At 50.4% G+C, this 72,089-nt stretch overlaps 1 protein-coding gene across 2 annotated transcripts; it reads left to right on the top strand.

Annotated features, from left to right (window-relative positions):
- The first annotated feature begins 27,584 nt into the window (after positions 1-27,584).
- On the top strand, positions 27,585-66,634 carry LOC141235449 (uncharacterized). 2 transcript variants are annotated; one of them, XM_073668128.1, is made up of 7 exons: positions 27,585-27,636; positions 60,220-60,359; positions 60,489-60,668; positions 60,752-60,875; positions 60,959-61,047; positions 61,244-61,334; positions 63,596-66,634. In XM_073668128.1, the coding sequence occupies exons 2-7, from the start codon at positions 60,291-60,293 to the stop codon at positions 65,515-65,517; spliced, it is 2,475 nt and encodes an 824-aa protein (XP_073524229.1). In that variant the 5' UTR covers positions 27,585-27,636; positions 60,220-60,290; the 3' UTR covers positions 65,518-66,634. The 2 variants fall into 2 exon arrangements, with proteins under 2 accessions (XP_073524229.1, XP_073524230.1); XM_073668129.1 differs by lacking the exon at positions 27,585-27,636 and adding an exon at positions 27,795-27,870.
- The last annotated feature ends 5,455 nt before the right edge of the window (positions 66,635-72,089 follow it).

Below are 72,089 nucleotides of genomic sequence, written 5' to 3'. Positions count from 1 at the left end.
TATTTTTCCTACACTAATTTCACTTATCCAAACAATAAGTATAATAATATTCTTCTCCCATGGGCTCTTTTTGTTGTACAGTTTTCCTAGTGATAGGTATAGGCTATAACAACGTATAAAATTTATAGTAATCTGAGCACATATATAGTATTCAAAAAATACTAAATAGTCTGGATTATTTTGATAATTCAAACATTTTCCTACTTATAATTATTTTATTTCCCCCTCCTACTCCCTTCAATATCCCAACATATATAAAAACAGCGCAGAGAACCATCTAAGTCATAATGGGCGGTAGTGCGCATGCGTCTCCTGTGGACCTCATAGACCAAACTCAGTGCTTATCATAGTAACCACTAGCATATCCTGCTTGTGGTTCACATCGCACATGAAGGAGATCACTTCCTTATAGGGCGGCACAGGAGTGTTATGCACCAACGACACCACCCACTTCATGACGTCAGATGCCATTTTCTATTGGCTGATTGAGTAAAAACATATCTGTAGCTGATTGGTCCTGTGACATATTTAACCAGGCCATGCCCCCCACTTAAGACACGCCCGCAAGGAAGAAGCCAGAGCGCTGAAACGCGCGTCAGGGGGAAAAGGGGACTGACTTGTATACAAATTTACTATTCCCTATGTTCATTCAAGTGAAATAAGTTTACCTGATAAGGATCCTATGCGGTGCTTAACTGTGATGAAATAGGAATAGTGGTTCAATAATGATATATAAACTGCGGGTAATTATTAAGATATAGGGATAATATATTGCACTAGCATTTAAGAATTTATTAATTCTTTCTTATTTTACATATACTTCTGTATATTACTAATCTGATAAAGTCACAATCTAATGGTCTGCACTTTTATAATTTTTATTATGTAATTTAATAAAATTAAAATTGTATTATAATCATATAGCTTTTCTTTGTCTTTGACATTTTATGTCACAGACTGATGAACTTTCAAGTGTTATTGAAGTGCTATGTATCATTTTATAACATACAGTGATAATACAATTAAATGGTGCCTTGCTCCCCTACTGCTATGGCAGCCACAGCATAGGAGATGAGATCGGACGCCTTCCGCAATCTCCTGTGGCCTGAGGCTGCCATATATGTGGTAAGCGTCGTTCTCAGACAAACACTAGCAAATAAAAAGATACTGATGAATAAGGGGCTGTGTCGTCGAAACGCGTCCAGTTGTTCCCCTCCTAGTGACATGTTGTGATTTTTAATTTTGGAATAAAAGGATTTATCGCATGTGGCACCGGATTTTACCTTCCTTATATATCCTTGCAAGTGTATGCTGGACACTAATCCGTGAGCCTGGGATTCCTGTGAGTATCAGGTGATATGAGCTAATTATCTTTTTTCAGTCTATGTAACAACATGAACAGTTTAATGGAAGCTCTGAAGATAAGTCATAATTCAGAGGAGTGGAGGCTCTTCATCGAACGTCCAAAACATCCGCTACCTTCAATTCCATTAGGTTATGCAGTCCACATGAAAGAAACCTATAACAACATGAAACAGCTGTTGAGGTGCCTGAACTATGACCAACATTTGCAGCCCCTCTGTGGTGACTTAAAGGTGGTTGCCCTCTAACTTGGTCTCCAGGTTGGATACACAAAGTACTGCTTCTTTCTGAGTGAAATAGTCGTGCAAGAGAATATCACTACAATAAAAGACTTGCCTTTCCAACAGTCACTTCAGCCAGGGAGTAAAAATGTCCTGCATCCAGCACTTCTTGACCTAGATAAGATTTTGTTGCCACCATTGCATATTACGTTGGGCCTAATGAAGAACTTTGTAAAGGCAATAGATAAAAATGCAAAAGCATAAAAGTATCTCATTGATACATTTCTAAGGTTGAGAGAAGCAAAGATAAAGGAAGGACTCTTTATTGGACCTCAGATTCGTAAGCTTCAAGATGAGCAGTTTGTCCATTGCAGGACAATGAAAAGACTGCATGGGTAGCATTCACATTAGTGGTAACTAATTTTTTGGGAAACTCCAGAGTAGATAACTATGAAAAATTGGGAGAAATTCTCCTCAAAACATATAATGATCTTGGCTATAACATGCCCTTAAAGATTAATTTCTTACATTCGCATCTAGATTTTTTTCCACCAAACTGTGGAGAGTGACTGAAGAGCACGGTGAGAGATTTCACCAAGATATTACGGCTATGGAGAAAAGCTATCAAGAAAAATGGAAGCCATCAATGCTTGAACATTACTGTAATACAATTGTAAAAGATGATCCAGTGTAGGAGTACAAGAGACAAGCAAGAAAAAGTGGTCACTGAATGAGGAGCAAATGTTGTAGTGCAATTCCTGTATCTGTCAATAATTCGCAATAGTGTTAAGACAGGTTTTAGTTATTTGAATTGTTACTAAGTTTCCTCTACATAAATATCAGAAGATTGGCATAGCGAAATATTCTGCATTTTTATATTTGCAAAAATAATAATGTTTCAAAGTACTGAAACTTTTATGCTTTCATTATATGTAGCCATAAAAGGAAAACTCTTTGATTTCAGAGAAACAAGAGACAACTAAAAATTCTCATTGTGAGAATTGAATTCAGGAGGTCAAAATCATTAACAAATGGGCCATTTCATAAATGAACCTGACAACTTTTGAAAATATGTAGAACAATGTATTCTGTTGTAATTCCCATTAGGATGAAGTAATCTGAATCAAAAAAAATATGCTACATGCCATGACGTATGTATAATTGATTGCGTCAGTTGCCATGCTGGAAGTGATACTCGTTTTTCGCCAGACACATTTCAAAGATGTGTTTCATGTTCCTGAAGGCATCGGCAAGAATATCGGGGGTATAGCAGTAAGTTATCGTTGGATATTTTCCTCCAAATCTTCCGAAGTGCAAGGCTTGTTCTGATAAACTTCCTTTGAGTATACCCCAAAAGGAAGAAGTCTGGTGGTGTTAGATCCAGAAACCGTGATTGCCAATTACACTGTTGCCGAAAAAGGACTCAATTTCTGCCGTGTCCCTTACCAATGGATGGAAGTCGCAAACGGAGGGTAAACGCTACAACAGCTTCTACCTCAATGCATCCTGGCTTGTTCGAAGCTCCATATACTGAGGTGCATATTGCATCTGTTTAGATCAGATTGCTTTGTCATAGTAAGAGTTGTTACAGAATATTCAGGGCCTCACTCGAGTGAATTTTACTTGTATTACACACTTTCCATGAAGCTGCTGATGCCAATAGCTTACCAAGCTCATTGCATGAAGCCATTATTGTAGCATTACTGAAGCAGAAAAAGGATCCACTTGTACCTGATTCTTATAGGCCAATATTTTTACTACCCACAGACATCAAAATATTGACCGAGGTGTTGGCTCTGAGGCTGAGTAAATTTACTCCGTACTGTATACAGGGCCCCACATAGTGCTCTGTATTGTATATATGGCTCTACATGGTGCTCTGTACTGTATATATGGCCCTGTTTAGTGCTCTGTATTGTATATATGGCCCTGCATAGTGCTTCATACTGTATATATGGCCCTGCATAGTGCTCCGTACTGTATATATGGCCCTGCATAGTGCTCCTTACTGTATACATGGCCCTCATAGTGCTTCATACTGTATATATGGCCCTGCATTGTGCGGCATATTTTATATATGCCCCTGCATAGTGCTCTGTACTGTATATATGGCTCTACATGGTGCTCTGTACTGTATATATGACCCTGTTTAGTGCTCCGTATTGTACATATGGCCCTGCATAGTGCTTCATACTGTATATAGGGCCCCGCATAGTGCTCCGTACTGTATATATGGCCCTGCATAGTGCTCCTTACTGTATACATGGCCCCGCATAGTGCTTCATACTGTATATATGGCCCTGCATTGTGCGGCATATTTTATATATGCCCCTGCATAGTGCTCCGTACTGTATATATGGCCCTGCATAGTGCTTCATACTGTATATATGGCTCTACATGGTGCTCTGTACTGTATATATGGCCCTGTTTAGTGCTCCGTATTGTATATATGGCCCTGCATAGTGCTTCATACTGTATACAGGGCCCCGCATAGTGCTCTGTACTGTATATATGGCCCTGCATAGTGCTCCGTATTGTATATATGGCCCTGCATAGTGCTCCATACTGTATATATGGCCCTGCATAGTGCTTCATACTGTATATATGGCCCTGCATAGTGCTCTGTACTGTATATATGGCTCTACATGGTGCTCTGTACTGTATATATGGCCCTGTTTAGTGCTCTGTATTGTATATATGGCCCTGCATAGTGCTTCATACTGTATATATGGCCCTGCATAGTGCTCCGTACTGTATATATGGCCCTGCATAGTGCTCCTTACTGTATACATGGCCCCGCATAGTGCTTCATACTGTATATATGGCCCTGCATTGTGCGGCATATTTTATATATGCCCCTGCATAGTGCTCTGTACTGTATATATGGCTCTACATGGTGCTCTGTACTGTATATATGGCCCTGTTTAGTGCTCCGTATTGTACATATGGCCCTGCATAGTGCTTCATACTGTATATAGGGCCCCGCATAGTGCTCCGTACTGTATATATGGCCCTGCATAGTGCTCCTTACTGTATACATGGCCCCGCATAGTGCTTCATACTGTATATATGGCCCTGCATTGTGCGGCATATTTTATATATGCCCCTGCATAGTGCTCCGTACTGTATATATGGCCCTGCATAGTGCTTCATACTGTATATATGGCCCTGCATAGTGCTCTGTACTGTATATATGGCCCTACATAGTGCTCTGTATTGTATATATGGCCCCGCATAGTGCTCTGTACTGTATATATGGCCCTGCATAGTGCTCCGTACTATATATATGGCCCTGCATAGTGCTCCGTATTGTATATATGGCCCTGCATAGTGCTTCATACTGTATACAGGGCCCCGCATAGTGCTCTGTACTGTATATATGGCCCGGCATAGTGCTCCGTATTGTATATATGGTCCTGCATAGTGCTCCGTACTGTATATATGGCCTGGCATAGTGCTCCATACTGTATATATGCCGCTGCAGAGTGCTCGGTATTGTATATATGGCCCTGCATAGTGCTCCGTATTGTATATATGGCCCTGCATAGTGCTTCATACTGTATACAGGGCCCCGCATAGTGCTCTGTACTGTATATATGGCCCGGCATAGTGCTCCGTATTGTATATATGGTCCTGCATAGTGCTCCATACTGTACATATGCCGCTGCAAAGTGCTCGGTATTGTATATATGGCCCTGCATAGTGCTCTGTACTGTATATATGGCCCGGCATAGTGCTCCATACTGTATATATGCCGCTGCAGAGTGCTCGGTATTGTATATATGGCCCTGCATAGTGTATTTTTATATTGGCCCCAGATTAAAAAAAATAAATAAATACTCACCTCTGCCATTCCAGCGCTGATCTCTACTTACCTGTGGGCCGACGAGCCATCCCCCTTTCACTAGCGCCGCGGCTCCTGTCAGGCCATGCGGGAGGGTGCGTGCAGAGGAGAGTTGCCGCAGCAGTATTGCAGTCAGGTGGCACAGGTTGGGTCGCCTGGCTGAGGTGATGGCTGACGGCCGGGCGGCCCAAAACCGCTGCTGGAGGACCGGTCACGGGGGCAATTGCCCCTCTGCCACCTGGCCCAGCCTGCCCCTGGGGATTCTAGTGAATTAAAGTGATGGTGAGATGGAAAAAAAAATTGGAACCATGTTGAATTTTCCTTGGAGGATCCAACCTACCAAAATTTCACAGAGAACTTATCCAGAATGTCACAAAACAACCAAGATGAGCATCTGAAGAACTAAAGGCCTCGTTTCTCTCCTCAGTTAATGTAAAATGTCCTTAATTTCACAATAAGAAAGATGATGGGCAGAAATTGCATGGGTGAGTTTCAAACCGTGGCTGACCAAAAAGAACATAAAGGTTTTGTGACGCTAGTCACTACTTACGGACAGACCGTGAGGTAGAGAAGTCAGACGTCGCGGTGTCAGTACCAAGAGAGCTCATAGAAAACCATAGGGAGTAGACAAAGACATAAGTCAGGTCATGGTCCGGGGTCAAAATACCAGGAGAGAGCGGATCAAGGCAAATGGACAAAACGAAGGGATAGTCATAACAAAGGGTCAGGCAGCGGAAGATCAGAACTCAGCACAACAGAACCAAGCAAACACTCACCAGGAAGCACAAACTACATCTGGCAGGGATCAATGGCAGACAGCTCAGTTAAGTAGCTGGGCAATCTCCAGAACAGAGAACACCTGGAGAAAATGAGACAAATGAGGTACTGTGATGGTGTGCAGCTGCTTCTACAAGAAGTTGCCGAGTTACCAGAATTGACGGAAATATGTATTCTGAACCCTATCACAAATTCACAGAAATTGGTCTCTCTCTGAATGACTAAAAAGAAACAAAACTAAGGTGTTGGAGTGGCTTAGTCAAAGTCCTAACTTGAACTTCATTGAGATGCTGTGGTAAGACTTTCAACGGGCAGTTTATGCTTGAGAACCTTCCAATGTATCCGAATAAAAACAATTCTGCAAAGACATGTGGCCGAAATTCCTCCACATTGATGTAAAAAAATTCATCACAGGTTATCGCAAGTTAATGGTTTGCATCTGTTACTGTAATGGATAGCACGATCAATTATTTGTTTAGAAAAGCAATTATTCTTTTTTTACAAGGTGGATTTTTAGGGTTTGTATAAATCTTTGAACTTCAGTAAATGGAATGATCTATTAGAAGCTGCATTTTGTAGTTACTTGTTTAAACTTTATTTTATGGTAAAAATAGTTGGATGATCACAAACATTTACATGCGACAAAAAAAGTAAAACTGAAAGAAACTACAAAAAGGCAAATACTTTTTTATATACATTTTTTTCAAATTCAAGTTTTTTTTATTTTTTGTGTTGAAAAAGTACAAGAAAATACAATATACATAGTAAAAGGGGTAACGTAACTATAAATCTATGCATAACTACAGTACATTGGGGGGGTACAGGGAGGGTTTTCCATCAATAACCAGATCAAGCATGTATTTTTCCATATGAAAGATAGAGAGAGAGGGAGCGGACCAGGGCAGACCACCAATCAATAGAGTGTGATTATGATCATTGTTGTGACGACATCCCGGATAACTTTAGTTGGGGGCTAGATGGTAGGCGTCAGAGTTTTGGAAATCCATCCAATCCCAGTCACACAGTGTCTATCAACATCAGCCGGTGAGATGGCAATCAGATGCTCCATCCTATTAAGGAGGGAGATCTCCGCAAACCATTCCTCCACAGTGGGTGGGTCTCTGCTTTTACAGTGTCGTGAAATGACATTCTTAGCCGCCTGTATTAGGTAGCCTATTGATGACCTTTTATAACTACGTTTACTTATTGGTAACATTGATAAAAGGAGGGCTTCTGGCGTATTAGGGATAGTCAAACCAGTTATTTTCTCAATCATGGGAACCACCTTTGCCCAAAATGCATTTATTATAGGGCATCCCCACCATATGTGTGACATTGTCCCTTCCCCCTCCCCACATCTCCAACATCTGTCTGAGACCACTGGGTACCATCTATGAAGGACTGCTGGTACCCGGTACCATCTAGAGATAATTTTGAAGGAGGTTTCCTGAGCTTTGGACCCTATTGAGGTTTTATGTGTTAGGAAGAAACATTTATCCCATTGTGAGTCAGAGAAGGACTTCCCCAGTTCCCTTTCCCATGCACCGCAGAATCCTGGCCTATTGTCAGCTACCTGGGCAATGAGGAGATTATACAGTAGGGAGATGGAGTGTGTAGGGGGTGACAATGATAGGCACAATTTTTCAAAGTTTGTGAGATCTCTATGAAGATGTGTGCGCTTCTTCACAGTTGAATAGAAGTGTTGCAATTGACTATATTCAAAATTAGCCTTCGGGGAAGTGGCTCTTCCCTGTAACAAGTCATTGAGGGGGAGCAGCGAAGTGTTGGAGATGACATGAGAAAAGAATATCGGATGGGATTTGTTTGAACCGAGAAATCTATTTGCAGATAGTCCTGGTGGGAAATCCGGATTATCTGAAATCGGGAGCAAGGGGCCCTGGGGGTCGATTAAGGATAAGCTTTTTTTATGGGATCTCAAAGCCAGAGCAGTGGCATAAGTACTATATGACATAAGGCCAAGAGAGGGGACAGTTAAATGGGCGCACCATGGGAGAGTGGTAAGAGCTTTAGGACAAATGGATTGAGCTATTTTGACCCATAACTTCCCCTCCGAATGATGGAAGAAGTCCTGGATTCTAGCGTGTACTGCTGCCATGTAATACCTTCTACAATCCGGAAGGCTAAGGCCCCCCTTTTGTTTGTGTCTGATCAGAACATCTCCCCGAATGCGTGGACGCCCACTTGCCCAGATAAATCTTCAAAAGCTACTGCGCAGTCTTTTCCAAAAATTTGAGGGAATTACCACGGGAATGGTTTGGAAGAGGTATAAGAGTTTAGGTAGGACGTTCATTTTTAGTATATTTATTCTGCCGAACCAGGAAAAATCCTTCACCGTCCAAGAAGTAAGATCTCTACGGAGTTGTTCAATAAAGGGCCCAAAATTAAGATAAAATAGACGGGAGAGGTCTCTATGAATACGAATTCCTAAGTATTTGATACCCTGTGAGGGCCAGGCAAAGGGAAAGTTGGACTGGATGGAATCCTATATGGATTTGGGGAGGGAGACATCGAGGGCCTCAGACTTCGCTGCATTGATTTTAAAATTTGACCATGTACCAAAGTGATCTATTTCAGCCATAACAGCAGGGATGGATATATGTGGTTGAGTGATATATAGCAGGACATCATCAGCAAATGCAGAGCACTTGTATTCGGTGCCTCCCACCCCAATCCCCCTAATATTGGGATTATCGCGGATTGATGAGAGCAGGTGCTCCATCACTAGGATGTATAACAGAGGGGACAGAGGACATCCCTGTCTTGTCCCATTGGTTATTATGAAAGGTGATGATAATGTTCCATTTATCTTCAGCCTAGCTGACGGATTGCGATACAGGGCCATGATTTTGGCTATAAAATGGTCCCCTACCCCAAGCTTTTTAAGAGAGTAATATATGGCGTGCCAGGAGACTCTATCGAATGCTTTCTCAGCATCCAAAGAGAGTATCAGTAGAGGGATACCTCTTGATTGGGCATGATGAATAATGTCAATTGTCTTTAAAGTGTTGTCCCGAGCTTCCCGCCCAGGGAGGAATCCCACCTGATCCAAGTGTATGTGTGCGGTTAAGAAAGGTTGCAGCCTATTCGCCAATATTTTCGCATAGATCTTCAGATCCACGTTCAGCAGAGAGATTGGTCTATAGCTAGAACATAAGTGTGGGTCCCCACCCTTTTTTGGGAGAACAGTGATATGTGCCTCTGTAGTTTGGGGAGGGAAGGGGTTTGTGCAGGATGCGTGATTAAATCCTCCCAGCAGGAGAGGTGAAAGGAGCGGAAGGAATGTTTTATAGAATTTGACTGTATATCCATCTGGGCCTGGACTTTTTCCACTGCTAACGACTGGGTAGCTAACTGCAATTCGGACTCTGTTAAGGGTTCATCTAGAGATGTGGCGGGAGACATTTTTAAAGGGTTCTGTGCTTGTGTTTCAGGCGTGTCGGTCCCAATCAAGGAAGTATTAACAGGGGATGTGTTGTTTGGTATACCATCGAGATTGTATAGTTGAGTATAATATTTATGGAATTCAGTTGTAATATCTTCCGTTTTGTTTAGCATTTGACCCGCGTTGTCTTTTATTTTTGGGATGTGATTTTGGGCTTGTTGGGATTTTAGAGCTCTCGCTAGCATGCGTCCACATTTATTACTATATTCATAGAACTTACTGCTACAGACCTGGAGATAGCGTCTATATCCCAAGTCTAATAGTTTTTTGGCTTCCTGTCTGGCTGCTAATAGGTCTCGGAGTGTTGCTGTGGAGAGGGCATGTTTGTGGGCTACCTCAAGGGTTTCTACTTTACGCAGAGCAAGATTGAGGTTATGTGCCTTCTCTCGCTTCAATCGGGAGCCATGTTTAATAAATAGACCCCTAAGAACGCATTTCAGTGCCTCCCATTTGATTGTGGGGGGAGATACGTCAAATTTGTGGTCTTCCTCAAAGTTTGATATTGTGTTGGTTACATCCTGGGTGCACACCGGGTCCAGTAACAAGGATTCGTTTAGTTTCCACGACCCTGAAAGCTTGGGTAGACTGGGAATAACGAGAGAACAAAATATGGGAGCATGGTCAGACCAAAGCATAGTCCCTATCTCCGTCTCCAGCTGCCAAGATAGGGCTCGGTGTTGCACCAGGATAAAGTCAATTCTGCTGTAAGAATCATGAGGGGAGGAATAAAAGGTATAATCTTTGACAGTCGGGTGTGTGAGGCGTCAAACGTCACAGAGCTGTAGTTGGAGAAATGCCCTCTTTACTTTTTTGATAGCTTTTTCCTGTTGAATTATATAATGTAGGATCTAGTGTTAAATTGAGGTCTCCACACAGAATGACGGTACCCTGGACAATGGGAATGGCTTTGTCTATTAGGTCGAGAATGAACTGAGTTTGACCCTGGTTAGGGGTATAAGCATTGATGATTGTGAAAAGTCTGCCTTCAATTTTTAAAATTAGGAGCATATACCTGCATTTGGATCTTTAATGCATTCGACAAACTCGTGTGTCAGGCTTTTGTGAATGAGAATAGCAATTCCCTTACTCTTAGATTGGGTGTTATTACACAGGTGCCAGTGGGTATAATATTTGTTTTTAGGGGTAGGGGTATGATGTTCTTTAAAGTGTGTTTCCTGTAAGCACGCAATCTGTACCTTTTTTTTGTGAAGTAGTCTAAGAATTTGGGCCCTTTTTTCCGGGATGTTAAACCCCTTCACATTGAAGGAGGCATACTTAAGTGTCGCCATTGGGTTGAATCTCTTGGCGGTCCGCTCCCCTCAGAGTGAAATGATTGCAAGCATCGATGGACATTTGAAGCAACTGTGGGAAAAAGACAACAGGGTGAAACAAACATAACAAAAGAAACAGTAAGTAAAGAACTACTGTTCGGGGTATAAGTAACCATTTTAAGTAGAACCAAGCGTATGGGGGTACCCGATCGTATGGCGGTGTCCCTTCAGGGGGAAAGTGACAGCTAAGCATCGTGAACACTAACACTCCTTTTGAGAATTGCGTTGCAGGAAAAAAGACTAACCAACCGACTATGAAAAACATTACTGAAACTTACTGAAAGGCAAAACCATTAAACTCCCACGGGGTTACAGTGGGGTCAACAAATCTAGGTGAATATTCTGTTGATAGGTGCTAGCAAAGTTAAGGCATTAAGACCTATACATTTAATCAGATATTTGTATGTGCTCCCCAGTGGAGCTACCCGTTTTTCCCTCCTGACTCCTTTCAGGAGAAGACGTTAGGCTATCTTAACACTAACAAGCAGTTCAAATGAAGTACACCACTAAACACGGGCCTCCAGGTTCAGGGTCCTTTTCTGGGCATCTGCGTCGGTCGCTGGGAGCGCTTGGTGACTCTCTGGGGGAGATTAATAGAAGATGAAGCCTCTCTGTCCCGCCCACGGCGAGTTCTGCCGTCCTCTAAAGCCGAAGACAGTGTGAAAAACTGGAACCATTGTGGGATCGATATTTGTGGGAGATTGAGTTGTTTTAAAAACTCCGGCAGGTCTCCCGGGGTGAGTAGTCTCTCCGAGCGTCCATTGTGTCTAACTTGAAGGGAGAACGGGAAACCCCAACGGTAGGGGATATCCCGTTCCCTGAGTGCGTCTGTGAGTGGTTTCAAAGCTGCTCTCATTGATAATGTCCGCCTAGACAAGTCAGGGAGGATCATCAACTGCTTGCCTTTGTACATTGTTGCAGAACTGTCCCTGGATTTGAGCAGGATCTCCTCCTTAGCTTTGTAGTAGTGGACTTGACAGATGACATCTCTTGGTTTACTGGGGTCTAAGTCCATAGGGCGTAATGCCCTGTGAGCTATGTCTAGCTCTATCACGGAGGAAGGAGGGGCCCCTAGTATTTTATTGAATATGTGATTAAGAGTGGAGGGTAAGTCCGCAGTAACCACCGATTCCGGCAAGCCCCTGATGTGTAGATTGTTTCGTCTTCCGCGGTTCTCCAAGTCGTCCAGGTGAGATTGGAGGTTGATGATATGGGCAGATTGGACGTGTATTGTATCTTGGAGCGCTGTGATAGTGGCAGAGGTAATAGTCATGTTCTGTTCTATGGTGTCCACTCTCGTTGTCAGGGTAACCACATCAGATTGCAGTTTTGCAAATTCCTGTTTGCACTCCTCAACAATGTATTTAGCAAATGAGGTCATATCCTCTTTAGTTGGGAAAGATTGCAAAAGTGTTTGAATGTCAGCCAAAGTCACTGGTCGTGAGCTCGCGGCCCACGATGGTGCTGGTTGTGGTGCAATTGAGGGTTCTATGGAAGTAGGATATTTAGTGGCATCAACCATGGATTGTTCGGTTTGTGTTCTTAGAAGTTGTGGAACCCCTGTTAGAGGCTCTGAAGAGAGATCCATGAGATTCTGAGCAGGCTCCAAAGGGGTTAATATATGATCCTGAGCACACACTGAGCTGTGATTAAATGCTTTTTCTAAGCCAGCTGTATTTCCCTGTGTGGATAGTTGACTCAAAAAGGCCCTCTGTGGAGGTATGTTATCAGGAGGGATAGGGTTAATTATTCTTCTATGAGGAGCTGCCAGATCCTGTTCTGTTTCAGATGCACAGACTCCACTTTCACTTTCCACTGTATCGCTGTGTAGGGGCTGGTCTGCATTCAGTCCCTCCTGTGCCCTGCCCCCTCTGTGCCTGTCTGTCTCAGACTCCACACAGGAGGCCAGCGCCATCTTGGACATAACGTGTACTTGTAGGAGATGTAACTGCAGTAGTGATTACCCTGCAGAAGCCACGATCTTCAGCAGAGTTCATACTGTGGCTGGAGTGAGTCTCCAAAGCAAGCATTTGGGAGGGTGAGGCAGGAACTGATTGCATATTACCTCCGTGTGTCCAGGTCTCTGTTGTTGTGGTAGCTGTTACAGGTGCTGATAAGCTGCTGCGCAGGAGATAAGCTTGGATATTTCCCTGCACAATGGCTGTTGGTGATGCAGAGACAGTACTCCTGCCTTTTTTGGCTTTTCCCATGCCTTGTAGAGCCGGTTAATCAGATCTTTTCACAACTGATGTGGAGGAGCTCTGATGTGTGTGTCCTCACAGATCCATAGCTGGCCACGCCCCCTTTATATACATTTTTATAGGGGTTATCCCCTTTTAGAAAATCTTCATCTACAAGTGGGGTTTGTTAGAAAATAACCAACCACTCGTTACTCACCATCCCAGGATCCAGCGCTAAATCTTTACCCCTGCTCCTGGTGTCTGGTATTGGCTGTGGCACTGACTCAACGTCGACAGCGCGGCGGCCAATCAGAGAACTCAGCAACTCTGAATGGGACGGTTCAGTTTCCACAGGCAGAGTCGCTGAGCTCACTGATTGGGTGCCACACTTTTGCCATGAAGTCAACACAGCATCCAATACCGGTCACCGGGAGCAGAGCCAGAAACTCAGTGTTGGACCCAGAGAAGGTGAGTGAAGAGTGGATGGTTATTTTATAACAAACGGCAGCATAGGACGAGGATTTTCTGAAAGGAGACAATTCTTTACGTTCTTGACCAATGTTATATCTTTTCCTTTCTCATCAATGATTTATTATGACTATAAATTGAATGTCTATTATCATTTTAATACATAAAACAGCTTGAAAAAATGCTGTCACTGAGTGAATCCATTTATTTTTAATGGAGATTTGATTTGTGAGTAAAACATTCAGGATTTGGAAATGTTTTCCGGTAAAAGATTTCTGATGCAGAATTAGCGCTGGCTTTGATTAAAACACTCTCCGAATAGGGTAGATGAAAGTTTTCTCTGATATATTTGAGTTTTTTAATAGTTATTAAGGCTATGTGCCCACGATGCAGAAATGCTGCATATTTTTTACGCTTCTCCCTGTCAGGAAAAATGCATGCGGATTTTACATGTGTTTTTCCCACCAGGTAGAAGCGTTTATGAGGCGTCTTTGCAGCGTCTTTGCATGCATTTCTGCATGCGGGTTATCAAGCGCTTTTCCAAGCATTTTAGCATCACTTGGAAAGTACTTGACAACTAGGTCACACTATATAAATCCATGCAAACGATTTATCACTATAGCATTTATCACATTCTGAACATGAATACGGCTTCTCCCCTGTGTGACTTCTCTTATGTTTTACAAGGCCTCATTTCTATTTAAAGCATTTTCCACATTGTGAGAATGAAAACGTTTTTGCTCCTGTGTTGCTTCTCTAAAAAGAAAAGATCTTTCGCTAAAGCATTTCCCACAATCTTCACAACAAATTGTCTTCTCCCCTGTGTGACTTCTCTTATGTTGAATAAATTTTGATTTCCAGTCAAAACATTTTCCCCATTCCAAACATGTATATGGCTCCCTCTCGCGATGCTCCCTCTCTCATCAGTCCCTTCTGCGTCTGACATCAGTGACTTCATCACTTGGCGTCCGGCCGCTGTTCTGAAGATGTGCGTGCCAGGAGCGGCACTCGGAGCAGTGAAGGAACGAGGAGGAGAGGTGAGTATTTGCTTAGTCATTTTTTGCCGGGGGGTGAGAGGGGGGCAACATTATTCTACAGACTCTGCCTATGGGGTGGGGGGAGAAACATTATACCACAGACTCTGCCTATGGGGGGGGGGACATTATACTACAGACTCTGCCTATGAGGGGGAACATTATACTACAGACTCTGCCTATGGGGGGGGGGACATTATACTACAGACTCTGCCTATGAGGGGGAACATTATACTACAGACTCTGCCTATGGGGTGGGGGGAGAAACATTATACCACAGACTCTGCCTATGGGGGGGAACATTATACTACAGACTCTGCCTATGAGGGGGAACATTATACTACAGACTCTGCCTATGGGGTGGGGGGAGAAACATTATTCCACAGACTCAGCTTATGAGGGGGGGGAAATTATACTACAGACTCTGCCTATGGGGGTGGGACATTATACTACAGACTCTGCCTATGGGGGGGAAACATTATACTACAGACTCTGCCTATGGGGGGGAAATTATACTACAGACTCTGCCTATGGGGGTGGGACATTATACTACAGACTCTGCCTATGGGGGTGGGACATTATACTACAGACTCTGCCTATGGGGGGGAAACATTATACTATAGACTCTGCCTATGGGGGGGAAACATTATACTACAGACTCTGCCTATGGGGGGGGGACATTATACTACAGACTCTGCCTTTGGGGGGGAAACACTATACTACAGACTCTGCCTATGAGGGGGAACATTATACTACAGACTCTGCCTATGAGGGGGAACATTATACTACAGACTCTGCCTATGGGGTGGGGGGAGAAACATTATTCCACAGACTCAGCTTATGAGGGGGGGGAAATTATACTACAGACTCTGCCTATGGGGGTGGGACATTATACTACAGACTCTGCCTATGGGGGGGGAAACATTATACTACAGACTCTGCCTATGGGGGGGAAACATTATACTACAGACTCTGCCTATGGGGGGGGACATTATACTACAGACTCTGCCTATGGGGGGGAAACACTATACTACAGACTCTGCCTATGAGGGGGAACATTATACTACAGACTCTGCCTATGAGGGGGAACATTATACTACAGACTCTGCCTATGAGGGGGAACATTATACTACAGACTCTGCCTATGGGGTGGGGGGAGAAACATTATTCCACAGACTCAGCTTATGAGGGGGGGGAAATTATACCACAGACTCTGCCTATGGGGGTGGGACATTATACTACAGACTCTGCCTATGGGGGGGGAAACATTATACTACAGACTCTGCCTATGGGGGGGAAACATTATACTACAGACTCTGCCTATGGGGGGGGGGCATTATACTACAGACTCTGCCTATGGGGGGGAAACACTATACTACGGACTCTGCCTATGAGGGGGAACATTATACTACAGACTCTGCCTATGAGGGGGAACATTATACTACAGACTCTGCCTATGAGGGGGAACATTATACTACAGACTCTGCCTATGGGAGGGGCATTATACTATGTGAGGGCTATTTATACAGTGTGGGGATTACATTTGGGTCGTACATGTAGGGTATTTGCACAGTGTGGGGGCCATCATACAGTGTGGGAGATAATGTTGGGTCTTTGCACAGTGTGGGGGCCATCATACAGTGTTGGAGACATCAGTTTGGAGGCTACTAAGATGTCAGTATACTGTGGGGGGTACTATACAGTAAGGGGGAATTATACTGTGTATAAGAGAGCATCATACTGTGTAGAGGGGGCTGTATATGGGGGGAGACTCAGGACATTATTAAATCTTAAGTGGGCACTTATCGTTATAGGGGAACTCAGGTTATTATAACAGTGAGAGGGGCACACAGAGGGCACTATAACATTCTAGGGGCAAAATGTTGGCAATGTTTTCTAGGGCACTTGCATACGGCATTACTATATTTTAGAGGTTTGTTTTACCATCTAGAGAGCACACAGCAGGTGCAGTTATAGGGACACATACAGCAGCAGCGGTTCAGTATTGGGGTATCAGCAGGAAGAGGTGTTTGTGCAGGTTCGGAATAGATGGGGGACGGTGCCTGAAATGTAAGGAGTCAAATGTATCTTTGTTGTGATCTCTGCAGACCTGAGACTCTGAGTCCTGGATGAAGAAGTCGTCGTGTCAGTCTGGACCAGATGGAAAAGACGAGAAAAGTGAACAGTTTAATCAGAAAGAACGTCAGCTGTAAGTCACCATATATAACTGTACTGTGATCTCTTATATGTTCTGCAGGACTGGCATCTATCAATATATGTCACCATATGGTGGTAATATCAGTGCAGAGATTATTTTTAGTAACAGCGCTGTCATCTGCTGAGGTTCTCCTACATCCACTATTAGGGTGCGCCACCATAGTTATAATCAGGATTACCTGGTTAGGGGCCTACTCAGAAGTTTCACCCCCCTGAACCAAAACCCCTAGCTACGCCTCTGCTACTGATATTTTAGAACCTTAATATGTAAAAGTTTTCATCCAAACTACAAAGCATACAGAAAAATTAGCTTTTTAACAAAAACAGTGATGCAACGCTGACCACAATCTAACAGTAGGCTTTAAAACAAAAACAGAAGATGACACTAGGCCCCATGCTACTTTCCTGCAGTTTATTTTTCATGAATCAAAACTATTTTCGTAGGTTCATATATCAGTGCTGGCCGTCGTCAGTCTTTTCTAGTTAAATCCTCAGTGGAAAATTGTAAAAGGGAATGTAGAAAAAGTTAGGAGTGGATAAAAAGGGGACTTTTCATATGTTTCCTTCCCTTATAATCGACTCCTGGCTTTTAACTAAAAAAATAATGGATAATTTGCAACATTCGGTGAGAGCTGAAGATTTTCTTTCCTAATGGAACTATTGAATAAACTGAACTGCCGCTCCTGTGTGCAGAGAGGTCACAATTGTCCTGCATTTGTTTGCTGGATAACACAAAGAGAGGAGACAAACTAATTATATTCAGTCTAAATGATGGAACTCATTCTGAAAGTAGTGGTCTATACTCGGAGGTTTCCAGTAATTTCTCCTCATACAGCAAAAGGGATAAGGGTTATGAAGGCCCTGCCCCAAGGCTCTTGTCATATGGCTTAAATATTATAATGTACACAACATGAAAAGAGAGAATTATAAGAATTGGTCAGCGGTAATCGGTGCAAAACTGAGAGTATGGACTTACAACCTTACTACACAAGGCCTCCTTGTATTTCCCAGGTACACTTCACCTGTGAGAGACAGAATATAAAAAAAAATCCAGAAAATCACATTGTATGATTTTTACATAATTAATTAGCATTTTATTACATGAAATAAGTATTTGATACAATAGAAAAACAGAACTTAATATTTGGTACAGAAACCTTTGTTTGCAATTACAGAGGTCAGACGTTTCCTGTAATTCTTGGCCAGGTTTGCACACACTGCAGCGGGGATTGTGGCCCCCTCCTCCATTCAGATTTTCTCCAGATCTTTCTGGTTTCGGGGCTGTCGCTGGGCAACATGAGTTTCAGCTCCCTCCAAAGATTTTATATTGAGTTCAGGTCTGGAGACTGGCTAGGACACTCCAGGACATTGAAATGTTTCTTACGGAGCCACTCCATAGTTGCCCTGGCTGTGTGTTTCAGATCAAGTCATGCTGGCAGACCCAACCACGTCCCATCTTCAATGCTTTTACTGAGGAAAGGAGGTTGTCGGCTAAAATCTCACGATACATAACCCCATCCATCCTCCCTTCAATACGGTGCAGTCCTGTCCCCTCTGCAGAAAAGCAACCCCAAAGAATGATGTTTCCCAGACATGTGCTGGCATGTGCAGGGGGATCTTGCGTGGCCTGCAGGATTTTAATCCATGATGGCGTAGTGTGTTATTAACGGTAATGTTTCAGACTGTGGTCCCAGCTCTCTTCAGGTCATTGATCACGTCCTCCTTTGTAGTTCTGAGCTGATTCCTGACTTTTCTAAAAATCATTCTTACCCCATGAGGCGAGATCTTGTATGGAGGCCCAGATCAAGGAATATTGAAAGGCATCTTGTGTTTCTTCCATTTTCTAATAATTGTACCCACAGTTGTTGCCTTCTCACCAAGCTGCTTGCCTATTGTCCTGTAGCCCATCCCAGCCTTGTGCAGATCTAAAATTTTGTCCCTGGTGTCCTTAGACTGCTCTTTATTCTTGGCCATGATGGTGAGGTTGGAGTGTGATTGGTTGAGTGTGTGGATAGGTGTCTTTTATACAGGTAACGAGTTCAAACAGCTGCAGTTAATACAGGTAATGAGCGCAGTTTCATAAAGAAAAACTAACAGGTCTGTGAGAGCCAGAATTCTAGCTTATTGGTAGGTGATCAAATACTTGTTTTATGCAACAAAATGCAATTTAATTGTTTAAAAATCATACAATGTGATTTTCTGGTTTTTATTTTTAGATTCTGTCTCTCACAGGTGAAGTATACCTACGATAAAAATTACAGACCTCTCCATTCTTTGTAGGTGGGAAAACTTGCAAAATTAGTAGTGTATCAAATACTTATTCTCCCCACTATACATCTGTTTAAAAGCCCCCTTTAAACAGACGTACAGAGAGAAGAGGCCCCCTCCTCTTAACTCTATACACTGCCCCTATTGGACAAACTATCAGCAGATTTGGGTTTCATTAGCATCTCTATGCTGATGACACCCAATTATACACTTCTCCCCCTAACATCACCCCTACCCTAATACAAAATATCAAGGTTTGTCTGTCTGCTGTCTCTAACATCATGTCCTCTCTCTATTTTAAACTGAATCTCACCAAAACTGACCTTTTTGTGTTTCTCCCCTCTACTAACCCAACTCTACCTCACATCGAAATTACCTTGGAGGGTTCAACCATAACTCCCAAGCAGCACGCCCGATGCCTTGGGGTCATATTCGACACTAACCTTTCCTTTTCTCCCTATATCCGATCACTCACTCGCTCTTGTCAACTGCATCTTAAAAACATCTCCAGAATCCGACCCCTTCGGAAACTGCTAAAAGTCTTACAGTCGCTCTGATTCACTCTCGTTTGGACTACTGCAACTCTCTTCTGATCGGTCTCCCTCTTACCAAACTTTCTCCTCTCTAATCCGTCCTGAATGCGGCAGCCAGGGTCGTATTTCTGTCCAGTCATTTCACCGATGCCTCCATCTTGTGGCAGTCATTACACTGGTTGCCCATTGACTACAGGGTCCAATATAAACTCATCGCTCTCACCCACAAAGCTCTCCACAGTTCTGCACCGTCTTATATCTCCTCTCTCGTCTCTATCTATCGCCCTACACGTGCCCTCCGTTCTACAAATGACCTAAGACTAACATCCCCCATAATCAGAACCTCGCATCTCCGTCTCCAAGACTTCTACCATGCTGCGCTAGTTCTCTGGAATCTACCCCAGACGAACCGACTGATGCCTAGCCACCACATCTTCAAGCGCGCATTAAAAACCCATCTCTTTAAACAATCCTAACACCTTAACTACTCAGTAAATTAACTTTCCCCTGTTCCCTCCTTCTAAATATCATTCAGAATCTGTTCCCTTCTCTTCATCTGTCTCCACACTCTCCATGCACAAGATAACTGCACTCAATACTTGAGTATTGCACTTAAACATATGGGCTGATGACCGGATCATACAGCTTTACATGAATATCCCTATTTATTATAATTGCCAGACCTGAAATAACGAGCACTTTTCACCCAGTGTGTCCACCATTTCCTTGTAGAATGTAAGCTTGCGAGCAGGGACCTCACTCCTGATGTAACTGTTTAAACTGTCCTTAAATTGTATTGAATTTAGTATCTGTACATGTCCCCGCTTAATTGTACAGTGCTGCGGAATATGCTGGCGCTATATAAATAAAAATTATTATTATTATTAATTATTAAAGGCTTTCTGAGGCTGGATAAACCAGAAGATATTTCCAGCATTTAATCTCTTTCAGATGAATATTTTGAGCAGATTCAACAGAAGTAAATCTGCAGCAGAAGGAAGGTGAGCAGCGTTCTCGACACCCATAGCACTGACCTTCCATCCTCCTAGGAATCTTCTGTTGTTTGCCTATATATCTCCATGTTATCGCACAATAATAATATCTGACATATTTACATAGTTAATACGAATGAAAAAAGACGAATGTTCACAAGTTTTAATCGAATGGGAGAAAATAAACCTACAACCATAATGCATGTTCCGTTCTGACCAAAAGAGCTAAATATTTGCTTCTGATCTCAATTGTCAATCTACTGGAGATTCATGAAAGCGCCTTACATATTTACATCATTATTTATGTTATTTGTTTTTAAAAAGCATCTAAGTCTAAAAAAACATCTATATGGTATAAAAATCCCTCCAGACCGATGGTTTTGTCCGGTTAAAGTAAAGGAGCTAAAAAGCCCTCACCCTCCAAGTAATTTTGTCTTATCCTTTATCGTTGTTGTTTTACAAAGAACTGTCACCCAGCTTATATTTTATTAGATACAAATTACCTTTGAGGTGGCGCATCATATATATATTTCCAAGAGAAGAATCAGCGACTTCTTTGCATTTAGTGGTTACTACTCACCTGTGTAGTCATATGTAGGAATCTCCTCTTTACACCGCTCATCACCCCTCACATATGTCTCTGTTACAGTGTCCATTTTAGGACATGATCAGATATCAAAATCAAACATCAGAATGATGTCAGTTTGAGGCTAAATACCCTGTCTGACAAGTGATTCTGACAAGTGATTCTGACACGTAATTCTGACAAGTGATTCTGTCAAATGATTTTGACAAGTGATTCTAACGAGTGATTTTGACGAATGATTTTGACAAGTGACTCTGACAAGTGATTTTGACGAATGATTCTGACGAGTGACTCTGATGAGTGATTCTGATGAGTGACTCTGACAAGTGACTCTGACAAGTGATTTTGACGAATGATTCTGACGAGTGACTCTGATAAGTGATTCTGATGAGTGACTCCGACGAGTGACTCTGACAAGTGATTTTGACGAATGATTTTGACGAGTGACTCTGGTGAGTGATTCTGACGAGTGACTTTTACAACTGTAATAATAATAATAAAAAAAACAGTACCTGTTCGCTAATAGGACTTGAACCCAAAAGTCTGTGTTCCAAAGCCAGCACACTAACCAATAAGCTATTAACTTAGCTGTAAAAACCTATGAGTTCTATTTGGTTATATGATTTTCAGTGCAAACTTGTCTAAAACTCATTAGGACTTATGCACAGACTGCAAGCCAGCCACATTCAAATGATGTTTGATTCTGATGTGTGAGTCTGATGTGTGACTTTCTTCAAACATCAGAATCATAATGACTTTTATTCACCCTGAGTATTTTCATGGTTAATCTTATAAGACAAGAAAAGCTGGCATCTTGACTTGATAGTGCAATGGTAAGGCATCAGCCTCTGAAACTATTTTGTCAGAGTTGAAATCCTGACAGGAATAAGATTTTTATTTTTTTTTTAATTATGCCTATTTAGCACACAAACTACAGGGGTGTTTTACTTTTAATATCTGACGTTTTGATTGTCATCCTGATGTGTTAAGAGTTTCGGACACGCTGTCTATTTGCATGGTAAATTAGATAGCAAAAGTAAATTGGGAGTTTGCAGCCAGTACTTGGGTGGATGGAAATAAAAATTTACAATAAAAACATTTTATCATTAGACCCCTTTAAGAAGTTATGCAAATATAAAGTCACTTGGAAATAGATATGTAGTAAATTCTTGCCTCCCAATTTAGTTTGGCTATGTAATTTACCATACAAATAGACAGCGTGTCCGAAACTCTTAACACGTCAGGATGACAATCAGAACGTCAGATATTAAAAGTAAAACACCCCTGTAGTTTGTGTGCTTAATAGGAATAATTAAAATAAAAAAAATCTTATGCCTGTCAGGATTTGATCTCTGACAAAGTAGTTTCAGAGACTGTTGCCTTACCATTGAACTATCCAGTCAAGTGATTGTAGCTGGCAGCTTTTCTTGTCTTATGAGATTAACCATGAAAATACTCAGGGTGACTAAAAGTCATTATGATTCTGATGTTTGAAGAAAGTCACACATCAGACTCACACATCAGAATCAAACATGATTTGAATTTGGCTTGCTTGCAGTCTCTGCATAAGTCCCAATAAGTTTTAGACAAGTTTGCACTGAAAATCATATAACCAAATAGAACTCAGGTTTTTACAGCTAAGTTAATAGCTTAGTGGTTAGTGCGCTGGCTTTGGGACATAGACTTTTGTGTTCAAGTCCCATCAGCGAACAGGTACTTTTTTTTTTTAATATTATTATTATTATTATTATTACAGTTGTAAAAGTCACTCGTCAAAATCACTCGTCAGAATCATTCGTCAAAATCACTTGTCAGAATCACTCCTCAGAATCAGTTGTCAGAATCACTCGTCAGAATCATTCGTCAGAATCACTCTTCAGAATCACTCTTCAGAATCATTCGTCAGAATCACTCTTCAGAATCACTCTTCAGAATCATTCATCAGAATCATTCGTCAGAATCACTCGTCAGAATCATTCATCAAAATCACTTGTCAGAATCACTCGTCAAAATCACTTGTCAAAATCACTCGTCAGAATCACTTGTCAGAGTCACTCGTCAGTGCTTGCATAGTGCACCACCTCTCACCATACAAGACCGCAATCTTACAGATCAGTCCAGCCTGCAAACCTTGCTCCAGTACATGCTGTGTGCATGTGTCTTGTCTGATTGCTTAGGGCGGTGGCCCAGTTACTTTCTGATTCTTATAGCTGCTGTGGGCGCACTCCTAAAGCGTACCCAGCCTATTGCTGTGAGTCACTGGATATTTAAACCCCCCCACCCAGAAGGAGGTGCCTGAGCAACACTAACAATCAGTGTGCTCCTTGCCTCTGAGTTGCCAGGTCCTGTTCTGCATCTTGTCTGATTCTGTTACCTGTATCTGTGACTGCTAGTCTGTTTCCGCCACCCTGGGGGCTGTATACCCAGGACTGTTACCTGTGACTTCTAGTTTGTTTCTGCCTTCCTGGGGGCTGAGTACCCAGGCTCGTTCCTGTATCTCGTTCCAGTGTCAGTTCTTGTCTGAACTGTCTCCTAACCTGTTACCTGTTTCTCTCTATGTCCGTACCTTCCCTTTTCCTGCAGTGTCTGAACCTGCACCTAACTCCAACTCGTTGTCTCTGTACTTCTGTTTGTGAGTTTAGAGTCCACTAGCTACTTCATTGTAAGTACCTTGTGTGTATCTGGTTCTGCTTGTCCCTTTTCCCTTCCTCCGTATCTACCTCCTGTGTTCTAAGCATCTTCCTGTATTTTCCAGTCTGTTCCATGTGAACAGAGCCCTGTCCTCTCTGCCTGCACCTTCTGCCCTGTTCTGCTCTACCTTGTCCACCACTCCGGCGGTGTCGCTCTGCTCTACCTTGTCCACCGCACCTGCGGTTTCGCTATGCTCAGTTTGCTCACCGCACCTGCGGTTTCTCTCTGCTCTGCCTTGTCCACCGCTCCGGCAGTTTCGCTCTGCTCTACCTTGTCCACCGCTCCAGCGGTTTCACTCTGCTCTACCTTGTCCACTGCACCTGCGGTTTCGCTCTGCTCTACTTTCTCACCGCACCAGCGGTTTCGCTCTGCTCTGCCTTGTCCACCACTCCGGCGGTTTCTCTCTGCTCTGCCTTGTCCACTGCTCCGGCAGTTTTGCTTTACTCTGCTTCTCTACCGCATCTGCGGCTCTGTTCTTGTATCCCAATCTGTACTGGACCCTATCCAACCTACGCTCCAACCTGCTAGTGTCCACCTGTCTGCACACCAGCCGTGCCTGCCAGTACCTCCCTGCCTGCACTCCAGCCATGCTTGCCAGTACCTCCCTGTCTGCATTCCAGCCGAGCTTGCCAGTACCCACCTGTCTGCATACCAGCCGTGCTTGCCAGTAACCACCTGTCTGCATACCAGCCATGCTTGCCAGTAATCACCTGTCTGCATACCAGCCGTGCTTGCCAGTACCCACCTGTCTGCATACCAGCCGTGCTTGCCAGTACCCACCTGTCTGCATACCAGCCGTGTTTGCCAATACCCACCTGTCTGTATGCCAGCCTAACCTGCCTGTACTGCATTCCCCGGTGTGGGTCAACAGCCATGTCCGGGGTCTGACCTGGAGTAGCACCTGGTCCCTCTGCTCGGTTCCTCCCTGGTGCACGGAGTCGACTGAGCCGCCGTGCGACCTTGGTCGGATCGGGTTGATACTTAGTTACGCCCCTCCAGGCACTCATGGTACCCATGGTACAGTGGGATCACTAATCACGCACATGCCAGTCAGTCCGGGCGTGTGCATAACAGTTTTCTCATGCCATGGTTCCCGTTGAGCCCCACGGCCCTTCGCTCTCAGAGACATTTGAATCCTTGTCTGGCGAATACGTGCACCAAGAAAAATTTTTTCCACAAGCTGAGGTCCAGGCGATTTACGCACCAGCCCAAATGGAGCTATCAACACTCGTTCCTGCGGATCTGCCACGGTACTATGGGGATCCAAAACGAAGCCGTGTGTTTGTGGAGCAATGCATGCTGCATTTCAAGTTCTATTCTCACTATTTTCCTACCGATCGGGTTAAAGTAGCATTTATGATGTCCTACCTAGCGGGTGATGCCTTGAAATAGATCGCCCCCCTATGGGAAGCATGGGATCCTATCATCTCTGACCTGCAGGCCTTCCTGGTGGCCTTTCTAATGGTCTTCGATGACCCTAATCCTGAAGCCTCTGCTAAAGCTTCCCTTCCCAATATCCCGGAGCAGCCCCGATGAGTAATGTGTGTAGGTAGCCTACCAGTTCTCCAGCCCGAAGAGACAGCTGCCCACCCAGAATCCACACAGGATGACTATGCTCCACAGAATACTTCTCTTCCCAACCTCAAGAGGCAGTCCAGACGTGCAAGGCATAGAGGTAAACCATCACGCCAGGTTCTGTCCTCCCAAAGACCTCCTGTTCCCAAGCCCGTAGAGGCAGCTATCCGCACTGAATCCATGAAGGTTGACCATGTTCGTCAGGCTAAGCAGAGGCCGTAACTCAGTCACAAAATTGGATTGCGGTCCCTCTGCAGTTGTTTGGGACCCCCTGACGGTCTTTGTCCAGCGAAGGTTGGGGAATCCCAAGACATTAGGCCTGTAGGAGAGGCTGCCCTTGGCGTTAGTGTTTCCTCTCCACAGATGACCATGACTGTCTCCATGGCAAGTGAAAGCCTCGGATTAACCGGAAGTTTCGGGCTTAAAGCCTTGAAGAGTCAGTGTTTGATTCCAGTCCGAAAACTCCAGAAGTCAGTTTGGGCATTGTCAGCGGAAGGACGAGCCCTACGCAGAAACAGTCAAAATATGTCTGTACAAATTAAGCTCCAGATTGGAGCATTACACATGAAGAAGTTCACATTCCAGGTGCTGACTGGTTTACTCACAGGTCGTCCAGAGCCAAGAGATCTAGTGCCCGCTCAGGTCTGGAGATCCTGCATGGTGTATCCTAGGGGACTGCTAAGGTACAAGGGGTGTCCAGTCCCCATATTTTCAGGACAGTCAGCAGTTTCTTCTTCTTCTTCACCAGATCTGCTACCTTGTCCACCGCACCTGCGGTTTCGCTCTGCTCTGCCTTGTCCACCGCTCCGGCGGTTTCGCTTTACTCTGCTTGTCTACCGCATCTGCGGCTCTGTTCCTGTATCCCAGTCTGTACTGGACCCTATCCAGCCTGCGCTCCAACCTGCTAGTATCCACCTGTCTGCACGCCAGCCGAGCTTGCCAGTACCTCCCTGTCTGCACTCCAGCCGTGCTTGCCAGTACCTCCCTGTCTGCAGTCTAGCCGTGCTTGCCAGTAACCACCTGTCTGCATACCAGCCATGCTTGCCAGTAACCACCTGTCTGCATACCAGCCGTGCTTGCCAGTACCCACCTGTCTGGATACCAGCCGTGCTTGCCAGTACCCACCTGTCTGCATAGCAGCCGTGCTTGCCAAAACCCACCTGTCTGCATACCAGCCATGCCTGCCAATACCCACCTATCTGCATGTCAGCCTAACCTGCCTGTTCCTGCATTCCCCAGTGTGGGTCAACAGCTGTGTCCGGGGTCTGACCTGGAGTAGCACCTGGTCCCTCTGCTCGGTTCCTCACTGGTGCACGGAGTCGACTGAGCCGCCGTGCGACCTTGGTCGGATCGGGTTGATACTTAGTTATGCCCCTCCAGGCACTCTTCGGTTCATGGTACAGTGGGATCACTAATCACGCACACGCCAGTCAGTCCGGGCGTGTGCATAACAGACTGAATTCATTTTTTACATACAGATAATTATAGGCCGTGTGTATTTAGTCCTGTCTATTACCTGGTGATGTGAGGGGCTGGGGAACCTCCATCATGACGTCCTTGTACAGATCTTTGCGTCTTTCTAAATACTCCCACTCCTCCATGGATAAATAGACGGCGACATCCTGACACCTTATAGGAACCTGACACATACAATGATACCGTCATCCCCCGATCCCTACATAGCGTTACTGTATAATGTCCCAGCATTCCCAGCAATGTCACCTCTCCAGTCAGCAGCTCAATCATCTTGTAGGCGAGTTCTAGGATCTTCTGGTCATTGATGTCCTCATGTATCAGGGGGTGAGGTGGAGGCCCCGTGATTGGGCTCAGGGGTCTTCCCCATCCCTCAGACACAGGGTCCTGACAGCGCCCACTAGAGGTCTTCTTCACTACTGTGTAATCCTGGTTATGGAGAGACACTTTATCTATCTAGTAGACAACTTCATCCAGCACCATGACAACCAGCACAGCAGAGTCCTGCAGCCACTGAGGCCCCTGATCATGTGACCCCTGACTCCTCCCCTCCTGTGACCTCATCACAGGTCCTGTGTGCACAGAACAGTCATATGTGTGGTGGCGGCTCTGTAGGTGGAGGTATGTGGAGATTCCCCATTACTGGGCATTAACCCCTTCAGCACGGAGACTCTTTTGGGGTCTCTGTGTGGTGTGAACAGTGAGGTAACAGCTGTGGACAGAATGCGGCTTAGCTGGTTCCCGTCCACATTAGATCCATTCAGACGACTGCAGGATGAAGGACAGAAGCCCAGAGAAGTCCTCACACAGCGCCATTATTCCTCTCCTGGTTCCAGCACAGTAATGTAGATACTGGTGATTATCTCTCCATTACGAGTATCGGGGGAGTTCTAGACCGCCCCCCGTATGTCTTGTGTCTGTTATACGGCCAGTATACATTCGGGCATTGCCTGCCATACACTGTAGTGCTGTAGCCATGTTTTCTACTGGCATTACTGCGATTGTCCGGCCGCATCTTGTTATCGGTAGTGATGAGGGAACGTGCTCGGATAAGGGGTTAACAGAGCGCACTCGAGCATAACTGAGTATCATCGGAGTGCTCGTATATTGTGTTCGAGTCCCTGTGTCTGCATGATTTGCGGCTGTTAAACAGCTTCAACACGTGAGGATTCCCCAATAAACAGGGAATCCCTGCATGTGTTGAGGCTGTCTAACATCTGCAAATCATGCAGACACAGGGACTCGAACATGATATACGAGCACGCCAAAGATACTCAGTTATACTTGAGCGTGCTCGGTTAACCCCTTATCCAAAGATCATTTGCTGATCACTAGTTATTGGATAATTACTCAAAGTCAGTATAGTGCTATAATCAGACGTTCATGTATCTGCAACTATAATAACCTACATATGTGACACAGGAACTAGGGCAGTATAAAATATAACATTTATTGATAAAGACAATAAAATATATATATACTGTGGCAAGACGACTCGCTCGGCTCTCCAGGAGGCAGACTCAGGACACACGTTCTAAGGTTACCTTTCTGCTGGTTTATTGTCTGGCATAAACTCGTGCAGGGTTTCGCAGAAAAAATAAACAAGACCCCTCTGGGTTAAATGGAAAAACAAAACAAAGTATAGCTCCATCCATAGTTGAGCGGGTTCCGCCCGATCTCGGTAGCATAAACTGCACAGGTAACAAGCTCTGCAGCTTCCACAATACTGTCTGGAGACTTCCCTCTCCAGACCACACTTCACAGGGAAAAAAAACAGGACTGAGCTTTTACACATTGCTCAGCCACACCTTGAGGGGAGGTAGGGGGAATGGTGTCCCGCCCTCTTTGCCATTCCCATAAAACCGCACACCCTTTAACAGAGTAAATCTACCAGCATATAACATGCTGGCAGAAAAATAAAGTAGGTCTTAGTTCACACAGGAGAGCATCCTGAGTGATACATACCTCCCCTCACATATAAAACCAGTGACACTGTCACATATTCCCCCCCTCTGCCCAAAGCCGGGGGTTTGGGCACCTTCTGACACCAGGCAGGGAATCCTAGAGAGGGCATCTGCATTCCCATGTAACTTCCCGGGCCTATGCTCCACGTGAAAGTTAAACTCTTGAAGTCCTAGGAACCATCTAGTTACCCTGGCATTTTTACCCCTCTTCTCCCTCAACCATCTCAACGGGGCATGGTCTGATACTAATTTAAACTTCCAGCCTAGTAGGTAATATTTCAGTGTATCCACGGCCCATTTTATGGCTAAACACTCTTTCTCTACTATGGCGTAGTTCTTCTCGCAGGAGGACAGCTTTCGGCTTAGATAGAGAATGGGATGTTCTTCCCCATTTATCTCTTGGGAGAGTACAGCCCCTAGACCAACCTCTGAAGCGTCCCTCTGGACTACAAATTCTTTCTTGAAGACCAGGACCGGCTGCTTGCACAGTGTTAGCTTCAACTGTTGAAACGCGGTCTCCGTTTCTTCCGTCCATTTCACCATGATTGATTTGGTGCCTTTTAGAAGATTCGTTAGTGGCGCGGCAATCATAGCGAAATTCGGGATAAACCTCCGGTAGTATCCCACCATTCCCAGGAATGCTCTCACCTGCTTCTTCGAGAGTGGTTGCGGCCAGGTTTGAATTGCCTCCACTTTCTTGATTTGCGGCTTTATTTCGCCTCTCCCAACAACATAGCCCAGGTACTTGGCCTCCTCCTTTCCGATGGCACACTTTCTCGGATTTATGGTAAATCCTGCCTTCCTTAGCGCGTCCAGAACGGCCTGTAGTTTAGGTAGGTGACTAGCCCAGTCTGGGCTAAAGACCTCAATGTCGTCGAGGTAGGCTGCGGCATACTTCTTATGTGGGGCTAGGATCCGATCCATAGCCCCCTGGAAAGTGGCTGGGGCCCCCTGTAGTCCGAATGGCATCTGCGTGTATTGAAAACACCCATCAGGTGTTGAGAAAGCCGTCTTCTCCTTAGCCATTTGGGACATGCGGATCTGCCAGTAGCCCTTCGTCAGGTCAAGAGTGGTGATGTACCTCGCCGGTCCAAGCCTCTCGATGAGTTTGTCGACACGGGGCATCGGGTACGCGTCACACTTGGATACCTCATTCAGTCTGCAGTAGTCATTACAAAACCTCCACTCTCCATTGGGTTTCGGCACGAGGACGATTGGGCTCAACCACCCACTCTTTAACTCCTCTATTACTCCGAGGTCTAACATCCTCTTCACCTCGGCCGAGATCACCTCCCGGCGTCCTTCTGGAATCTGATACGGCTTCAGATTCACTCGTACGTGCGGCTCTGTCAGCACATCATGCTCTACCACTTGAGTATGCCCCGGCAACTCTGAGAACAGCTCCCGATTCTGCTGTAGTAATTCTCGACACTGTTGCTTCTGGGCCGGTGATAGAGTCTCTGCAATAGTGACCTCCTCCACCTTGCCTTCTGGTGCGGCTCCCAGGCAAGGAGTTTCCACAGGTTCACGGTCCCGCCACGGCTTGAGCAAATTTACATGATATATTTGATGCGGCTTTCTTCGGCCAGGCTGGTGGACTTTATAATTAACCTCGCTGACTTTCTCCACCACCTCGTATGGACCTTGCCATTTGGCGAGGAACTTGCTCTCGACGGTAGGGATCAGCACCAAAACACGGTCCCTGGGCTGGAACTGTCTTAGTCTCGCCAACCGGTTATAGACCCTCGCCTGGGCTTCCTGCGCCTGGAGGAGATGTTCCTTCACGATGGGCATCACCTTTGACATTCTCCCCTGTAACTGGGCGACATGTTCGATGATACTCCGGTGTGGTGTGACTTCAGCCTCCCAAGTTTCCTTGGCGATGTGTAGGAGACCTCTTGGATGCCGCCCATATAGGAGCTCAAATGGAGAGAAGCCAGTGGAGGCTTGAGGAACTTCTCTGACCGAGAAAAGCAGAAATGGGAGCAGGTAGTCCCAGTCTCGCCCATCCATTTCAACAACCTTCTTGAGCATCGCCTTTAAGGTCTTGTTGAAGCGTTCTACTAGGCCGGCCATCTGTGGATGATAAACCGAGGTCCGAAGCTGAGTTATCTGAAGGACTCTGCAAAGCTCCTTCATCACCTTGCTCATGAAGGGGGTTCCTTGGTCTGTCAGAATCTCTTTTGGTAGACCTGTCCAAGCAAAAATATGGACCAGCTCTCGGGCTATACTTTTACTGGACATGTTCCTTAGGGGAACCGCTTCCGGATACCGAGTCGCATAGTCCATGATGACCAGGATATATTGGTGGCCCCGAGCTGATTTAACTAAGGGGCCCACGAGGTCCATGGCAATCCTCTCAAAGGGAACCTCTATCACAGGTAGTTGGACTAAGGGGCTACGGAAGTGGAAGGAGGGAGCGGTTATTTGGCAGGTGGGGCAGGACCTACAATAGTTTTGAACTTTTCGATAACACCCTGGCCAATAAAACCTTCTCAATATCCTCTCCTGAGTTTTCTCGACCCCTAGGTGTCCCCGCAGAACATGTGAATGGGCCATATGTAGCACCCGCCGTCTGTATGGCCCCGGCACTAACAGCTGTTCCACTATCTCACCGCCCCTCAGTTTGGCCACCCGATATAGCAACTCCCCCTGCACTGCAAAGTGGGGGAATCTGGTGTCGGCCCCTGGCTCTTGGGCAACCCCATTACATACAGTAACCTGGTAGGAACGCCCCTTTTAAGGTCAGGTCTCGAACTTGAGCAGTCCAAAAGTTCTCTCTGGACATATCTAACGCAGGGAGGTCGGCCTCCTCGGTCACCATCTCACCCTCATCACCGACAAGGACGCACAGTGGGAACTCCTCCATCTGAGACTTCGTCCGGGGTTCTTCTTCAAGGACCTGGATTTTCCCCATGCTACTTAGTCCAGTTCCCTTCCCCCACAAGTCCCAGAATAAGGAAAAATGTGCAAAGCAGTCATCAAAGCAAAAGGTGGCTACTTTGAAGAACCTAGAATATAAGACATATTTTCAGTTGTTTCACACTTTTTTGTTAAGTATATAATTCCACATGTGTTAATTCATAGTTGTGATGCCTTCAGTGTGAATGTACAATTTTCATAGTCATGAAAATACAGGAAAATCTTTAAATGAGGTGTGTCCAAACGTTTGGTCTGTTCTGTATATACACAAAAGCACATATTATGACAGAATTAGTTGTCTATGTGCATGAAAAATAAAGTGCAATGTGAAATATAATAACTGTACACATATATATAGAATATGTACCTAAAGTTACACATGCAAACATATATTAAGTGTGTACCCATGAACAATTCTTATATGCATAAAAAAACAATAGAATAAGAGGGATACGTAGATTAATGTCTATACGGGTCCGCTTAAATGGTCTTAAATATCCAGGAAAATCACAAGACTGAAATATTATTATTTTATATAGCGCCATTGATTCCATGGTGCATGAGAAAGGGTTACACACGAAATACAGATATCACTTACAGTAAATGACCTAACAATGATAGACTGGTACAGAGGGAAGAGGACCCTGCCCTCGCGGGCTTACATTTATAGGATGGTGGGGAAGGAGACAGTAGGTTGGGGGGTTACAGCAGCTCTGGTGGTGGTGAGGCGGCAGTGTGGTCATTGCAGGTTCTAAGCTTTCTTGAAGACATGGGTTTTCAGGTTCCGTCTGAAGGATCCGAATGTGGCAGATAATCGGACTTGTTGAGGCGCAGAATTCCAGAAGATGGGGGAAATTCGGGAGAAGTCTTGGAGGCGATTGGGTGAGGAATGAATAAGTGTGGAGGAGAAAAGGAGATCTTGGGAAGACCGGAGATTACATGAGGGAATATATTGGGAGATTAGTTCAGAGATGAACAGAGGAGAAAGATTATAGATGGCTTTGTAGGTCAGTGTTAGTAGATTGAACTGGATATGCTGGGCAATTGGGAGCCAGTGAAGGGATTTGCAAAGAGAGATGAACTATAAAGAATAGGTTTTGGCTTACAAATTTTATTGTAAAATACTGACCAAATACTGAACATGTGAATGTGGGCTTAATCTTTGTATAGGGATTTTCAGTAACAGCGCAGTCATCTGCGGAGGTTCCCCTATACCTATTATTAGGCTGTGCCACCGTAATTGTACACACGGTTACTTGGTGTAACGCTGGTGGATGTGGACCCACAGGGCCACGGGCCGAGCTTACCCTGGAGGGCATAACTAGGTGTCTACCAGGTCTTCACTAGAGCCTCTGTTATAGAGGATAGGATGGGCTGCTGGTAGACATCGGGTACTACTCAATGGTAGTCCCCAGGACCGCAGCAGCTGGTGGAAGAGTCAGAGACACGAGTGCGAGGTATAACAGGAGCAACAAACTGGACACTAGCAGAGTGAACTGCCCAGGAACCAACATTCAGCAGAGAGCGGTGGGTGGAGTGGCCTAATATAGGACCTGCCGGCTAATATAGGACCTGCCGGCATGGTGGGTGAACAAATGTAATATTATTGTCACACCGCCAAATGGTAAAGATATGAGGGAAAAACCTCGTGCACACACGGCTCCACTCCGTACACCTCGTACACACGCGGCTCCGCTCCATACATACACGGCTCTGCTCCATACACCTCGTACACACGCGGCTCCGCTCCGTACACCTCATAGACGTGCGGCTCCGCTCCATACACCTTGTACACACGCGGCTCCGCTCCGTACACCTCGTACACAGACGTCTCCGCTCCGTACACCTCGTACACAGACATCTCTGCTCCGTACACCTCGTACACAGGCGGCTCCGCTCCATACGCCTCGTACATGCGCGGCTCTGCTCCGTACACCTCGTACACACACGGCTCCGCTCCATACACACACAGCTCCGCTCCGTACACCTCGTACACACACGGCTCCGCACACCTCGTACACACGAGGCTCCGCTCCGTACATCTCGTACACACGCGGCTCCGCTCCGTACACCTCATAGACACACGCGGTTCCGCTCCGTACACCTCGTACACACGCGGCTCTGCTCCGCACACCTCATACACGCGCGGCTCTGCTCCGCACACCTCATACACGCGCGGCTCCACTCCGTACATCTCGTACACACGCTGCTCCGCCCTGTACACCTCGTACACACACGGCTCCGCTCGTACACCTCGTACACATGCAGCTCCGCTCCGTACACTTCGTACACACGCAGCTCCGCTCTGTATATTTCGTACACACGCGGCTCCGCTCCGTACATCTTATACACACACTGCTCCACCCCGTACACATGCGGCTCCGCTCCGTACACCTCGTACATGCGCGGCTCCGCTCCGTACACCTCGTACACGCGCGGCTCCGCTCCGTACACACGCGGCTCCGCTCCGTACACCTCGTACACACACGGCTCTGCTCCGTACACCTTGTACACACACGGCTCCGCTCCGTACACCTCGTACACATGCGGCTCCGCTCCGTACACCTCGTACACGCGCGGCTCCGCTCCGTACACCTCGTACACGCGCGGCTCCGCTCCGTACACCTCGTACACACACGGCTCCGTTCCGTACACCTCGGACACACGCGACTCCGCTCCGTACACCTCGTACATGCCCGGCTCCGCTCCGTACACGCGCGGCTCCGCTCCGTATATTTCGTACACACACGGCTCCGCTCCGTACATCTCGTACACACACTGCTCCACCCCGTACACCTCGCATACGCGGCTCTGCTCCGTACACCTCGTACACACGCGGCTCTGCTCCGTACACCTCGTACACACGCGGCTCTGCTCCGTACACCTCGTACACACTCGGCTCTGCTCCGTACACGTCATAGACACACGCGGTTCCGCTCCGTACACCTCGTACACACGCGGCTCCGCTCCGTACACCTCGTACACACGCAGCTATGCTCCGTACACCTCATACACACGCGGCTCCGCTCCGTACACCTCGTACACACACGGCTCCTCTCCGTACACACGCGTGGCTCCGTACACCTTGTACACACACGGCTCCGATCCGTACACCTCGTACACATGCAGCTCCGCTCCGTACACCTCGTACACGCGTGGCTCCGCTCCGTACACCTCGTACACGCGTGGCTCTGCTCCGTACACCTCGTACACATGGGGCTCCGTTCCGTACACCTCGGACACACGCGGCTCCGCTCCGTACACCTCGTACATGCCCGGCTCCGCTCCGTACACGCGTGGCTCCGCTCCGTATATTTCGTACACACACGGCTCTGCTCCGTACATCTCGTACACACACTGCTCCGCCCCGTACACCTCGTACACACGCGGCTCCGCTCCGTACACCTCGTACATATGCGGCTCTGCTCCGTACACCTCATACAGACGCGGCTCTGCTCCGTACACCTCGTACACACGCGGCTCTGCTCCGTACACCTCGTACACACGCGGCTCTGCTCCGTACACCTCGTACACACGCGGCTCTGCTCCGTACACCTCGTACACACGCGGCTCTGCTCCGTACACCTCGTACACACGCGGCTCTGCTCCGTACACCTCACAGACACACGCGGCTCAGCTCCGCACACCTCGTACACGCGCGGCTCCGCTCCGTACATCTCGTACACGCGCGGCTCCGCTCCGTACATCTCGTACACACGCTGCTCCGCCCTCTACATCTCGTACACACGCTGCTCCGCCCTCTACATCTCGTACACACGCTGCTCCGCCCCGTACTCCTCGTACACACGCGGCTCCGCTCCGTACACCTCATACACACGCAGCTCTGCTCTGTACATCTCGTACACACGCGGCTCCGCGCCGTACATCTCGTACACACACGGCTCCGCTCCATACATCTCGTACACACACTGCTCCACCCCGTACACCTCGTATACATGCGGATCTGCTCCGTACACCTCGGACACACGCGGCTCCGCTCCGTACACCTCGTACATGCCCGGCTCCGCTCTGTACACGTGCGGCTCCGCTCCGTATATTTCGTACACACGCGGCTCCGCTCCATACATCTTGTACACACACTGCTCCGCCCCGTACACCTCGCACACGCGGCTCCGCTCCGTACACCTCGTACACATGCGGCTCTGCTCCGTACACCTCGTACACATGCGGCTCCGCTCCGTACACCTCGTACACGTGCGGCTCCGCTCCGTACACCTCGTACACGTGCGGCTCCTCTCCGTACACCTCGTACACATGCGGCTCCGCTCCGTACACCTCGTACACGCGCGGCTCCGCTCCGTACACCTCGTACACGCGCGGCTCCGCTCCGTACACACGCGGCTCCGCTCCGTACACCTCATACACACACGGCTCTGCTCCGTACACCTCATACACATGCGGCTCCTCTCCGTACACCTCGTACACACGCGTGGCTCCGTACACCTCGTACACACGCGTGGCTCCGTACACCTTGTACACACGCGGCTCCGCTCCGTACACCTCGTACACATGCGGCTCCGCTCCGTACACCTCGTACACACGCGTGGCTCCGTACACCTCGTACACACGCGTGGCTCCGTACACCTCGTACACACGCGTGGCTCCGTACACCTCGTACACACGCGGCTCCGCTCCGTACACCTCGTACACATGCGGCTCCGCTCCGTACACCTCGTACACGCTCCGCTCCGTACACCTCGTACACACACGGCTCTGCTCCGTACACCTCGTACACATGCGGCTCCGTTCCATACACCTCGGACACACGCGGCTCCGCTCCGTACACCTCGTACATGCCCGGCTCCGCACTGTACACGTGCGGCTCCGCTCCGTATATTTCGTACACACGCGGCTCCGCTCCGTACATCTTGTACACACACTGCTCCGCCCCGTACACCTCGCACACGCGGCTCCGCTCCGTACACCTCGTACACATGCGGATCCGCTCCGTACACCTCATACAGACGCGGCTCTGCTCCGTACACCTCGTACACATGCGGCTCTGCTCCGTACACCTCGTACACACGCGGCTCTGCTCCGTACACCTCGTACACACGCGGCTCTGCTCCGTACACCTCGTACACACTCGGCTCTGCTCCGTACACGTCATAGACACACGCGGTTCCGCTCCGCACACCTCGTACACACGCGGCTCCGCTCCGCACACCTCGTACACGCGCGGCTCCGCTCTGTACAGGTGCGCCGCACACCTCGTACACACGCTGCTCCGCCCCGTACACCTCGTACACACGCGGCTCCGCTCTGTACAGGTGCGGCTCCGCTCCGTATATTTCGTACACACGCGGCTCCGCTCCGTACATCTTGTACACACACTGCTCCGCCCCGTACACCTCGTAAACACACTGCTCCGCCCCGTACGCCTCGTACACACGGCTCCGCTCCGTACACCTCGTACACATGCGGCTCTGCTCCGTACACCTCGTACACATGCGGCTCCGCTCCGTACACCTCGTACACGCGCGGCTCCGCTCCGTACACCTCGTACACGCGCGGCTCCGCTCCGTACACCTCGTACACGCGCGGCTCTCCTCCGTACACCTCGTACACACGCGGCTCTGCTCCGTACACCTCGTACACACGCGGCTCTGCTCCGTACACCTCGTACACACGCGGCTCTGCTCCGTACACCTCGTACACATGCGGCTCCGTTCCATACACCTCGGACACACGCGGCTCCGCTCCATACACCTCGTACATGCCCGGCTCCGCTCCGTACACGCGCGGCTCCGCTCCGTATATTTCGTACACACGCGGCTCCGCTCTGTACATCTCGTACACACACTGCTCCGCCCCGTACACCTCGTACACACGCGGCTCCGCTCCGTACACCTCGTACACATGCGGCTCCGCTCCGTACACCTCATACACACGCGGCTCTGCTCCGTACACCTCGTACACACGCGGCTCTGCTCCGTACACCTCGTACACACGCGGCTCTGCTCCGTACACCTCGTACACACGCGTCTCTGCTCCGTACACCTCGTACACACGCGTCTCTGCTCCGTACACCTCGTACACACGCGTCTCTGCTCCGTACACCTCGTACACACGCGTCTCTGCTCCGTACACCTCATACACACGCGGCTCTGCTCCGTACACCTCGTACACACGCGGCCCCGCTCCGTACACGCGCGGCTCCACTCAATACACCTCGTACACACGCGGCTCCGCTCCGTACACCTCGTACACATGCGGCTCCGCTCCGTACACCTCGTACACACGACTCCGCTCCGTACACCTCGTATACACACGGCTCCGCTCCATACACCTCGTACACATGCGGCTCCGTTCCGTACACCTCGGACACACGCGGCTCTGCTCCATACACCTCGTACATGCCCAGCTCCGCTCCGTACACGCGTGGCTCCGCTCCGTACATCTCCTACACACACTGCTCTGCCTCGTACACCTCGTACACACGCGGCTCTGCTCCGTACACCTCGTACACATGCGGCTCCGCTCCGTACACCTCATACAGACGCGGCTCTGCTCCGTACACCTCGTACACACGCGGCTCTGCTCCGTACACCTCGTACACACGCGGCTCTGCTCCGTACACCTCGTACACACGCGGCTCTGCTCCGTACACCTCGTACACACGCGGCTCTGCTCCGTACACCTCGTACACACGCGGCTCTGCTCCGTACACCTCGTACACAAACGGCTCTGCTCCGTACACCTCGTACACATGCGGCTCCATTCTGTACACCTCATACACACGCGGCTCTGCTCCGTACACCTCGTACACACGCGGCTCTGCTCCGTACACCTCGTACACACGCGGCTCTGCTCCGTACACCTCGTACACACGCGGCTCTGCTCCGTACACCTCGTACACATGCGGCTCCGCTCCGTACACCTCGTACACACGACTCCGCTCCGTACACCTCGTATACACACGGCTCCGCTCCATACACCTCGTACACATGCGGCTCCGTTCCGTACACCTCGGACACACGCGGCTCTGCTCCATACACCTCGTACATGCCCAGCTCCGCTCCGTACACGCGTGGCTCCGCTCCGTACATCTCCTACACACACTGCTCTGCCTCGTACACCTCGTACACACGCGGCTCTGCTCCGTACACCTCGTACACATGCGGCTCCGCTCCGTACACCTCATACAGACGCGGCTCTGCTCCGTACACCTCGTACAGACGCGGCTCTGCTCCGTACACCTCGTACACACGCGGCTCTGCTCCGTACACCTCGTACACACGCGGCTCTGCTCCGTACACCTCGTACACACGCGGCTCTGCTCCGTACACCTCGTACACACGCGGCTCTGCTCCGTACACCTCGTACACACGCGGCTCTGCTCCGTACACCTCGTACACAAACGGCTCTGCTCCGTACACCTCGTACACATGCGGCTCCATTCCGTACACCTCATACACACGCGGCTCTGCTCCGTACACCTCGTACACACGCGGCTCTGCTCCGTACACCTCATACATGCGCGGCTCCGCTAAGTACACACGCGGCTCCACTCAGTACACCTCGTACACACGCGGCTCCGCTCCGTACACCTCGTAAACATGCGGCTCCGCTCCGTACACCTCGTACACATGCGGCTCCGCTCCGTACACCTCGTACACATGCGGCTCCGCTCCGTACACCTCGTACACACGGCTCCGCTCCGTACACCTCGTACACATACGGCTCTACTCCGTACACCTCGTACACACGCGGCTCCGCTCCGTACACCTCGTACACACGCAGCTATGCTCCGTACACCTCGTACACGCGCGGCTCCGCTCCGTACACACGCGGCTCCACTCCGTACACCTCATACACACACGGCTCTGCTCCGTACACCTCGTACACACGCGGCTCCACTCTGTAGACCTCATACACACACGGCTCCGCTCCGTACACCTCGTACACACGCGGCTCCACTCCGTAGACCTCATACACACATGGCTCTGCTCCGTACACCTCGTACACACACGGCTCCGCTCCGTACACCTCGTGCACATGCGGCTCCGCTCCGTACACCTCGTACACATGCGGCTCCGCTCCGTACACCTCGTAGATGCGCGGCTCCGCTCCGTACACATCGTACACACACGGCTCTGCTCCGTACACCTCGTACACATGCGGCTCCGTTCCATACACCTCGGACACACGCGGCTCCGCTCCGTACACCTCGTACATCCCCGGCTCCGCTCTGTACAGGTGCGGCTCCGCTCCGTATATTTCGTACACACGCGGCTCCGCTCCGTACATCTTGTACACACACTGCTCCGCCCCGTACACCTCGTAAACACACTGCTCCGCCCCGTACACCTCGTACACATGCGGCTCCGCTCCGTACACCTCGTACACATGCGGCTCTGCTCCGTACACCTCGTACACATGCGGCTCCGCTCCGTACACCTCGTACACGCGCGGCTCCGCTCCGTACACCTCGAACACGCGCGGCTCCGCTCCGTACACCTCGTACACGCGCGGCTCTGCTCCGTACACCTTGTACACACGCGGCTCTGCTCCGTACACCTTGTACACACGCGGCTCTGCTCCGTACACCTCGTACACACGCGGCTCTGCTCCGTACACCTCGTACACATGCGGCTCCGTTCCGTACACCTCGGACACAGGCGGCTCCGCTCCATACACCTCGTACATGCCCGGCTCCGCTCCGTACACGCGCGGTTCCGCTCCGTATATTTCGTACACACGCGGCTCCGCTCCGTACATCTCGTACACACACTGCTCCGCCCCGTACACCTCGTACACACGCGGCTCCGCTCCGTACACCTCATACAGACGCGGCTCTGCTCCGAACACCTCGCACACACGCGGCTCTGCTCCGTACACCTCGCACACACGCGTCTCTGCTCCGTACACCTCGTACACACGCGTCTCTGCTCCGTACACCTCGTACACACGCGTCTCTGCTCCGTACACCTCGTACACACGCGTCTCTGCTCCGTACACCTCGTACACACGCGTCTCTGCTCCGTACACCTCGTACACACGCGTCTCTGCTCCGTACACCTCGTACACACGCTTTTCTGCTCCGTACACCTCGTACACACGCTTTTCTGCTCCGTACACCTCGTACACACGCTTTTCTGCTCCGTACACCTCGTACACACGCGGCTCCGCTAAGTACACACGGGGCTCCACTCAGTACACCTCGTACACACGCGGCTCCGCTCCGTACACCTCGTACACATGCGGCTCCGCTCCGTACACCTCGTACACATACGGCTCCGCTCCGTACACCTCGTACACATACGGCTCCGCTCCGTACACCTCGTACACATACGGCTCCGCTCCGTACACCTCGTACACACGGCTCCGTTCCGTACACCTCGGACACACGCGGCTCTGCTCCATACACCTCGTACACACGCGTGGCTCCGTACACTTTGTACACACACGGCTCCGCTCCGTACACCTTGTACACATGCGGCTCCGCTCCGTACACCTCGTAGACGCGCGGCTCCGCTCCGTACACCTCGTACACACACGGCTCTGCTCCGTACACATGCGGCTCCGTTCCATACACCTCGGACACACGCGGCTCCGCTCCGTACACCTCGTACATGCCCGGCTCCGCTCTGTACAGGTGCGGTTCCGCTCCGTATATTTCGTACACACGCGGCTCCGCTCCGTACATCTTGTACACACACTGCTCCGCCCCGTACACCTCGTAAACACACTGCTCCGCCCCGTACACCTCGTACACACGGCTCCGCACCGTACACCTCGTACACATGCGGCTCCGCTCCGTACACCTCGTACACATGAGGCTCCGCTCCGTACACCTCGTACACGCGCGGCTCCGCTCCGTACACCTCGTACACGCGCGGCTCCGCTCCGTACACCTCGTACACGCGCGGCTCCGCTCCGTACACCTCGTACACGCGCGGCTCCGCTCCGTACACCTCGTACACGCGCGGCTCCGCTCCGTACACCTCGTACACGCGCGGCTCCGCTCCGTACACCTCGTACACGCGCGGCTCCGCTCCGTACACCTCGTACACGCGCGGCTCCGCTCCGTACACCTCGTACACGCGCGGTTCCGCTCCGTACACCTCGTACACGCGCGGTTCCGCTCCGTACACCTCGTACACGCGCGGCTCCGCTCCGTACACCTCGTACACGCGCGGCTCCGCTCCGTACACCTCGTACACGCGCGGCTCCGCTCCGTACACCTCGTACACGCGCGGCTCCGCTCCGTACGCCTCGTACACGCGCGGCTCCGCTCCGTACGCCTCGTACACGCGCGGCTCCGCTCCGTACGCCTCGTACACGCGCGGCTCCGCTCCGTACGCCTCGTACACGCGCGGCTCCGCTCCGTACACCTCGTACACGCGCGGCTCCGCTCCGTACACCTCGTACACGCGCGGCTCCGCTCCGTACACCTCGTACACGCGCGGCTCCGCTCCGTACACCTCGTACACGCGCGGCTCCGCTCCGTACACCTCGTACACGCGCGGCTCCGCTCCGTACACCTCGTACAGACGCGGCTCCGCTCCGTACACCTCGTACACACGCGGCTCCGCTCCGTACACCTCGTACACACGCGGCTCCGCTCCGTACACCTCGTACACACGCGGCTCTGCTCCGTACACCTCGTACACACGCGTCTCTGCTCCGTACACATGCGGCTCCGTTCCATACACCTCGGACACACGCGGCTCCGCTCCGTACACCTCGTACATGCCCGGCTCCGCTCTGTACAGGTGCGGTTCCGCTCCGTATATTTCGTACACACGCGGCTCCGCTCCGTACATCTTGTACACACACTGCTCCGCCCCGTACACCTCGTAAACACACTGCTCCGCCCCGTACACCTCGTACACACGGCTCCGCACCGTACACCTCGTACACATGCGGCTCCGCTCCGTACACCTCGTACACACGCGGCTCCGCTCCGTACACCTCGTACACATGCGGCTCCGCTCCGTACACCTCGTACACACGCGTCTCTGCTCCGTACACCTCGTACACACACGGCTCTGCTCCGTACACCTCGTACACACGCGGCTCCGCTCCGTACACGCGCGGCTCCACTCAATACACCTCGTACACACGCGGCTCCGCTCCGTACACCTCGTACACATGCGGCTCCGCTCCGTACACCTCGTATACACACGGCTCCGCTCCGTACACCTCGTACACATGCGGCTCCGTTCCGTACACCTCGGACACACGCGGCTCTGCTCCATACACCTCGTACATGCCCAGCTCCGCTCCGTACACGCGCGGCTCCGCTCCGTACATCTCGTACACACACTGCTCTGCCTCGTACACCTCGTACACACGCGGCTCCGCACACCCCGTACACCTCGTACACATGCGGCTCCGCTCCGTACACCTCATACAGACGCGGCTCTGCTCCGTACACCTCGTACACACGCGGCTCTGCTCCGTACACCTCGTACACACGCGGCTCTGCTCCGTACACCTCGTACACACGCGGCTCCGCTCCGTACACCTCGTACACACGCGGCTCTGCTCCGTACACCTCGTACACATGCGGCTCCGTTCCGTACACCTCATACACACGCGGCTCTGCTCCGTACACCTCGTACACACGCGGCTCTGCTCCGTACACCTCGTACACACGCGGCTCTGCTCCGTACACCTCGTACACATGCGGCTCCGCTCCGTACACCTCGTACACGCGCGGCTCCGCTAAGTACACACGCGGCTCCGCTCCGTACACCTCGTACACACGCGGCTCCGCTCCGTACACCTCGTACACACGCGGCTCCGCTCCGTACACCTCGTACACATGCGGCTCCGCTCCGTACACCTCGTACACATGCGGCTCCGCTCCGTACACCTCGTACACACACGGCTCCGCTCCGTACACCTCGTACACATACGGCTCCGCTCCGTACACCTCGTACACGCGCGGCTCCGCTCCGTACACCTCGTACACACGCGGCTCTGCTCCGTACACCTCGTACACACGCGGCTCTGCTCCGTACACCTCGTACACACGCGGCTCTGCTCCGTACACCTCGTACACACGCGGCTCTGCTCCGTACACCTCGTACACACGCGGCTCTGCTCCGTACACCTCGTACACACACGGCTCTGCTCCGTACACCTCGTACACGCGCGGCTCCACTCCGTACACGCGCGGCTCCACTCAATACACCTCGTACACACGCGGCTCCGCTCCGTACACCTCGTACACATGCGGCTCCGCTCCGTACACCTCGTATACACACGGCTCCGCTCCATACACCTCGTACACATGCGGCTCCGTTCCGTACACCTCGGACACACGCGGCTCTGCTCCATACACCTCGTACATGCCCAGCTCCGCTTCGTACACACACTGCTCTGCCTCGTACACCTCGTACACACGCGGCTCCGCTCCGTACACCTCGTACACACACGGCTCTGCTCCGTACACCTCGTACACATGCGGCTCCGTTCCGTACACCTCATACACACGCGGCTCTGCTCCGTACACCTCGTACACACGCGGCTCTGCTCCGTACACCTCATACACGCGCGGCTCCGCTAAGTACACACGCGGCTCTACTCCGTACACCTCGTACACACGCGGCTCCGCTCCGTACACCTCGTACACATGCGGCTCCGCTCCGTACACGCGCGGCTCCGCTCCGTACACCTCGTACACGCGCGGCTCCGCTCCGTACGCCTCGTACACGCGCGGCTCCGCTCCGTACGCCTCGTACACGCGCGGCTCCGCTCCGTACGCCTCGTACACGCGCGGCTCCGCTCCGTACGCCTCGTACACGCGCGGCTCCGCTCCGTACGCCTCGTACACGCGCGGCTCCGCTCCGTACGCCTCGTACACGCGCGGCTCCGCTCCGTACGCCTCGTACATGCGCGGCTCCGCTCCGTACGCCTCGTACACGCGCGGCTCCGCTCCGTACGCCTCGTACACGCGCGGCTCCGCTCCGTACGCCTCGTACACGCGCGGCTCCGCTCCGTACGCCTCGTACACGCGCGGCTCCGCTCCGTACGCCTCGTACACGCGCGGCTCCGCACGCCTCGTACACGCGCGGCTCCGCACGCCTCGTACACGCGCGGCTCCGCTCCGTACGCCTCGTACACGCGCGGCTCCGCTCCGTACGCCTCGTACACGCGCGGCTCCGCTCCGTACGCCTCGTACACGCGCGGCTCCGCTCCGTACGCCTCGTACACGCGCGGCTCCGCTCCGTACGCCTCGTACACGCGCGGCTCCGCTCCGTACGCCTCGTACACGCGCGGCTCCGCTCCGTACGCCTCGTACACGCGCGGCTCCGCTCCGTACGCCTCGTACACGCGCGGCTCCGCTCCGTACGCCTCGTACACGCGCGGCTCCGCTCCGTACGCCTCGTACACGCGCGGCTCCGCTCCGTACGCCTCGTACACGCGCGGCTCCGCTCCGTACGCCTCGTACACGCGCGGCTCCGCTCCGTACGCCTCGTACACGCGCGGCTCCGCTCCGTACGCCTCGTACACGCGCGGCTCCACTCCGTACGCCTCGTACACGCGCGGATCCACTCCGTACACGCGCGGGTCCGCTCCGTGCACCTCGTACACGTGCGGCTCCGCTCCGTACACCTCGTACACACGCGGCTTGCTCCGTACACCTCGTACACACGCGGCTCTGCTCCGTACACCTCGTACACACGCGGCTCTGCTCCGTACACCTCGTACACACGCGGCTCTGCTCCGTACACCTCGTACACACGCGGCTCTGCTCCGTACACCTCGTACACACGCGGCTCTGCTCCGTACACCTCGTACACACGCGGCTCTGCTCCGTACACCTCGTACACACGCGGCTCCGCTCCGTACACCTCGTATACGCGGCTCCGCTCCGTACACCTCGTACAAACACGGCTCCGCTCCGTACACCTCGTACACGCTGCTCCGATCCGTACACCTCGTACACACGCGGCTCTGCTCCGTACACCTCGTACACGCGATTCTGCTCCGTACACCTCGTACACACGCGGCTCTGCTCCGTACACCTCGTACACACGCGGCTCTGCTCCGTACACCTGCGGCTCTGCTCCGTACACCTCGTACACACGCGGCTCTGCTCCGTACACCTCGTACACACGCGGTTCCGCTCCGTATACACGCGGCTCCACTCAGTACACCTCGTACACACGCGGCTCCGCTCCGTACACCTCATACACATGCGGCTCCGCTCCGTAGACCCGGATCTGCTCCGTACACCTCGTACACACACGGCTCCGTACACCTCGTACACGCGCGACTCCGCTCCGTACACCTCGTACACGCCCGGCTCCGCGCCATACACCTCGTACACGCCCGGCTCCGCGCCGTACACCTCGTACACGCCCGGCTCCGCTCCGTACACCTCGTACACGCGCGGCTCCGCTCCGTATACCTCGTACACATGGCTCTGCTCCGTACACCTCGTACACGCGCGGCTCCGCTCCGTACACACGCGGCTCCACTCAGTACACCTCGTACACACGCGGCTCCGCTCCGTACACCTCGTACACATGCGGCTCTGCTCCGTACTCCTCGTACACACGCGGCTCTGCTCCGTACACCTCGTACACACGCGGCTCTGCTCCGTACACCTCGTACACACACAGCTCTGCTCCGTACACCTCGTACACATGCGGCTCCGTTCCGTACACCTCGGACACACGCGGCTCCGCTCCATACACCCCGTACATGCCCGGCTCCGCTCCGTACACGCGCGGCTCCGCTCCGTATATTTCGTACACACGCGGCTCCGCTCCGTACATCTCGTACACACACTGCTCCGCCCCGTACACCTCGTACACACGCGGCTCCGCTCCGTACACCTCGTACACATGCGGCTCCGCTCCGTACACCTCATACAGACGCGGCTCTGCTCCGTACACCTCGCACACACGCGGCTCTGCTCCGTACACACGCGGCTCTGCTCCGTACACCTCGTACACGCGGCTCTGCTCCGTACACCTCGTACACGCGGCTCTGCTCCGTACGCCTCGTACACACGCGGCTCCACTCCGTACGCCTCGTACACGCGCGGCTCCGCTCCGCGTACACCTCGTACACACACGGCTCCGCACGCCTCGTACACGCGCGGCTCCGCTCCGTACGCATCGTACACGCGCGGCTGCGCTCCGTATACCTCGTACACGCGCGGCTCTGCTCCGTACACCTCGCACACACGCGGCTCTGCTCCGTACACCTCGTACACACGCAGCTCTGCTCCGTACACCTCGTACACACGCGGCTCTGCTCCGTACACCTCGTACACACGGCTCCGCTCCGTACACCTCGTACACGCGCGGCTCCGCTCCGTACACACGCGGCTCCACTCAGTACACCTCGTACACACGCGGCTCCGCTCAGTACACCTCGTACACACGCGGCTCCGCTCAGTACACCTCGTACAAACAAGGCTCCGCTCAGTACACCTCGTACACGCAGCTCCGATCCGTACACCTCGTACATATGCGGCTCTGCTCCGTACACCTCGTACATATGCGGCTCTGCTCCGTACACCTCGTACACACACGGCTCCGCTCTGTACACCTCGTACACATGCGGCTCCGCTCCATACACCTCGTACACACGGCTCCGCTCCGTACACCTCGTACACATGCGGCTCCGCTCCGTACACCTCGTACACATGCGGCTCTGCTCCGTACACCTCGTACACACGCGGCTCTGCTCCGTACACCTCGTACACACGCGGCTCTGCTCCGTACACCTCGTACACACGCGGCTCTGCTCCGTACATCTCGTACACGCGGCTCCGCTCCGTACACCTCGTACACATGCGGCTCCGCTCCGTACACCTCGTATACACACGGCTCCGCTCCATACACCTCGTACACATGCGGCTCCGTTCCGTACACCTCGGACACACGCGGCTCTGCTCCATACACCTCGTACATGCCCAGCTCCGCTTCGTACACACACTGCTCTGCCTCGTACACCTCGTACACACGCGGCTCCGCTCCGTACACCTCGTACACACACGGCTCTGCTCCGTACACCTCGTACACATGCGGCTCCGTTCCGTACACCTCATACACACGCGGCTCTGCTCCGTACACCTCGTACACACGCGGCTCTGCTCCGTACACCTCATACACGCGCGGCTCCGCTAAGTACACACGCGGCTCTACTCCGTACACCTCGTACACACGCGGCTCCGCTCCGTACACCTCGTACACATGCGGCTCCGCTCCGTACACGCGCGGCTCCGCTCCGTACACCTCGTACACGCGCGGCTCCGCTCCGTACGCCTCGTACACGCGCGGCTCCGCTCCGTACGCCTCGTACACGCGCGGCTCCGCTCCGTACGCCTCGTACACGCGCGGCTCCGCTCCGTACGCCTCGTACACGCGCGGCTCCGCTCCGTACGCCTCGTACACGCGCGGCTCCGCTCCGTACGCCTCGTACACGCGCGGCTCCGCTCCGTACGCCTCGTACACGCGCGGCTCCGCTCCGTACGCCTCGTACACGCGCGGCTCCGCTCCGTACGCCTCGTACACGCGCGGCTCCGCTCCGTACGCCTCGTACACGCGCGGCTCCGCTCCGTACGCCTCGTACACGCGCGGCTCCGCTCCGTACGCCTCGTACACGCGCGGCTCCGCTCCGTACGCCTCGTACACGCGCGGCTCCGCTCCGTACGCCTCGTACACGCGCGGCTCCGCTCCGTACGCCTCGTACACGCGCGGCTCCGCTCCGTACGCCTCGTACACGCGCGGCTCCGCTCCGTACGCCTCGTACACGCGCGGCTCCGCTCCGTACGCCTCGTACACGCGCGGCTCCACTCCGTACACGCGCGGGTCCGCTCCGTGCACCTCGTACACGTGCGGCTCCGCTCCGTACACCTCGTACACACGCGGCTCCGCTCCGTACACCTCGTACACACGCGGCTCCGCTCCGTACACCTCGTACACACGCGGCTCCGCTCCGTACACCTCGTACACACGCGGCTCTGCTCCGTACACCTCGTACACACGCGGCTCTGCTCCGTACACCTCGTACACACGCGGCTCTGCTCCGTACACCTCGTACACACGCGGCTCTGCTCCGTACACCTCGTACACACGCGGCTCCGCTCCGTACACCTCGTACACGCGGCTCCGCTCCGTACACCTCGTACAAACATGGCTCCGCTCCGTACACCTCGTACACGCTGCTCCGATCCGTACACCTCGTACACACGCGGCTCTGCTCCGTACACCTCGTACACGCGATTCTGCTCCGTACACCTCGTACACACACGGCTCTGCTCCGTACACCTCGTACACACGCGGCTCTGCTCCGTACACCTCGTACACACGCGGCTCTGCTCCGTACACCTCGTACACACGCGGCTCTGCTCCGTACACCTCGTACACACGCGGTTCCGCTCCGTATACACGCGGCTCCACTCAGTACACCTCGTACACACGCGGCTCCGCTCCGTACACCTCATACACATGCGGCTCCGCTCCGTAGACCCGGATCTGCTCCGTACACCTCGTACACACACGGCTCCGCACACCTCGTACACGCGCGACTCCGCTCCGTACACCTCGTACACGCCCGGCTCCGCGCCATACACCTCGTACACGCCCGGCTCCGCGCCGTACACCTCGTACACGCCCGGCTCCGCTCCGTACACCTCGTACACGCGCGGCTCCGCTCCGTATACCTCGTACACATGGCTCTGCTCCGTACACCTCGTACACGCGCGGCTCCGCTCCGTACACACGCGGCTCCACTCAGTACACCTCGTACACACGCGGCTCCGCTCCGTACACCTCGTACACATGCGGCTCTGCTCCGTACTCCTCGTACACACGCGGCTCTGCTCCGTACACCTCGTACACACGCGGCTCTGCTCCGTACACCTCGTACACACACAGCTCTGCTCCGTACACCTCGTACACACGCGGCTCTGCTCCGTACACCTCGTACACACGGCTCCGCTCCGTACACCTCGTACACGCGCGGCTCCGCTCCGTACACACGCGGCTCCACTCAGTACACCTCGTACACACGCGGCTCCGCTCAGTACACCTCGTACACACGCGGCTCCGCTCAGTACACCTCGTACAAACAAGGCTCCGCTCAGTACACCTCGTACACGCAGCTCCGATCCGTACACCTCGTACATATGCGGCTCTGCTCCGTACACCTCGTACATATGCGGCTCTGCTCCGTACACCTCGTACACACACGGCTCCGCTCTGTACACCTCGTACACATGCGGCTCCGCTCCATACACCTCGTACACACGGCTCCGCTCCGTACACCTCGTACACATGCGGCTCCGCTCCGTACACCTCGTACACATGCGGCTCTGCTCCGTACACCTCGTACACACGCGGCTCTGCTCCGTACACCTCGTACACACGCGGCTCTGCTCCGTACACCTCGTACACACGCGGCTCTGCTCCGTACATCTCGTACACGCGGCTCCGCTCCGTACACCTCGTACACATGCGGCTCCGCTCCGTACACCTCGTATACACACGGCTCCGCTCCATACACCTCGTACACATGCGGCTCCGTTCCGTACACCTCGGACACACGCGGCTCTGCTCCATACACCTCGTACATGCCCAGCTCCGCTTCGTACACACACTGCTCTGCCTCGTACACCTCGTACACACGCGGCTCCGCTCCGTACACCTCGTACACACACGGCTCTGCTCCGTACACCTCGTACACATGCGGCTCCGTTCCGTACACCTCATACACACGCGGCTCTGCTCCGTACACCTCGTACACACGCGGCTCTGCTCCGTACACCTCATACACGCGCGGCTCCGCTAAGTACACACGCGGCTCTACTCCGTACACCTCGTACACACGCGGCTCCGCTCCGTACACCTCGTACACATGCGGCTCCGCTCCGTACACGCGCGGCTCCGCTCCGTACACCTCGTACACGCGCGGCTCCGCTCCGTACACCTCGTACACGCGCGGCTCCGCTCCGTACGCCTCGTACACGCGCGGCTCCGCTCCGTACGCCTCGTACACGCGCGGCTCCGCTCCGTACGCCTCGTACACGCGCGGCTCCGCTCCGTACGCCTCGTACACGCGCGGCTCCGCTCCGTACGCCTCGTACACGCGCGGCTCTGCTCCGTACACCTCGTACACACGGCTCCGCTCCGTACACCTCGTACACGCGCGGCTCCGCTCCGTACACACGCGGCTCCACTCAGTACACCTCGTACACACGCGGCTCCGCTCAGTACACCTCGTACACACGCGGCTCCGCTCAGTACACCTCGTACAAACAAGGCTCCGCTCAGTACACCTCGTACACGCAGCTCCGATCCGTACACCTCGTACATATGCGGCTCTGCTCCGTACACCTCGTACATATGCGGCTCTGCTCCGTACACCTCGTACACACACGGCTCCGCTCTGTACACCTCGTACACATGCGGCTCCGCTCCATACACCTCGTACACACGGCTCCGCTCCGTACACCTCGTACACATGCGGCTCCGCTCCGTACACCTCGTACACATGCGGCTCCGCTCCGTACACCTCGTACACACGCGGCTCTGCTCCGTACACCTCGTACACACGCGGCTCTGCTCCGCACACCTCGTACACACGCGGCTCTGCTCCGTACATCTCGTACACGCGGCTCCGCTCCGTACACCTCGTACACATGCGGCTCCGCTCCGTACACCTCGTATACACACGGCTCCGCTCCATACACCTCGTACACATGCGGCTCCGTTCCGTACACCTCGGACACACGCGGCTCTGCTCCATACACCTCGTACATGCCCAGCTCCGCTTCGTACACACACTGCTCTGCCTCGTACACCTCGTACACACGCGGCTCCGCTCCGTACACCTCGTACACACACGGCTCTGCTCCGTACACCTCGTACACATGCGGCTCCGTTCCGTACACCTCATACACACGCGGCTCTGCTCCGTACACCTCGTACACACGCGGCTCTGCTCCGTACACCTCATACACGCGCGGCTCCGCTAAGTACACACGCGGCTCTACTCCGTACACCTCGTACACACGCGGCTCCGCTCCGTACACCTCGTACACATGCGGCTCCGCTCCGTACACGCGCGGCTCCGCTCCGTACACCTCGTACACGCGCGGCTCCGCTCCGTACGCCTCGTACACGCGCGGCTCCGCTCCGTACGCCTCGTACACGCGCGGCTCCGCTCCGTACGCCTCGTACACGCGCGGCTCCGCTCCGTACGCCTCGTACACGCGCGGCTCCGCTCCGTACGCCTCGTACACGCGCGGCTCCGCTCCGTACGCCTCGTACACGCGCGGCTCCGCTCCGTACGCCTCGTACACGCGCGGCTCCGCTCCGTACGCCTCGTACACGCGCGGCTCCGCTCCGTACGCCTCGTACACGCGCGGCTCCGCTCCGTACGCCTCGTACACGCGCGGCTCCGCTCCGTACGCCTCGTACACGCGCGGCTCCGCTCCGTACGCCTCGTACACGCGCGGCTCCGCTCCGTACGCCTCGTACACGCGCGGCTCCGCTCCGTACGCCTCGTACACGCGCGGCTCCGCTCCGTACGCCTCGTACACGCGCGGCTCCGCTCCGTACGCCTCGTACACGCGCGGCTCCGCTCCGTACGCCTCGTACACGCGCGGCTCCGCTCCGTACGCCTCGTACACGCGCGGCTCCGCTCCGTACGCCTCGTACACGCGCGGCTCCGCTCCGTACGCCTCGTACACGCGCGGCTCCGCTCCGTACGCCTCGTACACGCGCGGCTCCGCTCCGTACGCCTCGTACACGCGCGGATCCACTCCGTACACGCGCGGGTCCGCTCCGTGCACCTCGTACACGTGCGGCTCCGCTCCGTACACCTCGTACACACGCGGCTCCGCTCCGTACACCTCGTACACACGCGGCTCCGCTCCGTACACCTCGTACACACGCGGCTCCGCTCCGTACACCTCGTACACACGCGGCTCTGCTCCGTACACCTCGTACACACGCGGCTCTGCTCCGTACACCTCGTACACACGCGGCTCTGCTCCGTACACCTCGTACACACGCGGCTCCGCTCCGTACACCTCGTACACGCGGCTCCGCTCCGTACACCTCGTACAAACACGGCTCCGCTCCGTACACCTCGTACACGCTGCTCCGATCCGTACACCTCGTACACACGCGGCTCTGCTCCGTACACCTCGTACACGCGATTCTGCTCCGTACACCTCGTACACACACGGCTCTGCTCCGTACACCTCGTACACACGCGGCTCTGCTCCGTACACCTCGTACACACGCGGCTCTGCTCCGTACACCTCGTACACACGCGGCTCTGCTCCGTACACCTCGTACACACGCGGTTCCGCTCCGTATACACGCGGCTCCACTCAGTACACCTCGTACACACGCGGCTCCGCTCCGTACACCTCATACACATGCGGCTCCGCTCCGTAGACCCGGATCTGCTCCGTACACCTCGTACACACACGGCTCCGCACACCTCGTACACGCGCGACTCCGCTCCGTACACCTCGTACACGCCCGGCTCCGCGCCATACACCTCGTACACGCCCGGCTCCGCGCCGTACACCTCGTACACGCCCGGCTCCGCTCCGTACACCTCGTACACGCGCGGCTCCGCTCCGTATACCTCGTACACATGGCTCTGCTCCGTACACCTCGTACACGCGCGGCTCCGCTCCGTACACACGCGGCTCCACTCAGTACACCTCGTACACACGCGGCTCCGCTCCGTACACCTCGTACACATGCGGCTCTGCTCCGTACTCCTCGTACACACGCGGCTCTGCTCCGTACACCTCGTACACACGCGGCTCTGCTCCGTACACCTCGTACACACACAGCTCTGCTCCGTACACCTCGTACACATGCGGCTCCGTTCCGTACACCTCGGACACACGCGGCTCCGCTCCATACACCCCGTACATGCCCGGCTCCGCTCCGTACACGCGCGGCTCCGCTCCGTATATTTCGTACACACGCGGCTCCGCTCCGTACATCTCGTACACACACTGCTCCGCCCCGTACACCTCGTACACACGCGGCTCCGCTCCGTACACCTCGTACACATGCGGCTCCGCTCCGTACACCTCATACAGACGCGGCTCTGCTCCGTACACCTCGCACACACGCGGCTCTGCTCCGTACACACGCGGCTCTGCTCCGTACACCTCGTACACGCGGCTCTGCTCCGTACGCCTCGTACACACGCGGCTCCACTCCGTACGCCTCGTACACGCGCGGCTCCGCTCCGCGTACACCTCGTACACACACGGCTCCGCACGCCTCGTACACGCGCGGCTCCGCTCCGTACGCATCGTACACGCGCGGCTGCGCTCCGTATACCTCGTACACGCGCGGCTCTGCTCCGTACACCTCGCACACACGCGGCTCTGCTCCGTACACCTCGTACACACGCAGCTCTGCTCCGTACACCTCGTACACACGCGGCTCTGCTCCGTACACCTCGTACACACGGCTCCGCTCCGTACACCTCGTACACGCGCGGCTCCGCTCCGTACACACGCGGCTCCACTCAGTACACCTCGTACACACGCGGCTCCGCTCAGTACACCTCGTACACACGCGGCTCCGCTCAGTACACCTCGTACACACGCGGCTCCGCTCAGTACACCTCGTACACACGCGGCTCCGCTCAGTACACCTCGTACACGCAGTTCCGATCCGTACACCTCGTACATATGCGGCTCTGCTCCGTACACCTCGTACATATGCGGCTCTGCTCCGTACACCTCGTACACACACGGCTCCGCTCTGTACACCTCGTACACATGCGGCTCCGCTCCATACACCTCGTACACACGGCTCCGCTCCGTACACCTCGTACACACGGCTCCGCTCCGTACACCTCGTACACATGCGGCTCCGCTCCGTACACCTCGTACACACGCGGCTCTGCTCCGTACACACGCGGCTCTGCTCCGTACACCTCGTACACACGCGGCTCTGCTCCGTACATCTCGTACACGCGGCTCCGCTCCGTACACCTCGTACACGCGCGGCTCCGCTCCGTACACCTCGTACACATGCGGTTCCGCTCCGTACACCTCGTACACATGCGGCTCCGCTCCGTACACCTCGTACATATGCGGCTCTGCTCCGTACACCTCGTACATATGCGGCTCTGCTCCGTACACCTCGTACACACGCGGCTCCGCTCCGTATACCTCGTACACGCGCGGCTCTGCTCCGTACACCTCGTACACACGTGGCTCTGCTCCGTACACCTCGTACACACGCGGCTCTGCTCCGTACACCTCGTACACACGGCTCCGCTCCGTACACCTCGTACACGCGCGGCTCCGCTCCGTACACACGCGGCTCCACTCAGTACACCTCGTACACACGCGGCTCCGCTCAGTACACCTCGTACACACGCGGCTCCGCTCAGTACACCTCGTACAAACAAGGCTCCGCTCCGTACACCTCGTACACACGTGGCTCCGCTCCGTACACCTCGTACACACGCGGCTCCGCTCCGTACACCTCGTACACACGCGGCTCTGCTCCGTACACCTCGTACACACGCGGCTCTGCTCCGTACACCTCGTACACACGCGGCTCTGCTCCGTACACCTCGTACACACGCGGCTCTGCTCCGTACACCTCGTACACACGCGGCTCTGCTCCGTACACCTCGTACACACGCGGCTCCGCTCCGTACACCTCGTACATACGCGGCTCTGCTCCGTACACCTCGTACACACACGGCTCCGCTCCGTACACCTCGTACACACGCGGCTCTGCTCCGTACACCTCGTACACACGCGGCTCTGCTCCGTACACCTCGTACACACGCGGCTCCGCTCCGTACACCTCGTACACACGCGGCTCTGCTCCGTACACCTCGTACACACACGGCTCCGCTCCGTACACCTCGTACACACGCGGCTCTGCTCCGTACACCTCGTACACACTCGGCTCTGCTCCGTACACCTCGTACACACGCGGCTCCGCTCCGTACACCTCGTACACACTCGGCTCTGCTCCGTACACCTCGTACACACGCGGCTCTGCTCCGTACACCTCGTACACACGCGGCTCTGCTCCGTACACCTCGTACACACACGGCTCTGCTACATCCACACTGTAAACCCCTCCTGACCCCACACATAAACTTCAGCTCATCCAGCACCATGACAACCAGCACAGCAGAGTCCTGCATCCACTGAGGCCCCTGATCATGTGACCCCTGACTCCTCCCCTCCTGTGACCTCATCACAGCTCCTATACGCACAGAGCAGCCATATATGTGGTGGCGGCTCTGCAGGTGGAGGTATGTGGAGTTCCCCCATTACTGGAGGCAGGGGGCATTAACCCCTTCAGCACGGAGACTCTTTTGGGGTCTTGTGTTGCCCCTTTATAAGAATCATAAGGTTTTTGTTCTGTTTCCTGTAATAGATACATACGACCCAACTATGGAGACAGGAAGGGAGGAAACGTATTGTTCTCATAGTACAGGACCCCTTTACTGGCCCCACAGTGTAATGCCCCCATTATGCCCCTTATGCAGGATGTATGATACCCCCACACAGTGTAATGCCCCCATTATGCCCCTTATGCAGTATGTATGATGCCCCCACACAGTGTAATGCCCCCATAATGCCCCTTATGTAGTATGTACGATGCCCCCACAGTGTAATGCCCCCATTATGCCCCTTATGCAGTATGTAAGATGCCCCCACAGTGTAATGCCCCCATTATGCCCCTTATGCAGGATGTATGATGCCCCCACACAGTGTAATGCCCCCATTATGCCCCTTATGCAGTATGTATGATGCCCCCCACAGTGTAATGCCCCCATTATGCCCCTTATGCAGTATGTAAGATGCCCCCACAGTGTAATGCCCCCATTATGCCCCTTATGCGGTATGTAAGATGCCCCCACAGTGTAATGCCCCCATTATGCCCCTTATGCAGTATGTATGATGCCCCCACACAGTGTAATGCCCCCATTATGCCCCTTATGTAGGATGTATGATGCCCCCACAGTGTAATGCCCCCATTATGCCCCTTATGGAGGATGTATGATGCCCCCACACAGTGTAATGCCCCCATTATGCCCCTTATGCAGGATGTATGATGCCCCCACAGTGTAATGCCCCCATTATGCCCCTTATGCAGGATGTATGATGCCCCCACACAGTGTAATGCCCCCATTATGCTCCTTATGCAGGATGTATGATGCCCCCACACAGTGTAATGCCCCCATTATCCCCCTTATGCAGGATGTATGATGCCCCTACACAGTGTAATGTTCCCATAGTATCGCCTGAGGTCCTGAAGTTGGAATAATCCCTCTAGAGTTGGTTTTCCCTTTGCCTGCTCCCCTACATGTAGACCCTCGAGCATGTATACATGCATGTAGGGGAGCAGGCCTTACTAGATATCGAGGCTTTGTACAGTAATATACCGCATGAGGATGGTATCAGAGGAGTAAGATATTTCCTGAAATCCAGGTCAATAGAGTGTAGCAGACATAATGACTTCATGGAGGATCTTCTAAAATTCACTCTTACTCATAACTTCTTTCTTTTTGACGGGAAGTACTTCCACCAGCTCAGGGGTACTGCGATGGGGAGCCTCTGTGCCCCCTCATATGCTAACTTATCCCTGGACTGGTGGGAGGAATCCACAATATTCAGGGATGGTCATAAGTGATGGCAGCCATATATTGGGGTATGGTACAAATATATTGATGACATTTTTATCATCTGGTCGGGGACGAGTGAACAATCTTTTGAATTTGTCAGGGAACTCAACATCAATAGAGTGGGCCTGAGATTTACATCTGAATTTAATTATAATAATTTTTATAGCGCCAACATATTCCACAGCACTTTACAATTTTAGGGGGGACTTACACAGACAATACAGACTTTACAGAATAAGCATAACTCAGATATTAAAAGGAGTGAGGGCCCTGCTCACAAGCTTACAGTCTATAAGGAAATAGGGGAGACACAAAAGGTAAAATGTACATATATTGTATAATACAGCCTTAATATACTAAATAGGGTAAGTACATAACACTACATGAACTGATCGCCAGCCAGTATGTGTACAGTACAGACAGAGGCTATGCAGTGCATGGATGGTATGAGCATGATTTTGAAGAAAATTTTAATATGGGCCAAAACTGGGACAGTTAGATAAGTATGTTGAGGTGATAGGCCAGTCTAAATAAATGGGTTTTTACGGCACGCTTAAAACTGTGGGTATTGGGAATTAATCAAATTGTCCTGGGTAGTGCATTCCAAAGAATTGGTGCAGCATGCGAGAAATCTTGGAGACGGGAGTGGGAGGTGCGGCTTACTGAGGATTTCAGCTTTAAGTCATTACCACCCTACCAGTGCCCTTCGTTCTGCTAGACTGAGACGAGGGAGGAGATGTAGAGTGGTGCTGAATCGTGGATAGCTTTGTGGGTAAGAGCACTAAGTTTATATTGAACTCTGTACTGGATGAGCAATCAGTGCAATGACTGGCACAGGGAAGAGACATCGTTGTATCGGTAGGTGAGACCGATAAGTAAAGAGTTGCAATAGTCCAGACGAGAATGAGTAAGAGCTACAGTAAGAGTCAAAGGAAAGAAAATTTCTAATTCTAGAGATGTTTTTGAGGTATAGAAGACACGAGCGAGCAAGTGATTTGATGTGAGGAGTGAAGGAAAGATCTGAATCAAGTATGACCCCAAGACAGCGGGCATGTTGCTGGCGAGTAATGATGGAGCCACAAACAGAAATGGCAATATCGGGCATAGATAGGTTAGTGGAGGGAGGAAATAAGAGGAGTCCAGTTTTTGACAGATTCAATTTTAGATAGAGGGAGGGCATAGTGTTAGAGACAGCGGAAAGACAATCACTGGTATTTTGTAATAATGCAGGAGTGATGTCCAGAGAAGAGGTGTCTAATTAGGTGTCATCAGCATAGAGATGGTACTGAAAACCGAATTTGCTAATTGTTTGTCCAATAGAAGCGGTGTATAAGTAGAAAAGAAGGGCGTCTAGGACTGATCCTTGAGGAACCCCGAGAATAAGGGGAAGGGGAGAAGAAGAGAAGCCAACAAAAGACACAGTGAAGGAGCGGTCAGAGAGGTAGATCCACAGTGTCGAATGCTGCAGAGAGATCCAGGAGAATCAGCAGGGAGTAGTGACCATTAGATTTTACTGTTAGTTGATCATTAGAAACTTTAGTGAGTGCAGTTTCAGTAGAATGTTAGTTATCTGAGAGATAGCGGATTAGACAGGAGTGGACCACTTGTTCGAGTAGTTTAGAGATAAAGGGAAGATTGGAAACAGGTCTGTAGTTAGCAGCACAGTTCTCGTCGAGGGATGTTTTTTTAAGTAATGGATGTATGCTGGCGTGTTTAAAAAAGGAGGGAAAAATAATAGATGAAAGGTAGAGGTTTAATATTTTAGTTAGGTGAGTAGTGACAGCTGGAGAAAGGGACTGAAGGAGATGTGAGGGAATAGGGTCACTGGTGCAGGTGGTAGAGCGAGAGGAAGAAAGGAGCCTTTTCACTTCTTCTTTCGTGACTGGTTTGAAGTCAGAAAATTAGCAAGATGCAGTGTGGGAGGGAGGAGTATGCATAACATTTGGGGATTGAGAGAAAATTTCCTATCGGATATGGTCATTTTTTTCTTTTAAATAATTGGCCTGATCGTCAGTGCTGAGGTTGATGTTTGAGGCCTGTGCTGTTTGATTAAGGAGAGAGTGAAAAGTGTCAAACAGGTGTTTAGGATTATTGGACCATGAGATGACGAGGTTGTTAAAGTAGGTTTGTTTGGAGAGGTGAAGGGTGGAGTTATAGGTTTTAAGCATAAATTTATAATGGAGGAAATCTTCGGCCAGATTAGATTTTGTCCACAGCCGTTCGGCACACCTGGAGCACCACTGGAGAAAGTGTATTTGCAGTGTGTTCCAGGGTTGTCGCCGTCTGTGCCGAGTTGTTCTCTGTGTAGGAGGTGCGGCTTCATCCAGGGCGCATTGCAATGTTTCGTTATAATGCTTCAGTGCAAAGTCAGGGCATGAGAGGGAGGAGATTGGGGCCAATGATGATTGCAACATTTTCATAAATTTCTGGGTGTTAATGGCATGTATATTTGTATAAGTGTGGAAAGTGGGGGTGTCTTGAGCAGGGTGACAGTTCTTGACAGAGAATGAAAGAAGGTTGTGATCAGAGAGTGGAAGAGGAGAGTTAGTAAAATCATGTATTGAACAGAGCCGGGCGAAGATCAGGTCAAAGAATATTTCCATCTTTATGTATAGGAGAATTAGTAAGCTGTGAAAAATGGTCTTATCCATCAGCTTATCTTTTTCTCATTCAGATCTCTAAAATACCGGATCCTCTCAGTGAAGATCATCTATATAAGAAAATTTTCCTGATTTATCCAGGAAAATGATGGACAAGATGGCGGAGAGGATATTACACCTCGCCCTAGAGATCCTCTTCCGTCTTACTGGAGAGGTGAGAGATTTTGATGACGTCCCATTACATCATTCTTATCTATGGGAATAACAGATGAACAGAACTGGAGAGGTGAGGACTCTGGAAATGTCTGGAGGGAGATTTATTAATGTGTCTCTCCATAACCAGGATTACACAGTAGTGAAGAAGACCTCTAGTGAGCGCTGTCAGGACCCTGTGTCTGAGGAATGGGGAAGACCCCTGAGCCCAATCACAGGGCCTCCACCTCACCCTCTGATACATGAGGACATCAATGACCAGAAGATCCTAGAACTCACCTACAAGATGATTGAGCTGCTGACTGGAGAGGTGACACTGCTGGGAATGCTGGGATATTATACAGTAATGCTATGAAGGGATCTGGGGGATGACGGTATCATTGTATGTGTCAGGTTCCTATAAGATGTCAGGATGTCGCTGTCTATTTCTCCATGGAGGAGTGGGAGTATTTAGAAGGACACAAAGATCTGTACAAGGACGTCATGATGGAGGTTCCCCAGCCCTTCACATCACCAGGTAATAGACAGGACTAAATACACACGGCCTATAATTATCTGTATGTAAAAAATGAATTCAGTCCTTGTATGTGTTTCCTCCAGATCTATCCAGTAAGAGGACAACACCAGAGAGATGTCCCCATCCTCTTCTTCCACAGGACTGTAAACAAGAAGATACCAATGTTCTTCAGGTAGATGGAGAGAAGATGTCATGAGATTTCCCCTATGATGTGTAGACGGCTGTAAAGGTCCTGTCTTCAGTCTTGTTTTATCCACCATTATTATGTTTTAAATTTGTGTTATGAGAACGGTGGAGATAACAGGATTAGAGCTGATCATAGATGTGACTTCTTCATCTGTCTTTGACTTTTATAATATTTGTTTCAGGGTGAAGATCTGACCCATATTAATACTACAGAGACATATGTGAGGGGTGATGAGCGGTGTAAAGAGGAGATTCCTACATATGACTACCCAGGTGAGTAGTAACCACTAAATGCAGAGAAGTCACAGATTCTTCTCAGTCACTGGCTGTGGCTGCTTTATCGGTGATGTAGTCCAGCCATATCACAATCGTGTGATCACCATTTTGCCGCTAGACCACAACATTCTCCTCCGTCCGAAAATATTCAGATTACTTTGTGTAATTGTGAAAGCCCTTTTCTGTAGCACTTACAACCTGGAGGATCCACCTACCCCCTGGGATTAGGAGACGCTGACCGTTACCTGCCCAGGTCTGTAAACTACAAAGCCAAATGACAGCGTATGTAGAATGTGCTGACTAGTGAGAAAATCCCTTGAAGAAAAATATAATGATGGGCCTGTAAGAGAAAGCGGAGGGTAATGATGGTGTTGGCTTCCTAGATCCCTGATATCTTATTGGATGAATCTACCTTCTGTGCTGCTGAATGTGCTCATATGGTCCCTACAAGACCAGGTCCAGTCTTTTTGGCCAAACTTCACTTTTATGATCGACAACATTAAATGTGCAGTGAGGCCAAGTGTGAATTTCTGTACAATAACAGTAGAGTTTCCCTTTATCCTGACTGTTCAATTTATTTTAAAACCAACTAACTGCAAACTGGATTGTGATAAACTATACAGAAAACATTACACCTGTGCCATGATATATCTCTAAGCTGTGCGTGGCTGATGGCTGTAATATACATTTTTTCACGCCTGCAGGAGATGTGTTGGCTTGAGCCCTGGTTTCATGGATTCACTCCACATCATAAATAGTATTGAGCGAATTTGTTCGGCATTTCAAATTCAGGTTCGTGTTCGGGGTTCCGGCTTGTTCGAGCCAAATGGTCCACCATAAATGAGTGCAACTCCAGTTTAGTGTTGGATTTCTCCCTTCATACATACGTTGTTGTTGGGGATGTTACATGTTTTTATATTCTTTCTTTTTTTTACAAATTCCCTCTCTATGATAGTTTCATTGTGGTGGGATCGGCCGGCCTCACTTATGTGACTCTATAACTCCCTGGTAGTTTTTCAAAAAGATCTCCATTACCTCTTCCAAATGCAGTATTATAAAAAAGTTCACTTTAAATGTCTAATATTTCTTCTTGACACTCATCTGACAGAAAATATTGGTTCTTATGATAGTTTAGATTGCCAAGAGCCACCGAGCCCCATACTCCAATTACCCCAGAGAGGTTTCACCACTAGTTACTCATTTTTCTCTGATGAAGACTGTTCAGTTTGATCATTTCAGTCGATGTTTTATTGTCTATAGTCACAGTTTTTAACTTCTGTAATCCTCTGATTTAACCCCTTCCCGCAGTTTTATGTTTCTAATCAGGCCCCATTTTTCAAATCTGACGTGTGTCACTTTATGTGGTGATAACTTTGGAATTCTTCACAAAGGATAATAGGAAACAAATGGACCTTACAAATTATTTTCCAACTTCTTTTGAATCTGACAATCCCCTATATACGGTTGTACACTACTGTCTGGGCACATGGCAGGTTAAGAAGGGAAGGAGCGCCATTTAGATATTAGGAATGCTCAAAAGATGGCTACCACGAACAGGCTTGTCACTATCTACCCTGTTTACAGATTTCACAAATTACTTTGATCATCACCCTTTAACCCCTCTACATGGATCTGAACCTACACAGAGACCCCTAGGCTTGGGCCACGGTGTTACCTGCTATTCTTTGGAGTGAGATGGAAAGAAGAATAGTCAGGTAGCCGGGTCAGAACCAGGAGGGCAGAGAAAATACAAAATCAGAAGACACGAGTAGTCAGTAAACGGGCCGAGGTCACAACAGGAAACAAATCCACAAGCCGGGAGCTGAGCACAGAGGACTGAACCAGAGGAGAACAAGGCTGTATCTGGCAGCTTCCAGCAATATGCTTCCACCTTTAGTAGGGTGCGGTGCTCTCCAAATGGCTGAAGCAGGGAGCAGATTATTCCAGCTGGACAGCACACACACCCATACTGCCAGACTGGATGGTACTACAGGTCCCAGGCACCCTAATCTTAGTGGCTGGACAGAGCCTGCGCCTTTTACTCCATATTTGGGAGCCAGAATGAACAAACAGTTGAACACCACGCTCCACTGCTTCATCCTATGAGGTTTTCTATTAGATGGTCATTGTCTTGGTGAATAAGTGAATTTTTTTATATAACTTGCCTTTTTTAATGGACCGTTTAAGTAGAAATGTTCAAAAATATAAAATTCAAGGATTCTTTATTAAAAAATGATGATTGTTTTTATTCTTGGCAGATGACTGTACCAGGAGATCAGAGGGACAGCTGACATCTTCAGTTTTCAAATCAGATAATTTTCAGATTCCACAGGATACAATTGAAGTGAATGCCATTACTCCAGATTTACCATCATCCCTTCACAGCAAAGATCTGCCATCTGATCCTTTGAAACAGGTCTCGTCTTCTGATTCATTACCGACTACTAAGGAAAATCAAAGTCACAAAATAAGCATTAAAAAACAAACTGCTCCTAATGCAAAGAAGCCATTTTCACATTCAGAATATAGAAATAGTTTTCTTCTCAAAAAGTCTTTTTTTAAACATCAAAAAATTCACACAGCGAAGAATAGATTTTCTTGCTCCAAGTGTGGGAGATATTTTAATCAGATATCAAGTCTTGTTAGGCACCAGATAACTCACACAGTTGAGAAGCCTTTTTCATGTTCAGAATGTGGGAAATGTTTTACAGAGAAATCTACTCTTATCAAACATCAGAGAACTCACACAGGGGAGAAGCCTTTTCCATGTTCAGAATGTGGAAAATGTTTTAACCATAAATCTAGTTTTCTTAAACACCAGAGAACCCACACAGAGGAGAAGCGTTTTTCATGTTCAGATTGTGGGAAAAGTTTTGTACAGAAATCAAATCTTATTATACATCAGAGAACTCACACAGGGGAGAAGCCATTTTCATGTTCAGAATGTGGGAAATATTTTGCAAAGAAATCTACTCTTATCAAACATGTGAGAACTCACACAGGGGAGAAGCCTTTTCCATGTTCAGAATGTGGAAAATGTTTTAACCAGAAATCATATCTTAATATGCATCAGAGAACTCACACAGGGGAGAAGCCATTTTCATGTTCAGAATGTGGGAAATGTTTTGCAAAGAAATCAAATCTTTTCAAACATCAGAGAACTCACACAGGGGAGAAGCCTTTTCCATGTTCAGAATGTGGAAAATGTTTTTCTGAGAAATCAACTCTTATCAACCATCAGAGAACTCACACAGGAGAGAAGCCATTTTCATGTTCAGAATGTGGGAAATATTTTACAGAGAAATCAAATCTTATCAACCATCAGAGAACCCACACAGGGGCAAAGCCTTTTTCATGTTCAGATTGTGGGAAATGTTTTGGACAGAATTCACATCTTAATAAACATCAGAGAACTCACACAGGGAAGAAGCCTTTTTCATGTTCAAAATGTGGGAAATGTTTTGGACAGAATTCACATCTTAATAAACATCAGAGAACTCACACAGGGAAGAAGCCATTTTCATGTTCAGAATGTGGGAAATATTTTGCAAAGAAATCTACTCTTATCAAACATGTGAGAACTCACACAGGGGAGAAGCCTTTTCCATGTTCAGAATGTGGAAAATGTTTTAACCAGAAATCATATCTTAATATGCATCAGAGAACTCACACAGGGGAGAAGCCATTTTCATGTTCAGAATGTGGGAAATGTTTTGCAAAGAAATCAAATCTTTTCAAACATCAGAGAACTCACACAGGGGAGAAGCCTTTTCCATGTTCAGAATGTGGAAAATGTTTTTCTGAGAAATCAACTCTTATCAACCATCAGAGAACTCACACAGGAGAGAAGCCATTTTCATGTTCAGAATGTGGGAAATATTTTACAGAGAAATCAAATCTTATCAACCATCAGAGAACCCACACAGGGGCAAAGCCTTTTTCATGTTCAGATTGTGGGAAATGTTTTGGACAGAATTCACATCTTAATAAACATCAGAGAACTCACACAGGGAAGAAGCCTTTTTCATGTTCAAAATGTGGGAAATGTTTTAAACAGAAAGCGCATCTTGATAACCATCGGAGAACCCACACGGGAGAATGCCGCAACTACACCCAACTAGTCTCTGTACAGACAAGAAATGCCCTAGCTGTACAACTAAAAACGTCACCACAGACCTAACTCCCTAATAAGTCGTTGATGAGTTTCTCATACCTCCTGAGGAACCAGAGGGGACACTGCAACACACTGTCAACAAGGGGAAAGGAAAGTATGAAGTAAAATATGAAAACCCTGAATGAGAAAGAAAAACACATTCATATAGGGCAAAGAAGGCAAGCTAAGGAGAACCAAAAATAAAAGGAACAAGTATAATCTCCCAGAAACCTAACATTGTTAGAATTAAAAGGTACTGGGAGGGAAAGCAAACTGACCGGGAGGATAGTTTCACCTTTGTGGTGAAACTTACAGGATTCATCCTCACCAACTGTAAATGTAAAACCCGTCCATTTATAAAGACCACGGACAAGATAAAGATTCCCAACTCACATCAGGACCACAAGATCCCAGGTACTTTCAGCTGCATCACAATGAACTTAATTATATGTTCCAAATGTCCAACTGGGGGTCTGTATGTAGGGAAGACAGGGCAAAAATTTAAAACAAGGATGAATTCTCATCACCACACAAAAAAACGAAAAAAAGAATAAATCTACTTGTGTCCACACATTTTTACGGCCACAACTGCTTATCCCTCTCCCATACTGATAGTTCTGCTTCACTTCACTTGTCTTATCTATTGCATTATTCCTGTGCCCTGTTGTGTATAAATATGTGACTCTTCAGATTTTGTGTTATACTATGTCTGCTGAAGAGATCTGAGTAGTCTCGAAAGCTTACTGACTAATGGCTAACTGAAAAAATGGTATCAACCACTGAGGACTCTCAAATTTTAATATTTTTCTCCATACAGCAATTTTAAGATCTCTCCACAGGTGTTCAATGGGATTTAGATCAAGACTCATTGCTTGTTTGAACTCTCCAGCACTTTGTTTCCATCCATTTTCTGGGTGCTTCTTGAAGTATATTTGGGCTCATTGTCATGCAGTAAGATCCATGACCTAGGACTAGTGTTGAGCGAGTATGTTCTGTTCCGAGTATGCTCGGGTGAGCTCCGAGTATTTACAGCTGCTCAGTGTTATGTTTGAATCGCTCCAGTGTCCATGATTTGCGACTGTTTGGCAGCTTTATTACATGTGAGGAATGTGTAAGAAATGGACATTCCTCACATGTAATAAAGCTGTCAAACAGTTGCAAATCATGCACATGTGAGTGATTCAAACATATCACTGAGCAGCTGTAAATACTCGGAGCTCGGCCCGAGCATACTCGGCGAAAGGGTTAATAGAACATGCTCGCTCAACACTACCTAGGACGCAAACCCAGCTTTCTGACACTAGGCACTATATTGTGACCCAAAATCCTTTGCTAATCTTCAGATTTCATGATGCCTTGCACACAGTCGGAGGCAGCAAAGCAACCCCAAAACACCTTTGAACCTCCCCCATATTTGACTGTATGGGTTGTAAATTTATTGATTATGCTGTGCACCTTGGACAAAGGAACATGCCGATCTCTAAAGATGGACTTATAACCTTGAAATTGTTGATATTTTTCAACAATTTTGGTTCTCAAGTCCTCAGACAGTTCTCTTCTCCGTTTTCTGTTTTCTCCATGCTTAGTGTGCCACTCATATGCACACAATGCAAAGATTGAATCAACTTCTTCCTTTATCTGGTTTTAGTTGTGATTTTCATATTGCCCACACCTGTTACTTGCCAAAATTGCGTTTGAACAAGCTTCACATGCTTGAAACAAAGTTGTTTACCCACAATTTTGGCAAGGTGTCACCTATTTTGTCCTACCTATTTTGTGTGAAATTATGTTCAATTTGCCTTTTTTTCTGTTTTCTTGTGTTGTTCCAATACATACAAAGGAAATAAACGTGTATAACAAAAAGTGTAATTTCAATAATTTTCTGGGAGAATTACTTCATTTTCTGGAACAATTTCAAGGGAGCCAACACTTTTGACGATGACATGTTTTTGTTGCCTTTTTAATTTGTTGCAGCATATCATCCTCTACGTGTTCAGCTATATTAGGAGGCTTGTAGCAAAGTCCAATTAGCAGCTTTCCATTATTGCCATTTCCATGTACATTTACCCAGACTGACTACATCAGGGATGTAAAGCTCAAAACATGCAGAGGGCCAAAATGAAAAACTTTGACAAAGTCGTGGGCCAACCAGTGTACAGTATAATGGGCCCCACATAGTCCTCCATACAGAATAATGGGCCCCACATAGTCCTCCATACAGAATAATGGGCCCCACATAGTTCTCCATACATAATAAACAAGAGGAAAAAACTTCAAGTCAGAGTCCCATATAATAGTGAAAAAATTACAAAATTGTATTAATTATAATTTATACAGGAAAAAAATATGAATCAGAGACAGTTAATAGTAAAACAATGGAGGAGCACTAATGAGGAGCATGAGACAAATTAACATGATTATTTTCTGATGTAAATACATAATTGGGCTGCCATAAAAGTGCAGGTGCTTATGAGGTAGGTCAGAAGTAGTTGCTATATAAGAGGTTAGTCATACCACTGTCTATATATAGGTACTAATCTAGATAGCTCATACCGGGGACAGCAGATCTTTATAAGTGACCTCTTAGGCTACAGGGTAAAAGTATATCCTAATACATATTAAAGCCTAGAAAATGCACCTAAGTAGGAAAAAAGATTAAAGAACGGCAGCAAAAAGAGTGTAGCATAAATCCTATAGAATACTTACAGCCACAGTGGATGTGAACACGCTCCTCAATGGCGCTCACCCTGATGCGCGTTTCAGCACGGCTGCCTTCGTCAGGGGGTGGCGTCAATGAAGGTGGGTAGGGTTTAGAAACCCTTGAGCCAATGGAAAAGGGGGGGTGTAGTCCGCCAATGGGTGTAGGGAGGGCGTGGCATGACACATGGCAATCACCGCGGCATCCACGGCTACCGCATCATATGATCCATGATGCCGCAAGCACATGGGGAACCACGTGACCGCTCGTCATGGAGCAAATATTGATACGACCAGCGAGGACACCACAGAGAACAGTGAAGACATGCGTACCGCCCAGTCCACAGACATATATAGTCAAATACAACCAGAGAGAAAAAGAAACTAGCATAATGGGGTAAACTGTCAATAATAGCATAGCCCAAATGTATATATATATCTAAGGGGTATAGGCGATAGCCAATTATATATAAGTCAGAGAAGTTAATTGGACATGACGAAACAAATAAAGTATATCTTTAAGAAACGCATGAAGTATAACATGATTATATGAGATCATAGTATACTGTAAATGCATAATAAGATATAAGAAAATATCTCTCAAAATATCGATCTATAAATGCGAAAGATATCCAATAATAACTGTATGGACAAAAAATGCACACACAGAAAAAAGTTACAGATCTTGAGAGACAATACAGTGCCAGCAATTATGTCCATGTTATCCAATAGCAGAATGGAAGTCATGAACGTCATTGACATAGAAATGGAGAGATCATGTATACAAACATGCCAATCACCATGTATTGCCTTTATGAATATTTGGTAGAAAAAGACGACAAACTCTCATGGAGGAACACTAAAGAAATAGGAAAAAGTTAAAACAATGTGGATATAGGTGATCAGAGAAATGGGGCATAACTAATATTTTCGTTCTAGCCCAATGGATGGAGTGTTTTTAAAGTCCAAATCCATCTGCTCTCTTTCTGGGCTAATAGTTGGCTCACTCTACCGTCCCTAATATTAGTGGTGATCATGTCAATACCCCGAACTTTAAGTTTAGATGCGTCACACTTATGGTGTATTCTAAAATGCTTGGGAATAGTTTTTAACGTAGAAATATCAGTTTCCTTTACCGCCGCTTCAATACCTAGGACGTGTTCACGTATTGTTGTCTTAAGTTGTCTAGTTGTGAACCTTACATAGATTTTAGGACACAGGCATATCGCATAATAGTCCACCGCTTTAGAGGTACAAGTTATCGGTTTGGTGATGTAATAGGTCCTAGAGCCCTGGGAATCTGTGAAAGAGTTAGCATGTTCGACATTAGGACACGCCACACATCTACCACATGGTACACATACATTTACTGGAGGTGGTCTTTTCAAAAAATTAGGGGGAGTGGTAGGATAATAGTGGCTTCTCATAAGGTGATCACAGAGATTTTTTGCCTTTCTGAAGGTGATTTGTTGTCTCTCTGGTAGATATTTTGCCAATATAGGGTCAGCCATTAAGATGGGCCATGATTTGATAAGACAGTCACGTAATTCTGTCGCTTTAGCGTGGAATGTTGTAATGAACCGTAACTAGTGATGAGCGAGCATGCTCGCTACTGCTCGGTGCATGCCTGAGCATCTCACTGCTCTTGTGACACTTTCCAGGGTTGCTCGGCGGGAGCTCGGGTCCCCACCCTGCATGTGTGGCGCACTTTAGATCGCCAATCAACATGCAGGGATTTTCTGCCACACACTGTAATGCCGCAGCCATGTTGGTTGTTGCATTACAGGGATTGGCTGGCCGCACAGCGTCATCAGGTCTATATCAGACCTGGCGCCGCCATGCTAAGCAGGCAGGCCGGGTATATAGCAGACTGCAGTGCACATAGCAAGAGGGTCCATTCCAGTTCTGTCTGCTTGTCCTTTTACAGATATTTGTAGAAATAGGCCCAGGTATCAGGGGCCAGGAATAATTTATTTTTTATCTTAATCCTGATTATTTGCTTAAAAAGCAATCCAGAGAACACCGTTTATCTGCCCCATTTGCTTGTTGGCACTGCAGAATACAGCCAGGTCCTTTCCATATTAAAGCGCTAAAAATACAGCTATTTAAAACTGTGGTTTGTCCGTCACACGGATCACATATAATTGCGCTGAAAATACTGCCATTTCTGGCCTCCATTGAAATTTTGTTGCAGTGTGTCAGTGAACTTATTGACACGAGGTCAACGTTGTTTAAAAATAGTTACCTACAGGCCGGCTATTTAAAACTGTGGTTTGTCCGTCACACGGATCACATATAAGTTGGCTCCAAATTCAGCTATTTGTAGTGAGCGTGGAAGATATTGTCCTCCATTTAAAATGGGCAAGGCACGTGACAAGGGACAGGGAACTGGACGTGATGGTGCATGCCGAGGCTGAGGGCAAGCTGAAATTGTGCCACAACAAATGCCCACATCTTCTTGCTCGACCTTCCTGTCCCAATTAATAGGGGACCGCAATACACCACTATTGAACACAGATCAGTGTGAAAAGGCTCTTGGTTGGATAGCAGATAATGCTTCCGTCACTTAGCCACCACCACCACCCTGTCTTCCACACGGTGAAGTCTCAGTAGCTGTGAGTCTGGACCGCATATTCCTCACCCTGAACCTCCTTTCCACCCACCATACCGAGTGCCCAGAGACAACTGATCCCACACTTGGACACGCCGAAGAGCTGTTCACTTTTCCATTTATAGATTCGGGCGTCTCGCCTGGTCCACTTGAAACGGGGCAAGAGGAGATCACATGTTGCGATGCCCAAATATTTGAGCAGCCACGGTCGTATGAAGGTGACGGTGGGAAAGTGTCACAAGAGGTGGACGATGATGAGACACAATTGCCAGAAAGTCAGAAGGAAGACCGGGGTGAGGAAGTGGAAGACAAGGTGGTGAATGATATAGTAACTGACCTAACCTGGCAGGAGGACATGCAGAGCAAGGACAGCAGAACACAGGAGGCGGGAGGCCGAGCACCCCAACAGGCAGGAAGAAGCAGTGTGGTGACCACAAACAGAAGGCGGGCAACCATTCCCCGTAACAACAACACGACTGAAGTTGCCAGTACAACTGTTAAGTCTTCCCGAGTCTGGTTGTTTTTTAAATACTCTGCCGATAACCCCAAAAAGGCCATTTGCACCACCTGCCTGGCCAGCATCAGCAGGGGTAGCAAAACTACCAGCCTGACCACCACCAGCATGATCAGGCACATGGCAGCAAAGCACCCGACTTTGTGGACCGAATCCCAGGGTCCAGGAACAGTGTCTGCGGGTGACACCACTGCTTCTTCTGCTGTTGTGCGTGCAAGCCAATCCCCTGCCCATGGCACATGCCATGCGAAGATGCCTCCTGCCCTGCACCTGTCGTTGCACACTCTCAACTAGCACTATCAGCAAGCATGTCCTTGTCACAGCGCAGCGTTCAGTTGTCCAAATACGCAAATACGCAGCCGACGCCCCACAGGCCACACTACTAAATTCCCACATTTCACGACTGCTTGCGCTCAAAATGTTGCCTTTTAGGCTCATGGAGAAGGAAGCTTTACGCAACCTGATTGCAGTGGCCGTCCCTCGGTACTCGGTCCCCAGCCGCCACTATTTTTCGCGGTGTGCCGTCCCCACAAGCACGTGTCCCACAACATTAGCAGTGCCCTCAACAATGCAGATACAGGGAAAGTTCACCTAACCACAGACGCGTGGAAAAGTGCTTGTGGGCAGGGACAGTACATGTCGCTGATGGCACACTGGGTTAACATAGTGGAAGCCGGGACCCAGCCAGACCTTGGGACGGAACACATCCTCCCGACGCCGAGGATTGTGGGCCCTAGGTCAATCAGGGTTGCCCCCACAGTCTACAGCTCCTGCACC

This window comes from Phyllobates terribilis, unplaced genomic scaffold (assembly GCF_046119375.1).
Source record: "Phyllobates terribilis strain yellow unplaced genomic scaffold, ASM4611937v1 Scaffold_673__1_contigs__length_839561, whole genome shotgun sequence".
NCBI lineage: Eukaryota > Metazoa > Chordata > Amphibia > Anura > Dendrobatidae > Phyllobates > Phyllobates terribilis.
The sequence above is the reverse complement of the archived record's forward strand: the minus strand, read 5'-3'. Positions and strand labels throughout refer to the sequence as shown.

Excerpts from the sequence above, each read along its gene's own strand:
- LOC141235449 (XM_073668128.1), top strand. The coding sequence starts at position 60,291 with ATGATGGACAAGATGGCGGAGAGGATATTACACCTCGCCCTAGAGATC. Across the intron at positions 60,669-60,751 it reads TTGAGCTGCTGACTGGAGAG|GTTCCTATAAGATGTCAGGA; the intron begins GTGACACTGCTG and ends TGTATGTGTCAG. Across the intron at positions 61,048-61,243 it reads AAGATACCAATGTTCTTCAG|GGTGAAGATCTGACCCATAT; the intron begins GTAGATGGAGAG and ends TATTTGTTTCAG.